Source organism: Oreochromis niloticus, linkage group LG4, assembly GCF_001858045.2.
Source record: "Oreochromis niloticus isolate F11D_XX linkage group LG4, O_niloticus_UMD_NMBU, whole genome shotgun sequence".
NCBI classification, from domain to species: Eukaryota; Metazoa; Chordata; class Actinopteri; order Cichliformes; family Cichlidae; genus Oreochromis; species Oreochromis niloticus.
In genome coordinates this window covers 5251115-5323203 of record NC_031969.2, presented here as the reverse complement: position 1 = coordinate 5323203, position 72089 = coordinate 5251115, and the positions used below count along the sequence as shown (strand labels likewise).

At 40.1% G+C, this 72089-nt stretch overlaps 2 protein-coding genes and 1 long non-coding RNA gene across 3 annotated transcripts; all 3 read left to right on the top strand.

The window, feature by feature from the left end:
• The first annotated feature begins 10253 nt into the window (after positions 1–10253).
• Positions 10254–11168, top strand: LOC109201791 (uncharacterized). The gene is made up of 2 exons (XM_025906650.1): positions 10254–10382; positions 10474–11168. Exons 1-2 carry the CDS (start codon positions 10308–10310, stop codon positions 11119–11121), a joined length of 723 nt encoding a protein of 240 aa, XP_025762435.1. The 5' UTR covers positions 10254–10307; the 3' UTR covers positions 11122–11168.
• A 5077-nt stretch (positions 11169–16245) lies between these two features.
• On the top strand, positions 16246–21379 carry nags (N-acetylglutamate synthase). The gene is made up of 8 exons (XM_003446461.5): positions 16246–16949; positions 17497–17777; positions 18466–18679; positions 18784–18964; positions 19144–19183; positions 19368–19499; positions 20211–20393; positions 20611–21379. The coding sequence occupies exons 1-8, from the start codon at positions 16452–16454 to the stop codon at positions 20786–20788; spliced, it is 1707 nt and encodes a 568-aa protein (XP_003446509.2). The 5' UTR covers positions 16246–16451; the 3' UTR covers positions 20789–21379.
• Positions 21380–26075: 4696 nt separating this feature from the next.
• Positions 26076–57215, top strand: LOC109202023 (uncharacterized). Its single transcript, XR_003219767.1, has 4 exons — positions 26076–26448; positions 29925–30038; positions 56142–56225; positions 56307–57215. It is a non-coding gene; the product is annotated as an uncharacterized LOC109202023 (long non-coding RNA).
• Positions 57216–72089: the final 14874 nt, after the last annotated feature.

Below are 72089 nucleotides of genomic sequence, written 5' to 3'. Positions count from 1 at the left end.
ATGAGACAACCCCAAACAGGAATGGTTTTACAGGTGGAGGCTACTGACATTTTCCGTCCTCATCTTTTCTAACTGTTTTTTTTTCTCCAGTTTTACATTTGACTAAGGTCAGTGCCCCTGTGACTACTGGTAGTATGAGGCCAAACCTGCACCCTGCAGAGATTGCACAGAAAGGTCCAACTCCTCCAAGATGGCACATCAATATGTGATTGAGCACTGCAAGAGCTACAAAATGACCTTCAGCATGCCACTCTAATCAAACAATCAGAAACAAACAAGCGTGAGGCCCTCTGTTGGGCCCTGTGGTAAATGGTAAATGGACTGTATTTGTATAGCGCTTTACTTAGTCCCTAAGGACCCCAAAGCGCTTTACACTACATTCAGTCATCCACCCATTCACACACACATTCACACACTGGTGATGGCAAGCTACATTGTAGCCACAGCTGCCCTGGGGCGCACTGACAGAGGCGAGGCTGCCGGACACTGGCGCCACTGGCCCTCTGACCACCACCAGTAGGCAACTGGTCAAGTGTCTTGCCCAAGGACACAACGACCGAGACTGTCGGAGCTCGAACCGGCAACCTTACAAGAAGAACTGCCAACTCTTGAGCCACGATTGCCCAAGAGTTGGCAGACATTGCTCAATGTCCAATGCCCAACTGGTCCCCTCACATACAAAGGTTAATTATGGAGTTCCACTGGGTTTTGTAATAAGACCACGCTCATTCTCCCCACTTGAATGTTGCTGTCCAAAAAGTCGTCATTTCCTATTAATAACTGAATAGGCCTGTCAATGTCATCAGATTTGCCAAAATTTTAATAACTGGCAAAGAAAGTTCTCATCAACACTTCATGTCAAATCCATATCAATATCATGTTCACACAACAGTCATGTGTCTAAGAAAAATTAAAAATAAGAATAATAATTTTGCACCAACAAGATTCTCAAAGGGCTATTAGCCAGAAACTTGACATGCCAGGCAAAATTTGAATTTTTTCATAAAAAAATCTGTGGAAACTGGAGTGGAGTCCTTAAAAATATCTAGAGTAGATGAACAGTATCTGAAAGTTATTTCCTTAAGAAACACATATCAAGCAAAACCCTAACACGGGACCTGAGCGATGCACGTGGCCTTTCAGTTGATCCATGAACTGTTCACAAAAACCTCTCAGAAATGTTTGCAATGGTAGGGTGAAGTCATTCTTAAGGAAGCAAAAAAGGCAGAGGTAAGCCAAATTCCACATGAGCTGAACTGAAAATCAGTGACAAGTTTTATGCAGTGAGTAATTCAAGTTTGAAATTTTCAGTTCAAATTGTCACCAGTCTGACCAGGAAACAATGCTGCCCCTGCGACCTGGCCCTGGATAAACCGGAGAAAATGAAAGCTCAACAGAAACGCAAACTTAAAAATATAACTGAGAATGCAAAACTTTCATACCAGACCCAACAACCATGAGAGATGTGAGCTGCCTTAATAGGAAATGGCTATAGGTCCCTTGGAATTGTCATACTTTGTAACCTTTGGAACCTTCCTCTGCTGTGCTTGCAGAGAAGAACATCTGGAAGCAGGCCTGACTGAGTTTGTAGTTCAGAATAAAGTGACACAGGGGCAGGTCTTAATAGATGCCTATAAAACTTCTGTAGCAAGCAATGAAACTATAGATAGGCACATGTAACTTTTTTTCTTGTACTCTTGGGCCACAAAAAAGTGACTGCTTCTTTTTATACACCCTCATATGGAGTTTACTTGCAGGCATTATGGTTGCTTTATATCCCTTTCTGGACAGGTTGTGGCTGTTTAGGACATCACATACCACATCATTTGAGCACAAGAACTAAACTGGATACTGGTGGATGCTGTAGCTCCTGCTCATAGTACTCAAAGACATCAACCACACTGTTGCTAAAGAGCTGGGTTACAAAACAGTACTGTGCATATATATATATATATATATATATATATATATATATATATATATATATATATATAGATATATATATATATATATATATATATATATATAATATCGCCAAGATGGAAGCCTTCCTTCAATTCAAGGTCTACAATATACTGAAATCATGATCTTTTCTCTCTCCTCTCCATTCTTTCATGCTCTTTATTAAAAAAAAATGTAAAAAAGCAGGCTATTCCAAGACTCCATGATATCAAAAACAATGAGAAGTAAAGCTTTTTATGCATTTCATCTATTATCATCATTCCCATTTTCTTCGGCTCAGCAGCATGACCTTATGGAGTTTTCACACCTATACTTTGTTTACACCAGTCTGAATCGCTTGATGAGTTTGTGAACTTGTACCCTTTTCCCATGGTTTGATTGTTTTTCACAGAGAAGTCTGAATCTTTAGGACCAAGTTAGTACTTGGCTTTAAAAATGTAAATATAATATTGGCCATATTATATTTACATTATCAAAGTGAGATGATTTTAGTCACATGAACAACATTAGCTAATTGTTATTTAATAGTTGACCTTAATCTTACAGAGAATGTGATGATTTTATGGATAATTAAAGTCAGTCATATATCCACAAACACAACAAGCTGAAAGTCAGTGAATGCTGCTCGGTTTGCGGTCCTGAATATCACGGCACAAGCAGGATTCACTGCACTGTTAATGTTCGCTATGTTATATTGCTGCCTCTGTTCGGTGGTGTCGAGCCAAACGGACTTTAACGTGTGTTTGAACGAGCTGACGGTTCACTCGTTAAGCTGAAAGAAAGATGCTTTAATCACAGGAGTCACACATGTGTCCACTGGACCATCTGGGAACTCTTCTTGTTCAGCACTCGTAATAACACAAACACTAAATCCTCCTTCTCTTGTGCTGTTTTGTAGCAGTGTATACACCTGAGACTGTCACCTGTCTGTCTGTCCTGCACTCTCTCTCTGTTTCTTTCTCTCTGATTGTGGAATAAAAGTATGAACATGTATTTATAAGTTACACTTGTGTTTGAATCCTGCAGCTTATCACACATTTGATTTCCATGTGTGACAACTGCAAGTGTCCAGAGTGAGGACAGACTGAGGGACCCACTGCTGCACATCATCTGTGAGGCTTTGCACCCCTGATGATCCACCAGAACAAACTCAGCAGTGTGTGAGGAAGAGGAGGAGGAAGAGCCAGCAGCAGCTGACAGACGGAGAGAATAGACAGACTGTTCCCTGTTTGTGAAGGACTGCTAGGAAAGTTTAACATAACTAATTGTCTGTCCTGAATCAGTCTTATTAGGTAATGTTCAAATAATGTTATCATCCCAGTGTTTTCAGTGTGGGAGAAAGTACTCAGGGCCTTCAAGTTACACACTATGAAAGGCAGCAACAAGTTTAATATTCAGAAACCTAAAGTATGTATCAGCAGCAGAATGGAGCTAAAAATAAATGTTTGTTTCAGTTCTATGAAGCTTTGAGTATTTTGGATTAGTAGCACTGCTGTGTTTGTTGCATCATATTGCTGTAATTGTTTATATGCTTTATATATTCTGAGCTAAGTTGATCTATAGTGTTACATCATATTCTATAAGGATGTTATGTGTTTGTATACTTTCTGCCCAGTTTGACCCATTTAGCAGAAGTCAGCCTGTTTAAGGCTCTGATATCTATTCTGTATGACTTAAAGCAGTTATGACATGGTCTGATTTTCTCACCCAATAAAGGGATATTTAATATATCAGTCTACTCTTCATTGTATCAGAAACAGTTATCACAGCTCGGACATTTTCCTTTTTACACATGTATGTAAGGATTGAGCCAAATTTAGTAATGCAAACATATTAAACGAACAATATTTGTCTCTTATATATAATACATCTGTATATACACTGTCAAAGATACTTGTCTTTGAGTGAAGATTTAAGGTGATAGGAAATATAAATAACTGCAACTTGAATCTTTGACCCAGAGTTCAAGCTCACTGCTGTAATCTGACAATAATATTGGCCATATTATATTAACATTACCACAGTGAGATGATTTTAGTCTCATGAACAACATGAGCTAATTATTATTTACTAATCTTAAAATGACTGTTCAGTACAGAAATGAAGCCCAACAATCATGTTTTACAGTCCCGTGGTCTCAACTAATCAAAGTGATGTCATGACAAAAATGAATGACCAACAAAACATTTTTTCTCCTTCATTTCTGTCAAACAAAGCTGTATGTAACGTTTCTCGCGGTTAGTATCATGGTTGCTAGGCAACCTGAGCAGCACGACGAAGGCTAAACCGTCCCATTTCACAAGCCTCTCACTTCCGCACTTTTCGTACTTATAGTACGCACCATACGTAGTACGCGTAGTACGCGTACTTCAAGCGTGCAGACCCTTAATTGGGACACAGCCTCAGACATGTGAAGCTAGAGACACCGGCAACCATAGTCAATTGTCTTCCAGGGGCCAGAGCAGGCGACATTGAAGGAAATTTAAAACTGCTGGCTAAGGGTAAACGTAAATACAGTAAGATCATAATTCACGTCGGCAGTAATGACACCCGGTTACGCCAATCGGAGGTCACTAAAATCAATATTGAATCGGTGTGTAACTTTGCAAAAACAATGTCGGACTCTGTAGTTTTCTCTGGTCCCCTCCCCAATCAGACCAGGAGTGACATGTTTAGCCGCATGTTCTCCTTAAATTGCTGGCTGTCTGAGTGGTGTCCCAGAAATGATGTGGGCTTCATAGATAATTGGCAAACCTTCTGGAGGAAACCTGGTCTTGTTAGGAGAGACGGCATCCATCCCACTTTGGATGGAGCAGCTCTCATTTCTAGAAATATGGACCAATTTATCAAACCTCCCAAAATATGACTATCCAGAGTGGGACCAGGAAGCAGAGTTGCAGTCTTACACGCCTCTCTGCAGCTTCTCTCCTCCTGCTACCCCCCCAAAAACCCATCTCCATTGAGACTGTGTCAGCTCCCAAACAGACAAAAAACAAACTAAAAACCAGCAATAAACAACTTAAACATAAAAAATCACAAAGAAAGAACAATACAGTATCCACATCTGAACCAAAGAGTAAAACAGTGAAATGTGGATTATTAAATATTAGGTCTCTCTCCTCCAAGTCTCTGTTAGTACATGACTTAATAATTGATCAACAAATCGATTTACTCTGCCTTACAGAAACCTGGTTGCAGCAGGATGAGTATGTTAGTTTAAATGAATCAACACCCCCGAGTCATTCTAACTACCAGAAATCTCGAAGCACAGGCCGAGGGGGCGGTGTGGCAGCAATTTTTCACACCAGCCTATTATTCAACGAAAGACCAAGACAGACTTTTAATTCATGTGAAAGCCTGATGCTTAGCCTCGTCCACCCCAGCTGTAAAACTCAGAAACCAGTCTTACTTGTTATCATCTATCGTCCACCTAGGCCTTACACAGAGTTTCTCTCTGATTTCTCAGACTTTTTATCTGATTTAGTGCTCAGCTCAGATAAAATAATTATTGTGGGTGATTTTAACATCCATGTAGATGCTAAAAATGACAGCCTCAACATGGCATTTAATCTGTTATTAGACTCAATTGGCTTCTCTCAAAATGTAAAAGAACCCACCCACCACTTTAATCACACTCTAGATCTTGTTTTAACGTATGGCATAGAAACTGAACATTTAACAGTGTTTCCTGAAAACCCTCTGCTGTCTGATCATTTCCTGATAACATTTACATTTACAATAATTGATTACACAGCAGTGGAGAGTAGACTTTATCAAAGTAGATGTCTTTTTGAAAGTGCTGTAACTAAGTTTAAGAATATAATTGACCCACTGTTATCATCTTCAATGCCCTGTACCAACATAGAGCAGAGCAGCTATCTGAACGCTACTCCAACAGAGGTCGATTATCTTGTTAATAATTTTACCTCCTCACTACGTACGACTCTGGATACTGTAGCTCCTGTGAAAACTAAGGTCTCAAATCAGAAGTACCTGACTCCGTGGTATAATTCTCAAACATGTAGCCTAAAGCAGATAACTCGTAAGCTGGAGAGGAAATGGCGTGTCACAAATTTAGAAGATCATCACTTAGCCTGGAGAAATAGTTTGCTGCTTTATAAGAAAGCCCTCCGCAAAGCCAGAACATCTTACTATTCGTCACTGATTGAAGAAAATAAGAACAACCCCAGGTTTCTCTTCAGCACTGTAGCCAGGCTGACAAAAAGTCAGAGCTCTACTGAGCCAACAATCCCTTTAACGTTAACTAGTAATGACTTCATGAACTTCTTCAGAAACAAAATTTTTATCATTAGAGAAAAAATTACCAATAATCATCCCACAGATGTAATATTATCTACAGCTACTTTTAGTACCATCGATGTTAAGTTAGACTCTTTTTCTCCAATTGATCTTTCTGAGTTAACTTCAATAATTACTTCCTCCAAACCATCGGTGTGTCTTTTAGACCCCATTCCTACAAAACTGCTCAAAGAAGTCCTGCCATTAATTAATTCTTCGATCTTAAATATGATCAACCTATCTCTAATAATCGGCTATGTACCACAGGCCTTCAAGGTGGCTGTAGTTAAACCTTTACTCAAAAAGCCATCTCTAGACCCACCAGTCTTAGCTAATTATAGGCCAATCTCCAACCTTCATTTCATATCAAACATCCTTGAAAGAGTAGTTGTCAAACAGCTAACAGATCATCTGCAGAGGAATGGCTTATTTGAAGAGTTTCAGTCAGGTTTCAGAGCTCATCACAGCACAGAAACAGCTTTAGTGAAGGTTACAAATGATCTTCTTATGGCCTCTGACAGTGGACTCATCTCTGTGCTTGTCCTGCTAGACCTCAGTGCTGCGTTCGATACTGTTGATCATAATATCCTATTAGAGTGATTAGAACATGCTGTAGGTATTAAAGGTACTGTACTGCAGTGGTTTGTATCATATCTATCTAATAGACTCCAATTTGTTCAAGTAAATGGAGAGTCCTCTTCACACACTAAGGTCAATTATGGTGTTCCACAGGGTTCAGTGCTAGGACCAATTCTATTTACATTATACATGCTTCCCTTAGGCAGCATCATTAGAAGACATAGCATAAATTTTCACTGCTATGCAGATGACACGCAGCTCTATCTATCCATGAAGCCAGGTAACACACACCAATTAGTTAAACTGCAGGAATGTCTTAAAGACATAAAGACCTGGATGGCCGCTAACTTTCTGCTTCTTAATTCAGATAAAACTGAGGTTATTGTACTCGGCCCTGAAAATCTTAGAAATATGGTATCTAACCAGATTCTTACTCTGGATGGCATTACCTTGGCCTCCAGTAATGCTGTGAGGAACCTTGGAGTCATTTTTGACCAGGATATGTCCTTCAACGCACATATTAAACAAATATGTAAGACTGCTTTCTTCCATTTGCGCAACATCTCTAAAATTAGAAATATCCTGTCTCAGAGTGACGCTGAAAAACTAGTTCATGCATTTATTACTTCCAGGCTGGACTACTGTAATTCTTTATTATCAGGATGTCCTAAAAACTCGCTGAAAAGCCTTCAGCTAATCCAAAATGCTGCAGCAAGGGTACTGACAGGGACTAGAAAGAGAGAGGACATTTCTCCTGTTTTGGCTTCCCTTCATTGGCTTCCTGTTAAATTCAGAATTGAATTCAAAATCCTGCTCCTCACATACAAGGTCTTAAATAATCAGGCCCCATCTTATCTTAATGACCTTGTAGTACCATATCACCCTATTAGAGCACTTCGCTCTCGCTCTGCAGGCCTACTTGCTGTCCCTAGAGTATTTAAAAGTAGAATGGGAGGCAGAGCCTTCAGTTTTCAGGCCCCTCTTCTGTGGAACCAGCTTCCAGTTTGGATTCGGGAGACAGACACTATCTCTACTTTCAAGATTAGGCTTAAAACTTTCCTTTTGCTAAAGCATATAGTTAGGGCTGGACCAGGTGACCCTGAATCCTCCCTTAGTTATGCTGCAATAGACGTAGGCTGCCGGGGATTCCCATGATGCACTGAGTTTTTCCTTTCCAGTCACCTTTCTCACTCACTATGTGTTAATAGACCTCTCTGCATCGAATCATACCTGTTATTAATCTCTGTCTCTCTTCCACAGCATGTCTTTCATCCTGTTTTCCTTCTCTCACCCCAACCGGTTGCAGCAGATGGCCCCGCCCCTCCCTGAGCCTGGTTCTGCTGGAGGTTTCTTCTTGTTAAAAGGGAGTTTTTCCTTCCCCCTGTCGCCAAAGTGCTTGCTCATAGGGGGTCATATGATTGTTGGGATTTTCTCTGTACCTATGAAGCGCCTTGAGGTGACTTTTGTTGTGATTTAGCGCTATATAAATAAAATTGAATTGAATTGAATCTGCAGAAGTGCTTTTGTACCATTTTACAAGATTTAATGATGAATTACAGTTTTTCCCAATTGTTTACACACTGTACTACAAACACAATGACTACAACATGTAACTGACGCACCAAGCCCCTGAACCAATTCTACTAAACTACAAGCACAATTCCTGCTTTACACTCAAATTGCAGTTTTAAAACACACTTTTTTTCAAAACACTACACACAATTCTCTGCAGTTGGCACAATTTTCATGAAGAAAATCTGTTGTTTGCACAAGAAACACACTGTCATTCAAAATTGTAAACTCAGTTGCCCTACTTTGCATACTAACTCTTCACATGGGTAAACACCTTTCACACATAATTGCATTTAAGAAATCAGAGCTTTATAAAAGGGCAACAGGTGAGCTCTTCTGTTTTGGCGCAATGGATGCCAACATTGTGTCTGTAGTACAAGTAATTGTGTGGAAGCAATTGGGAAAAACTGTAAGCACATCAGTGTTCAACTGGTTCTTATAAATGTCTATTCATGTGATGGTGTTTATGTGTCATTTGAAAACAAAACATTTTGACAAGAAATTACATTGTTTTGAATGTAGAGTTTCATTTTGCAGGAGAATTGAAGGGTTTTGCCCATTGTGTGTGTGTTTTTTTTTAATTTGTGTGTAGAGTTCTGACAATATGAGGCATGCTTTCAGGAAATGTATTTAAACAATTGGGAAAAACTGTAAGACCAAGTGAAAGTTCTCTCTGATACAGTCATAAATCACTGGACAAAAGAAGTGCCATGGCTGTGAATCAAGGGGAAAAGAGAAGCACACTTGGCTGAATCAAGACATTTCTTCTTCTGCAGACCTATTGCACCTATCAAGGAACAAAATCATGTTGTTGTAGCTCACTCATGTTTTCAGCATGCTTGTCTCCAGAGATCTTTCTTTTACAGTTTTTTCTGAATGCTTAAACCCTAACTGTGATTCTTATAGCACAATTTCTAAAACTATTAATACTTATAGCAAAACCACTCACTGAGTTTGCAAAACTAAAAGCACAAACACTGCTTTGCACTCGGTTTGCCATTTTGTAACACACACTTTGCAAAACTGTAGGCACAATTCACTGCACAGCACTCTTTTTGCAGAACTGTAAACACAACTCACTGCTTACACTCAATTTCCAAATTTCCAACACACTCCTAGCAAAATTATACACATGTATGGCTATCATTTACACTATTCTGCCAACTGTCTGGCACACTTTCACATGTGAAAACTGTTTTAGATCATTAGTCCACTTTGCAATCAGCCTAAGCACTATAAACAGGCCACAGGTAAGCTGTCAATGTGGAGTACAATGGAAGGAGCAGCAAGAGTGAGAAGAGTGAGAATCAGAGGAGGCCGAGGGAGAGGACGTGGAGGTGAAGAAGTAGGATGAAGAGGACGACAAGGACAAGGAGGTGAAGTTAGAGGAAGAGGACAAGGAGGAGCAAGAGGACGACGAGGAGGGGGAAGAGGAAGGGTAAGAAGAGTAAGAAACAGAATAACTGATGACATCAGAGCTACAATAGTGGACCATGTCATCAACCATGGGATGACCCTGAGGGAAGCTGGCCAACGGGTTCAACCTAAACTGAGCCACTACACTGTGGCAGGCATCATTAGGACATTTCGAAATGAGAATCGGTAAGTACTTTGTAGCACTGCCATACTCTAATGAGAAACACAACAGTACCATACATGCAAAAATACTGAAATTGTTACTTTACAGAATTGCTAGACGTCCAGATGTTGGAGGCAGAGGCAGAATGTTCACTCCAGAGGAAGAGACCCATATAGTTAACATGGTGATTGCCAATAATGCAATAAGACTGCACGAAATACAGCAGCGCATAATTGATAATGACACCATCTGTCAAAATATACACAGTGCAAGCATTTCTACACTAAGTCATGTACTTGCGCGCCACAGAATAAGAATGAAGCAAATTTACAGAGTTCCTTTCGAGAGAAACACAGAACGTGTAAAGCAACTGCGATATGACTATGTGCAGGTAAGCTAGTGTCATTGGTTCTGAATGTGGAAGTGCATACTGTAGTGCTGTGCATGGGCCTGATGTGTTGCATTTGTTTTGTCTTGTCCAGAGAGTGATGGAACTAGAAGCAGATGCAATGGGACATGAGCTACTTTTTGTGGATGAGGCCGGTTTTAACCTCAGTAAAACCAGGAGACGTGGCAGGAACATTATTGGACACCGTGCCATCATCAATGTCCCAGGACAACGTGGTGGTAACATAACCATGTGTGCAGCTATAAGCCAAAATGGTGTTGTTCACCATCATGCAACCATAGGCCCATACAACACTGCACACATTATTGCATTCCTGGACACCTTGCATGACATGCTCACTGTTCAGAGACCAGAGCAGACCCGATATGTCATCATATGGGACAATGTTAGTTTCCATAGGGCTGCTTTGGTCCGCAACTGGTTTACAGACCACCCATCCTTCATGGCACTCAACCTCCCTCCATACTCTCCATTCTTAAATCCCATCGAGGAGTTCTTCTCTGCCTGGCGCTGGAAAGTGTACGACCATCATCCTCATCAACAGGTAGCCCTTTTACAGGCAATGGAGGAGGCATGTGGAGATATTGACCAGGCATCATGTCAGACCTGGATACAGCATTCAAGGAGATATTTTCCCCGGCGCCTTGGACTGGAGGATATCGCATGCGATGTGGACGAAATTTTGTGGCCGGACCCAGAAAGACGACATGATGTAGGCTGATTGTCTTTTTTTTCCCTTTTTTTTTTTGTGAAATTCCTATTTTGTGTTCTGACTTTGTCTTGGTTTTGATGAGTGTGAATAAACACCAATACTTGAAGTTTGGATCCTTGTATGTTTACATGACACTATGACAAAAGTGTGACCTCAAATTGACATCTGTACACAGAGAATGCAAAAGCCAGATGTGTTTTGTATTCATACCATCAGTGTGCAGTTGGCGCATTGTGTGCTTAGTAGATGATGGCTTGTGTGTACTGTTTGATACGAAAACACCATTTTTACCAAGGTGTGAAGAGTTAATCTAGCTGTGTTCGCTTTTGCAAGAGAACTACAATGTTTTGATAATTGGGTGACAGGTTTTCTTATTTGTGTGTAGAGTTTTGCAAAAATAGCCAATAGTTACAAAAAATGTGCTTAAGCAATCAGAAAAAACTGTAAGCTTTCTTGGAGACTCCTGTGGAGTGAGAATTCCTGTTTACACCGAGAATTTTAATGCTGCATAGGGTAAAGTCATCCTGCAAGAACATCTTGAGCAACAAAGACCTATTTGGGTATGTTGTTACAGTTTTTTTCTGAATGCTTAAACCCCAACTCTGATTCTTATAGCACAATTTCTAAAACTATTAATACTTATAGCAAAACCACTCACTGAGTTTGCAAAACTAAAAGCACAAACACTGCTTTGCACCCTGCAAAACTGTAGGTACAATCCACTGCACAGCACTCTTTTTGCGGAACTGTAAACACAACTCACTGCTTTACACTCAATTTCCAAATGATCAACACACTTCTAGCAAAACTAAGCCATGAGAAAAAACTGTAAGCTCATTTAAGTAACCGAAACAACAAGTCTAACATAATAATAATACTAATAATGATAATAATATCCTCTTTCAAATATGGCCTATATTCATTCAGCACAGCCAGAATAGCATGAAAATAAAAAGAGGAGTGTCACAAAATGCCCCCAGGTTCCTCTAAGCGTTAAGGCTTTCAGGATAAAAAATAGTTATTACAGTTTTTTCTGATGGCTTAAGCACATTTTTTGTAACTATTGGCTATTTTTGCAGACTCTACACACAAATAACAAAACCCTTCACCAAATCAGCAAAACATTGTAGTTTTCTTGCAAAAGCTAATAAACCTTGCTTAACTCTCCAAACCTTTGTAAAAATGGTATTTTCGTATCAAACAGTTAACACAAGCCATCATAGTTATGTTACCACCACGTTGTCCTGGGACATTGATGATGGCACAGTGTCCAATAATGTTCCTGCCACGTCTCCTTGTCTTAGTGAGGTGAAAACCAGCCTCATCCACAAATACTGTTCATGACCCATGGCATCTGCTTCTAGCTCCATCACTCTCTAGACAAGACAAAACAAATTCAGCACAGCAGGCACAGGCACAGCACTACAATATGCACTTCCAGATTCAGTACCAATGATACTATAGCTTACCTGCACATAGTCATATTGCAGCTGTTTTACACATTCACTGTTTCACTGTTTCTTTCCAAAGGTGCTCTGTAGATTTGTTTCATTCGGATTCTGTTGCGGGCAAGTACACCACCTACAGAAATGCTCACATTTTGTATGTTTTGGAAGGTGGTGTCATCCTCAATTATGCGCTGCTGAATTTCGCGTAGCCTTATGGAATTATTTGCAATCGCCATATTGACTATATGGGTTTCTTGGTCTGCACTGAACACTCAACATAAAGTAACAATTTCAGTATTTTTACATCTATGGTATTGTTGTGTTTCTCATTGGCATATGGCAGTGCTACAAATCTTAGTGCAGAGTGACTGTACTAACCGACTCTCATTTCGAAATGTCCTTATGATGCTTGCTACAGTGTAGTGGCTCAAGTTAGGCTGAACCCGTTGGCCAGCTTCCCTCAGGGTCATTCCATGGTTGATTGCATGGTCCACTATTGTAGCTCTGATGTCATCAGTAATTCTATTTCTTACTCTTCCTACCCTTCCTCTTCCCCCTCCTCGTCGTCCTCTTGCTCCTCCTTGTCCTCTTCCTCTAACTTCACCTCCTTGTCCTTGTCGTCCTCTTCATCCTACTTCTTCACCTCCACGTCCTCTTCCTCGGCCTCCTCTAATTCTCACTCTTCCTGCTCCCTCCATTGTACTCCATACGGACAGCTTACCTGTAGCTTTTTTATAGTGCTTAGGCTGATTACAAAGTGGACTAATTATCTAAAACAGTTTTCACATGTGACAGTGTGCCAGACAGTTGGCAAAATAGTGTAAATAATAGCCATAAATGTGTATAGTTTTGCTAGGAGTGTGTTGATCATTTGGAAATTGAGTGTAAGCAGTGAGTTGTGTTTACAGTTCCGCAAAAAGAGTGCTGTGCAGTGGATTGTAGCTACAGTTTTGCAGGGTGTGTGTTACAAAATGGCCAACTGAGTGCAAAGCAGTGTTTGTGCTTTTAGTTTTGCAAACTCAGTGAGTGGTTTTGCTATAAGTATTAATAGTTTTAGAAATTGTGCTATAAGAATCAGAGTTAGGGTTTAAGCATTCAGAAAAAACTGTAAAATGGCTAAGCTATGCAAAAACTGCCACATTTTATCCTTAGGCCAAAAAATGCCCAATTGAAAATCATTGAAAATACAATTTTGATCCCACATTTATCTTGACATTAAATAATCCGTTCCTTTACGTTAAGATTTTATTTTGGACTGCTCCCCTTAAATTCTTTATTTTTATATTTGTCCACCAGGTGGCGCTACTTTCTACCATTCATGTAGCAAGCATGCAGCAAAATTTCACTTTTTTTCTGTTTTTTGCAAGGGTGCTACTGAAATGAAATGACAAGTGTGTGCCGCCATTAGCGTAGAATAATGGTGTGTGAGTGTGTGCACATGTGTGTACGTGTGTGATCTTCCCCTTTGATGATTGTGCACTATGAGTGTGAAGATGGTGCCTAATCCTCCCCTGAGGACTCTGAGGCCTTTGATATTTATATTTCAGGCTGCAGTAGTTATAAAAGACTGAGCCATTAAAGTGGAAAAAGAAATTATTACTTTATAATATTGTTACAGCCGTTTGTGGGAAGGTGACAATTTTTTTGTTAGTTTGAGTTTTTGTTAAAAAAAAAATAGAATGTTGCTGCTAATCATTAACCCATCTCAGGGCCTAATAAAGACAATAATAATATACTCCTTGAAATGTATTTTATGGAAATTATTTTTTGTTGTTGTGTGTGTGTGTTTTTTTTTATAAAAACAGCAGAGCTATGTAAACATACTGGCAATTAAAGAGTTAAAATAAAAAGAATTATAATTAATTTTTTATATTTATATTTCAGGCTGAAATAGACTGTCTCATTTAAAGTGGAGAAACAAAGAGTGAGAGTGATTATTGTAATAATGTAACAAGGCGGGCATGTCTACAGTCTGCTACTTTGTTGGTTAAGATACATCATGGCTAGAGGTTAAATAGGGCCATAACAATCTGGCAATCCAGACAGTAGGATGGCTGTAGCTCAGTAGGTATAGGAGGCCATTTACTAATCAGAAGTTTAGTGGTTTGATCCCTGGCTGCTGCAGTCTGCATGCCAAAGTGTCTTTGGGCAAGATACTGATCCCCAAATGGTTTTCTGATGCATCCACTGAACTGTAAATGTTAGATAGAAAAACCTGGGTGAATGAGACATGTTGCATAAAGCGCTTTGAGTGCTTAAGTAGAGTAGAAAAGTTATATAAGAAGGACTCCATTTACCTTCAATTAATGGGTAATTACAGCACATGATGGGCAGATTAGTGCATTGTACTGAGTCTCAGTATCTTAAGAAGAAGATTTTTATAGTTAAGGACTGCTTAGCAAGTGAAATTTTGGTAAGTGACACAAACTGCAAAGTTACATTTTATATGTATTGTTCTAATTAGCCCTGTGTGAGATTGGTGACCTGTCCAGGGTATCCTACCTCAATGGAACAGGCTCCAGGCCCCCGTGCCCTTATAAGGATAAGTGGAAGAAAATGGATGGATGTATTGTTTTGATTAATGCCAATTTTTAATCAGACACTGGATCTGTGGATGATATAGTTCTAATGTTATGTTTTCTCATATGTTGAAATGTCCTGTCGACCAAAATGTACCATCTGCATATATTTTACTGAATTCCAGAGGTGGCAAAAGTACAGACATGTACAGATACTAGTTTTGAAAAATACTTCAGTAAAAGTTGTACTAAAAATGAAATGTACTCTTTGTAGCTCTTTGGAGGACGTTTCTACCAGCTATTTTTGTGCAAAGCTAGCTGAACCTTGTGCTGTTTTTCATGCAGTCTTTAAACCATAAACCTTTACCAACTGAATCCTTTTGATATATTTAGCTTCACTTCACTGAAAAAATTTACAAAATAATTATTGATGTCCAGAGGTGGGACATAACAAAGTATAAATACTTAATTACTATACTTAAGTAGGATTTATTTTTCTGAAAAGTTTTTACTTTTACTCTTTCCATTTTTATACAAGCATCTGTACTTTGTACTCCTTACATTTTCAAAACAGGCTGGTCATTTAAAGAGAACTTGTGCAGGTGCTTATAAGTTGTGGTCGCAGTACTTCATCATCAAGCTAGTTCTGAATTCCACCTTTATGACAAATGTATAGGTCTCGTATAAAGACAGTAAACAGTACACTTGTGAACTGCTACAAAGGATCTTAGGATTCCCCCATCTGGAGTTGGATTTACCCTCTACAATGTAGGCAACTGAAAATAGTTCCGATTCAAGCTGAGTACATTCATTAGAATTAGAATTTCGACTAGAATAACATTTGTTTTCTCATGCACTACTCATATTTTTGTATTATGTTAATATAACACAAGGTTCAGTTACCTTTGCATGACGAGCTGGTATAAATGTCCTTCAAAGAGCAACTTTTACTTTCTCACTTTGAGTGCATTTCAGAGCCTGTACTTTTTCACTTTGGTGAAAAAAGTTGAATCAATGCTTGAAGTTTCACTTAAGTATTTTTTTTTTTTTTAAGTCAGGTATGTACTTCTACTAAGGAAAGAATGTCTGTACTTGTCCCGGGGTCATTTTTGACCCCAGAGGAGAAAAGGAGTATGACAATTGGGAGGACATTACGAGGATTAATGTACCTTTAATCACACATAATTAAACAGATTTATGGCTGGTAGATTGCCACACAGTACAGTATATGCAAATAAAGACAGCGAGCCCACAGGCTGTAGGGAATAGCCAGCGAACCAGCTGAACTCTGTGACAGTGAGCCTTTCATGACCCACAGCGGGTAAATGTCAGTGGAAAGCATCCCAGCAACTCCACCGCGTGTCGGGGTCTGATGCAATCTGAGAAGTGTCGACTCAGCAGCGCGGTGAGTGAAATTTGGCTGAGCTTCCGGTGCCGCCCAGCTCCCGCCGTTAACCGCCACCGTCAGGGATTCAGAACCCTTACGACTGTCAACATGTCGAAAGTGAACAGGGGTTCTCATGGATGCCGGGCCATGGAAATAGCAAGAAAGTACCTGTCGTGTCCGTCCACGCCGCTGCTGACGCGGAGCTCCGGCCAGCTTCAGCGGAAAATGCTGAGCCAGCAGCACCGCATGGCGAGCTGCAACGCGGCCGGTACCGAAGGAAACCCCGCGGCGCTGGCCCAGCAGGAGCACCTGGGGTATTTCTCCACAGGTGGACGACACGCAAAGACCAACCGGAATCTGATTTACCGGGACGTGAAAGCTTTCCTCAGTGAAGTTGGTGGAGATCCCCGGGAGGCTCGGTACTGGTTGACCCAGTTCCAGAAAGCGACTTCGGCTCATTCTCCCGCCTTTGCTGTTCTGGAGGTAAACTTTTACTCACCAAAAACAAAACAAAACAAACAAACAAACAAAACATATTAGAATATGTGTCATGTTTGTGGACATGATACGGAACTCCATAACGAGGACGAAGACGCGAAAAAGAAATCAATCCATCAATGATACATGAATAAATCATTAAAGATAATTATCAAATTAAATAAACTGAAGACAAATACATAGAGTTTGTACCTGCATAGTTCTTGTTCTCACTTGGCAGTAAGTCCATACTCAGTATACACTACAGTATACACATATATTTTCATGAACTCTCTCTCTTTTTCTCAAAGAAAAAACTGAAATCAGATGCTTTGGTTTTTAAAAAAAAATTTATTCTAGTACACTTCCAAAACAAAAGAGGAATAAATAAGGCCAAAAATATAAGCATGTACTTAAATAATCAACAAAAACAAAAAAAACTGATAGCTCTTTAAAAAACCTATTCTTATCAGACTGAAACAGATCCTGTGTCAGCCAACTGGATTAAATTCTAGACTCTAATACTCAAACACTGTTTTTCTTTCTGCACCAGGTGGACAGCTCAGCGTTTGACAGCAGGGAAATGGTTCAGAGCCTGGCCTTTGGCCTGTCCTTCCTGCAGCGGATGGATATGAAGCCTGTGGTGGTTATGGGCTGGTCAGATCACCTGGAGACAGGGCTCGCCAAAGCAGTGTTTGGGTCTGAGTGCATGAAAGGACTAGTGAATCGGTGCCAGCAGCTGACTGAGGCGCTGCAGCAGCACACGGCCAGCGTCCTGCCATTCTTCTCCGCAGAATCACTCCTACTTCTGCATGAAGCACCGCAGGGAAGCAGGTGAGAGCTGAGATGTACCAGTTCAGTCTAAGGGAACACTTGCTTATAAATTGTGAGTTCAACTTCAGTATTTATTTTACTGTTCAGATGTCAATGAAGTAGGTAAATTATCTATAAGTCATTAGCTATAATTACTGTCTATACAATTAATCTATGCACCTGTTTTATCAATTATTTAATGGAAATAATAAATCATTATATCTGCTATAGTTTTTAATTAGCCAGCTCTTATTCTTAAGGTATCAAATACTGTGATTTAGTCCAGGCTACTGTTTTTCTACCTGCGACACTGTGTACAGGCAGCCTGTACTATATAACCAGTTGCACTTTTATCTTGTTATTTAACCATCAGTTTCCTAATGATTAATAATGGTTATTTTAACATTTTATTTTTAAAGGTTCTCATTGTGAATATATTTTAAATACAAGTATGCTTTTAATGATTTGTGTAGGTGAGTGAATGGCAGTGGGGGAGGTCTTCATCAATAGAGAAAAACTGTAAAAGCTGTGAAAACACAGCATAAAGTCAGAAAGCAATGTCCTCCGTCACATTTTCCAAAGCTCTCCAGTGGGCCAGATTGGAGTCTTTGACGGGCCCCTGGGCCTTATGTTTCACACCCTGATTTAGACAGTTCTTAGTGCTCATGAGGTTAGGTCCTTACTCTTTTTCCTTTCCCTCTCCTTGCAGTGCGCCTCCATCCATTGCTATGGATACCAACCTCCTCCAGTGGAGTCTGGACTGTGGGGCAATCCCATTGGTTTGTCCAGTAGGCAGGGATGCGCAAGGTTGCTCGGTAATGTTGGATCCAACAGAGGTGACGGCGGCAATATCCCGAACCCTGCATCCACACAAAGTCATGTTCCTGAACAACTTTGGGGGCCTGCGGAGCCAAGAACAAAAGGCACAACATCTGGCTCCCACGCTGACTCTCCTATTATTGTCTTATTTTTTTATTCATTTATATTTTCGCTATCTCTTTCTTAATGCTTTTTATCTGTGGTGCAGGTGCTAGGTACAGTGTCGCTGCCTGCTGACCTACCTGGCCTGTCCACTGCGACATGGTTAAGCGCAGCAGAACGCCAGAGAGTGACCGCCATAGCCCGACTTCTCAATCAGTTGCCAGCTGAGTCCTCTGCTGTGATCACATCTGCAGACACGCTGCTGACCGAACTGTTCAGCCACAGAGGTGAGACAACCGACTGACTTCAATGGCTGCCACATGTACACATGCAGCCATGTATGGAGAGACACCTGTTTTGAGATGTAACTTTTGAAGGCACCATATTTATATGTGTGTGAAGGTTGTTTTGGCCACCACCTCAAAAAAATTTTAACATGAGTTTTTTTGTCTGTTCCATTTCTCAGGGTCTGGAACGCTTTTTAAAAATGGAGACCCCATACACCGGTCAGTAGATATTACACAAACTCCTCCAGTATGACTTCAAAACCAGGTCATAATCCATCATTAACCCCAAACAAGACATTACTTTTACCTGCACACATGTACAGGCACAACAAAATACACTGATCTCTCTCTCTCTATATATATGTGTGTGTGTGTGTGTGTGTGTGTGTGTGTGTGTGTGTAGGTATAACTCTCTAGATGGAATTGATGTGGATCGTTTGCTGGCGCTCATCAACAAGTCGTTTGAGAAAACTCTGAAGAAACACTACATTGACTCTCTGAAAGGACGACTCCACTCCATCTACCTTTCTGAAGGGTGAGTGCAACTATTCCAATGAAACAATACCCAGACAGAAGGTTAAAAACACCACTTCATAAATTACAGGTCTATTTCCCTTCTACTACAATTCTCAAAAATGATTTTCACTGACACGTGCAAACTACTCTTTACAATCAGTACAGATTTAGAACAAGCCAGTCTACAACATTAGTGTTAACAGATCTCATAGAAGAAATGACAAATTGACAAGAAAATGACAAAATACGATAAGAAATTCATGGTTGGGGTATTTCTTGATCTTAAAAACACATTTGATGTGGTTAACCATGAAATATTATTAAATAATTTGGAAAGATTTGGGATGCGGGGGAGTGGGCACCAGACCTTGTGAAGATGGGAGAGTATAAATCGGAACCTTTGGACATTGTGTGTGGTTTACCACAGGGATTTGTCTTGGGGCCACAGTTATTTATTATTTTTATCAATGATTTATGCAAAATGTCAGATTGTTTAATATTGGTTTTATTTGCTGATAACACAAATATCTTGGGTCTGACTTCTGAAATGAACAAAATTTAGAAAATGGTTTGATATAAATAAATAATTGCTCATTCTGAAAATAAGAAAATTCATTAAAAATCATTTCATTCTTTACAGTTGTTTAGTGTTATTGTGTGGTCTGAGCTGCAATAAGAATGTACTTTAGTTACAGTTAAAATTTAAACATTTTTAATCTTGTCCTTCCAGGTACAGCGCAGCAGCTATCATCACCATGGAGCCGGTGAACAGCGGCACTCCCTACCTCGACAAGTTTGTGGTGAGCAGCAGTAAGCAGGGCCAGGGCACCAGCCACATCCTGTGGGAGTGTATCAGGCAGGACCTGGGCAAACTCTTCTGGAGGTCTAGAGCCACCAACAAAATCAACCCCTGGTAAGACACACTGGCATTTACATTACATGAACCACACTCTGAGCAAATATCTAAATATATGTTAAATACTGCAGAAGAAAAAGATGAAATACTGTAATGTGCTGGAGTCTTGCTCCTCATTGGCTGCTTTTTCACTCATTTTCAGTCCAGTCTTTTAGCTGACCATTTCAAGAGAATATTTTGTTTGTTTGACATGTGATCCCTCTCTTTCCATCAGGTATTTTAAGCATTGTGATGGTAGCTTTGTTAATGGTATGTGGACTGTGTTCTGGTTTGGCCTGACGGACATCAGAGATTCGTACGAGCTGGTGGAGTACGCCAAGAGCCTTCCTGATTCATTCCACAGTGCTCCCACCTCCTCCCAGCAGCCTCCTCCACCTGCTGCAGGATCCTGACTCACCTGCTTCCCAGCAGCTCACTATGTAGCTGTCCAACCTTGAAAAACTGTGAACATTAAAATTTCTAAGGGCCTGGAATTTCATTTTGTTCAACTCTGCACCATCAAATACAGTGTTCTCAGTTTTTCTATACCTTAAAACCAGAACCTAAAGTTATGTGAAGAGTTTATTAGTACAGCTTTGCTCACTTACAGGGAAATGTGTATGTATGTGTATCCATTCAAAGCTGGGTCCACGCCACACATGGAGCAGCTCATTGTTTCTCTTTCTCATTTTGTGCTGCTCATTGTAGTCCCCGTCCAGTTCTGCAGTCACTGTCAGCTTGACCATGTGATGATGAACTGGATGAACCATCTGCTGTAGGTACTGATCCAGTTCACACCAGAACTGTGGAGTAGAAGAAGGACTACCCTCACCAGTTACACTGCAAGATGAACTCTCTGAAGAGGCAGCAAATTGTCCTGCTGACATGGAAAACATGAGACAGGAACAGCTGCAGCTCTTCCAAAAACAAGAGTGAAGAGAATCATCCACTATTAAAATAATCATCATTTGTCTTGGACACATAAATAAATACATTAATTAAAATGTGAAGTGAGTCACTAAATACACTCAGGCATCAGTTAATATAGCATGGTAGCCTGCTCAAGTAAACTCTGTGTGGAAACCACTGCAGTGTTTTAACCAAATCTAAAGAATCCTCTTTTTAAAAAGAAATATGGCCACAATCTAAATCATTCAAGAGACATGCAAGCTCAGGTTTTCCGCTTTGCTAAGGAATACAGACATCTACACACAGGGGACTCTGATACACTGCCAGTGCTGTGTAGCTAGCAAGTTCAGCACTTTTAAAACTGCGTATATATCTGACAGCACAGTAATAATGAACGCTCTCATGCCAAATTTATTTTCTGGGGATGACAAATTACAGAGCATCCATAGATCTGAGATTGTAACTTCCATGTTTCGTTGTTAACAGACATGGCAAATAAGAAGTAATTATAGCCAAAATGATTTTATTAATGAACACATTCCTGTGATCGAGGCATCAAATGCATAAAGATGTCCAAATAACTTTAGAATAGAGTACAGTATGGGACCACAATTGGTGATGAATCTCAGGGCCCCATGAAAAACACTATCCAACAAATGAAGCATTCATATACAGCACTCATCCATAATCAATGAAAATCATCTCCACCTATTTCTGTTTTACATAAAATGAAAAACAGGAATTATTTCTATAACAACCCCCCCCCCCCCCCCCCAAAAAAACTGCAATATACTAAATGATTATCACTTGGAAATCCTAGATATTTAAAAGTAGACACCAACTCTTGTTTACCACTTTTATCAAATTCTAATCAGACAGTGCTGATCTCACAATGTCTGAAAACTATAGAGTACATACATTTTTTGTGTGCTTTTGCTGTATCATATATGACAATAGACAATAGCAACAGTAACAGTACTGCCATTTTTAGGAAAATATGACTGAAAAGGAGACGATAGAGTTATTAGCCAGACATTAACCCGTTCACAGAGCAGAGATTGAAGTACATTTAACAAAACTGAAAGTTAGATTAGTGTATAATTGTTTAATATGATCAACTCCTCTTAATAGAGGAGTAACAATGGCAGATTAGTGCAAGGGAACCTTTAGATAAGGTTGAAAATAGATGCAACCGTGTAGCTGAGATTGCGGCTGCTAGCTTTAGGAAAAACATTTGAATCTTAGTAAGATAAGATAAGATAAGATAACCTTTATTAGTCCCACGCGTGGGAAATTTGTTTTGTTACAGCAGTAGACAGTGCAAAGTTGTATAGAAAAATTAGAGAAAAACACTGGAATAAGATATCAATAAGATACTGTACACAATAGAATAGAATAAAATAAAATAAAATACTATATACAATTGAATAAGATAGAATAGAATAAAATAGAATACAAATAATCGAGTATAATACAATGATGCCAGAAAAAGAGTAATTGTGTTATTGCTATTGCACATGTGTGGATGTGTGTGTTTGATCAGTTGAAGTCTTTGTTGTGGAGTCTGACAGCAGTAGGGAGGAAAAGTGGGTGCTGCAGCCTGCCACTGAAGGAGCTGCTCAGTGCTGTCAGAGTCTCCTGCATGGGGTGGGAGATGTTGTCCAGCAGGGATGACAGCTTAGCCACCATTCTCCTGTCACTCACCACCTCCACTGGGTTCAGAGGGCATCCTAGAACAGAGCTGGCCCTCCGGATCAGCCTGGTCAGTCTCTTCCTGTCCCCGGCTGAGATGTTGCCGCCCCAGCAGACTACACTGTAAAAGATGGCTGAGGCCACCACAGAGTCATAGAAGGTCTTCAGTGGGCCCTTGGCTTCACTCCAAAAGACCTGAGTCTCCGCAGCAGGTACAGCCTGCTCTGCCCTTTCCTGTAGAGGGCGTCTGAATTATGAGTCCAGTCCAGTTTATTGTTCAGATGAACTTCAAGGTACCTGCAGCTGTCCACAGCCTCAGTGTCCATACCTTGGATGTTCAGTGGTTGCAGTGGAGGATGTTTGTGCCTGCGGAAGTCTGACACCAGCTCCTTGGTTTTACAGTACGCTGATTTACGAGGATTGAGTTCTTTTTCTAACCTCTGTTATGGTAAAGTGAATAAAATTTTAAACCTGAGTATTCCTAGTGGTTCTTTCAGGAGTTGATGTATTTCAGTAGATGTGCCAGAATTACATAAAAAAAACAGACAAAATAAAATTATTTTTTAAATATTTTACTATTTCATTTCTATCACTCGCTCTGAGAGCAGCTTGATTTTAAAAAACTGACAAAGACTCAATGGTCAATATGTCTTTGGATTTTTAAGGCATTCTGCTGTTGTGGAAAACTAAAACTTTGATTTTACTTTATATGTCACTCTAAAGACAGGAAATATCTTCAGAGGGACACTGTGCACATATTTTGTACATTGAAAAAGCCCCAGATCTTACTTAGCCTGAGAAATAACTTGAAATATTCTCTGACTCTCTGTGAGATTTTCATCAAAACAAAACACAGATGTGACAGTGATGCCATCAGGATTATAGAGAGCCAATAGAAAGCTTATTCTTACTTGTTTGCTAAGGTAACTCCAGACTGTGATTTATTCTTTGGTCAGTTGGTGTGTTTTGTTCTAAGATTTTCAGCCTGGTTACACTGGATTTGCTGTTTTCCACAGAGGAGGTGGGAGCACTGTGGATTTAATATGGAAGGCTCTTGGCGTGCTCCACCAGCTCCTACAAATCTCTGATGTCCGTCAGGCCACCACCATTAACAAAACTGCCATCACAATGCTTAAAATACCTGATGGAAAGAGAGAGATCACATGTCAGATGTCAACATTTATCTTTACTGCAAGTGGTAACAAGATTACACATTGATGTGTTATGATATATGCATTTTTTTCTTGCACAAAAGCCTGGACATTTTCCCTGATCACAAAGGTGAGTGAATTATGTAACACACAGTTTCATGAGAACTGTGCAGTTTTGTCTTTGACCAGCAGGTCGAGCCCTGTACCAACAAGATTCACAATAATAGATAGGAAATATGTTAAATTTTTTTGATTTGATGGCAGCAATCACTTAAAAAAAGATAGCATGTATCTACCTCTGTGTCACATCCTGTCTTTCTTTAGCAGCAGTCCATAAGTGTCTGAGATCTCTGGTTAATGCTTAATGAGAAGCTCGTACACAGCAGTAATCATCGAATGGAAACCTTTTACTTATTTGCTTGGTTACGTCGAGGGGATGATTTTTTTTTTATTTTTATGTATTTTTTGTCAGCTGGTTTATTTTTGTTCTGAAATGGTCAGCCTGGTATCACTGGATTTGCTGCTGTGCCTGGTAGAACATGGTAGTGATGAACGTTCACACTGCAGGTCTTAATGCTCAATTCCGATTTTTTGATCAAATCCGATTTTTTTTGTCTGCTTGTTCACACTACAAATAAAATGCGACAGCAAACGCGCTCTAGTGTGAACGCTCAAAGCGGCCCGCATGCGCAAAAGAAGATGTCACACACAACGCGCTCTGTTTAGACCCAGAGCAAACAATATTGTTTGACTGATTGCCCTTAATATAAAGACTTCAGACTTTACGTTTCCCAATTTTTGCTTTAAGTTATTTTGTTATTTACATAATAATGTAGATAACCTAATAATTATGTGTGCCTATGCCAAGAGGCACACATATTACTATTCGTCGGATTTATTATTCTTATTATTCTCCATCTTCAGTTTTGAGACAAGCTTCATATATGTTACCTCATTTTGTGCGGCTGGATCTGGAATGGTGTGCTATGACTTTTGGTGTTTATGACTATTATAGTTTTTTAAATATTAATATTTTAGTGAAAATTTTCCCGCGCTCCTCTGCTGAACAGTTTTGACATTAGGGTTACATATGTTAGATCATTTTGTGCGGCTGGAGCTGGACTATTATGTTATGACTTTTGGTGTTCATGACTTTTATAGTTTTTTAAATATTAATATTTTAGTGCAAATTTAGGCCAATTCATCTTTTGGCGCCAGATAAACAGACTTCATTTGTGGTGTGTTGGCTCCATCTTTTGGTCCCATTGAAACAAATTTCAAACTTCATTTGTGGTGTGTTGGCTCTCTCTAGTGGTATGCCGGGAGTGGTACAGCCTGTCTACCCTTATTTGGATACCGTAATGACGACAATATCAATGGCGCGCACAGCCTCACTGCTTTCAGGAACCATTGGAGGTTTTAAGGTTGCGCGAACCATTGAATAGTTACGGTAAACACAATGGCTTCTATGCTTGGTGGAAAACTCCATATCCCACAATTCATAGCACACCTCTGCCGAGTTAAACAATGGCGGCCACCACTTCGTTTTATATGTCTTTTATTAGTGTTTCTACGTCACAAAATAAACTTTTAAGATATTTTCAGGCGAGAATGTAGGTGTGTAAACTTCAAATATCTGCTTGTTTTATCAAGACATCCCATATTAGCGACAGTGCTCTGACGACGTGGGTCCTGCCTGACAGCTAGCCGGCTACCTAGCTAGCTGCCGCACTTGGCTGCAAATGGACAGCGAGGGGACACTCTCTCTTTCGTTTCACCTCCCCGGTCTCTCGCAAATGCTCGCACGGAATCGGAGTTACAGCTGGATGTGGAAAAAATAACTGAGTTGTTTGGTGGTGCTATAACGCGGAGCTACAACAGAGGGCAGCTATCCACCGGTGTATGACAGAAAGGACATGCCGCGAACGAGACATACGAGGCGGGGCAGGCGACCGCCGATCGACCGCCGCTAGCGGCCCTTCATGAAAAAGCACCCAGGCTTAGCTTACAGCAAGGCGCTGACTGTCATTTCATCACCCGATCGCTCGACACGGGTCTGTGTTTTAGCTGGACTTATTTTTCGTTCATATGGGCCGATGATGCTGGTCGATGTGGAAAAAATAACCGAGTTGTTTGGTGATGGCTAGCCGGAGCTACAAAAGAGGGCAGCTATCCACCGGTGTGTGACAGAAAGGACATGCCGCCAACGAGACATACGAGGCCGGGCAGGCGACCGCCGATCGACCGGTGGTTGCTAACGCGGTGGTCAATCGTGGATCAGGGAAAGCGAAGGCAGGAGCGTGAGGTGAACTGAATTTCAGGTAAGAAGTTATGAACTGCACTCTATTTGGGTCAGATATAAACCGAGTTTAGGTGTAGTTTATTTTCGTTGTGCTGACTTTTTCAATCACTTACAATAACTCGTACTGTGTTCTAGCTAGCACGACAGAGTTTCTATACAGCTGTGTGCGCATGTTGAACTTTATGATAGCCTCCCCTGTCATTCTCTCGCCTGTTGAAACTTCAGTCATGAAACTGATCAATGATCGGCGTTTCTCTCTTGTTTGTTTATCGCGCAAAACAACAGCAGCACGTTTAAGCTTGATCAGCTGTTGTTAGAATTCATTTGCTTTTAATTTCTGGTATCAGCTGATGTTTGCTGGAGCTACAGCTGTAAAAACGGCAGATGTCCTTACTGAATCATCAGAGCTGAACTGGTGATGGAGAAACAGGTTTACCCTTTAGGTGACATGAATGAGTTGAAGGGAAGTTATGAACCGTTTCTGAGAGACAAATACAGGGAGTGCAGAATTATTAGGCAAGTTGTATTTTTGAGGAATAATTTTATTATTGAACAACAACCATGTTCTCAATGAACCCAAAAAACTCATTAATATCAAAGCTGAATGTTTTTGGAAGTAGTTTTTAGTTTTAGCTATTTTAGGGGGATATCTGTGTGTGCAGGTGACTATTACTGTGCATAATTATTAGGCAACTTAACAAAAAACAAATATATACCCATTTCAATTATTTATTTTTACCAGTGAAACCAATATAAAACATCTCCACATTCACAAATATACATTTCTGACATTCAAAAACAAAACACAAACAAATCAGCGACCAATATAGCCACCTTTCTTTGCAAGGACACTCAAAAGCCTGCCATCCATGGATTCTGTCAGTGTTTTGATCTGTTCACCATCAACATTGCGTGCAGCAGCAACCACAGCCTCCCAGACACTGTTCAGAGAGGTGTACTGTTTTCCCTCCTTGTAAATCTCACATTTGATGATGGACCACAGGTTCTCAATGGGGTTCAGATCAGGTGAACAAGGAGGCCATGTCATTAGTTTTTCTTCTTTTATACCCTTTCTTGCCAGCCATGCTGTGGAGTACTTGGACGCGTGTGATGGAGCATTGTCCTGCATGAAAATCATGTTTTTCTTGAAGGATGCAGACTTCTTCCTGTACCACTGCTTGAAGAAGGTGTCTTCCAGAAACTGGCAGTAGGACTGGGAGTTGAGCTAGACTCCATCCTCAACCCGAAAAGGCCCCACAAGCTCATCTTTGATGATACCAGCCCAAACCAGTACTCCACCTCCACCTTGCTGGCGTCTGAGTCGGACTAGAGCTCTCTGCCCTTTACCAATCCAGCCACGGGCCCATCCATCTGGCCCATCAAGACTCACTCTCATTTCATCAGTCCATAAAACCTTAGAAAAATCAGTCTTGAGATATTTCTTGGCCCAGTCTTGACGTTTCAGCTTGTGTGTCTTGTTCAGTGGTGGTCGTCTTTCAGCCTTTCTTACCTTGGCCATGTCTCTGAGTATTGCACACCTTGTGCTTTTGGGCACTCCAGTGATGTTGCAGCTCTGAAATATGGCCAAACTGGTGGCAAGTGGCATCTTGGCAGCTGCACGCTTGACTTTTCTCAGTTCATGGGCAGTTATTTTGCGCCTTGGTTTTTCCACACGCTTCTTGCGACCCTGTTGACTATTTTGAATGAAACGCTTGATTGTTCGATGATCATGCTTCAGAAGCTTTGCAATTTTAAGACTGCTGCATCCCTCTGCAAGATATCTCACTATTTTTGACTTTTCTGAGCCTGTCAGGTCCTTCTTTTGACCCATTTTGCCAAAGGAAAGGAGGTTGCCTAATAATTATGCACACCTGATATAGGGTGTTGATGTCATTAGACCACACCCCTTCTCATTACAGAGATGCACATCACCTAATATGCTTAATTGGTAGTAGGCTTTCGAGCCTATACAGCTTGGAGTAAGACAACATGCATGAAGAGGATGATGTGGACAAAATACTCATTTGCCTAATAATTCTGCACTCCCTGTAAACACCAAGCTCCTTTTTTTGTGTAGCTGACAGCTGGTAACTGTGCAGGGGCGGATCTAGCAAAGCTTTTGTCAGGGGGCCAGGTAGGGTATTAACAGAGAAAGGTGGACATAAAGATATACTTTTCTTTCTTACTCTCATATAAAATATTTAGCTTTTATTAAATACTTATCTGAATCTTACAACCAAAGTTTGTATAATAATACACAAGATTGGCTGTAGACCATTGTTCATCATTCAGAACACTGTGTAAAAATAACAAAAAACAAAAAGTGAATGCGAAAGTGCATAAATATTTATTTTATGTGTTTGATGTGTGTGTCGGGGCGTGGTCTGCAGTGCCGCTGCAGGGGAGGTGGACCCACGGGTGTAAAGTCTGTGCTCTCTTGGCTGTTTTTTGGGTGTGTGTTGGGCTATGAGTTGAAAAGCTACAGCTGCCTGTGTGGGTACACCAACCATGTGTGAAAAGTGGTCCATAACGTAATGCTTCAAAACATGTTCATGCAAACATTGTCGGGGTCTGCCGTGATACAATGGGACTTCTGCTCATGAACCTCTGTGCACAGCGTCTGCAAATCGGGGCTGTACGAAGTCACCTCATCTTTACCCAAAAGTAAGCTGTCATCTGTGAGGCGCGAGCGGTGTTTGTTTTTATCATAATTCATGGTGGAGAATGGCTGCTCTGCTGAGTTTTGCTCTCTGTAGCCGTATGAATGGCAAACTACACTGATTAGCAGCGGCATAGGCACACTTAAAATTTCTTCTGAAATTTTCGCTTTCTAGTGATCCTTATTGCTGTTTTAGAGAGGCGGTGCTTCAAAGGATAATCTGCAGATTTCTGTCAGAATCTGCAGATTATACAGTACAAATAAAATGTTCACGTTTCTCCAACGTTGTCTTCCCAACAGTTTAACTGACATCTACACTGGATGGCCAGGAAGCGTTCACGATGTCTTCTCCGGCGCTGATAATTGGCGTCTGTCTTGTGTCACTGACGTAAAAGACGGATTTAATGCGACATGACCGTTCAAACAGCAGTCGCTTTCTAAAACATCGGATATGTATCGGATTCAGTACCACATACGAAAGTGACCCAGATCGGATTTGAAAATATCGGATTTGTGCCGTTCACACTGTCATACCATGATCGGATATATGGGTCGCATAGGGTCAAAAAAGTCGGATTTGATGCGCTTTCGCCTGCAGTAGTGTCACTGGAACTGTGAGTGCAGTTCCAACTTTAACCACTTGGTGGTGCACCAGATTAACTGTCTGTACAGTGGTAGGAGGCTGTCTTTGTTCTAAAAACGCGCCCTGCTCTGAAATATTCACAATAATGCATTTAATCAGAAATTCTCCTCAGCATTTGGTAAAAACCAAAATCAAAACTTGTAATGATAAATAATTTTAGTATTTGTTGTCTTCTAATGTTATATTTTGCCAGCTTGTCTACTGGAGACAGTGCAGGATAAAATGAGAGTCCACTGTTTCTGACATCATGCTGTTACAGCGTGCCCACGCAGAGGTGTTGTGTGCTTCAGCATGTCATAATAAGAAGGTAATTTAACACACTGAAACATACTTTACCTGAAATGTTAACGAGCAAAAGTGCAAACTGTTCTGATAATGCGGGGGCGTGACATATAAAGAGATTAGTAGCTCATTTTAACCTTCTGATCCACTATTCTCCTGGGATATCACTCGTTACCAGCCAAGGAGCTGATGTGCGTTTTTATTTTAGTGTGTTAAAAATTTCTGTTCCTTTGGTCAAATTAGTCTTCAGAGTTTGTTTACAGTACAGGTCCAAATGGAGGTGACAGCATGTTAAAAGGATGTTACCGGTCAAGAAGCAGCCTGTATTCAGTCTGAATATTGCTATAAACTAATACAGATTAGTTTATGCTTTTATTAGTTTGTAAAGTTTGTTTGACTGTTATATTTAACCTTTGGGGGACAGCATAAAGACTGAGAGCAGGTTGGAAATGATGAAAACAGCAAAAAGAGAGATATTGAGCAAAAAGTGTAGTGGACATTTAATCAAAGTCAAAAACAAATATATAAAGCCAGTGTAGATTGTTTTGGCAATATTCACCAATGATGATTTCACATAACCAAGCAGATCCCCTGCCTGCCCTTAGGATAAGATTATATAACATATTGTATTATATAAAATACAAGATTTATGTTACTTTCTAGTAGGGATGCACCGATCCCGATACTGGTATCGGGTATCGGGGCCGATACTGTAAAATGTGTGCGTACTCGTACTCGTAAAAGTTAACCGATACCATGAACCGATACTTATGTAGCCCGGATAGGAATTTGGGAGTAGATAATCATAATTCCCATGGACTTGAACGCCACATAAGGTGTTCACAGTTCACAGAAGAGAACGGCATGGAGAGATGCACGAGGTTAGCTGAACTAAAGTGAGAGACTCGGCTAGTTTTACTGAGGTTAACTAGCACAAAAGAGTGTGTGACTAGAAAGCTAACCGTGTGAGAGCTTCGCAACAGAGTGTGGGTGAAGTGACTTTTTGTTTCAACGGTCGCACCACCGTCCGTGGAAAACTGTGTTTCCAGCCATGACCGCCGAGGCTAAAGGCTAGCCCGGACTGCTTGGTTGCGCCACGGAGGCAGGACTGTCGGAGAGCTGGACAGTGACTGGCTAACGCGCTGTAGCAGAGACAGCATCGGGTCTGCAGGGAGTGGATTTAGTGTGGGACTGGTGAATGGCGACCTACCGAGCAACGGAACTGTAAGTCAGACTTTTGTGCTCTTACTGGGGAGAAGAGGATTTTTCTCCATCGTCCGGCGTGAGCAGCAAACAGGCCTGCAACAAGTGTGAATGTGAGTGTGTGTGGCGCCCATGTGTGAATATTGTATGTTTAGTGGATTTATATAACGTGTTTTGGAGTGTATATTAGTGAGTCACTTACCAAAAGGTGATAACATAAGTTGGGTTGTTTAATATAATTTGAAAGGGAATTATTTCATTTATACAGTGTATTTCATTTGGTTAAGGAATTGGAATATCAATATCATAAAAAAGGGATGTGTTGTACAGTATTTGTCTCTGCCCTTACGTTCAGTAAACGTTTCGTTTGTGTTAAAGAGTTGTCTGGGGTCGTTTCTTTACTACTGGTTAAGTTTAACTTGCGTGTGGCAGAAGTATCGGTTTTTGTACTCGGTATCGGCAAGTACTCAGATCCAAGTATCGGTATCGGATCGGTTTGAAAAAATTGGTATCGTTGCATCCCTACTTTCTAGTTCAATACTATACATTTGTGTGCAACTGGAATGGACAGAGAGATGGCAGACTGTACAAGAGCAGGAAGAACAAGGTAAGCAAATGGGTGGTAGTGAGGTTAGGTAGGAAAACAGAAAATAAGTTTACATGGATGCTTTGAGTGCTTTCTAGATTTCTAGATTATGACATGAATGGTACTATGGTAAAGTATTATGGCCATCACACTATTATTTATAATTGTTTAAATAACTCGTGTCTTAAGATATTCCATCATACAGAAAATAAAAAAGCCACGTGGTTCACTTTTACATCGCAAAATGTTAGAAATATAAGCCGTTCATAACAACCTGAAAGGTTGGGAGTTTAAAATGCAAACCAATGGAAGCAGAAGTAGAAGACTATAATGTCACAGAGCACACGGTGTCTATTACTGTGTAGACATTTATAAATAAGAGCTTAATAAAGACACTTCATTTCTTAAGAAATATGCAGATGGAGTGATCTTTATCAAAAAGTGGAAGTTATGTCTGCGGCAAAACCGCTGTACACAAGAACTTCAACAATCTATAGTGTGTGAGGCTGTTTAAGTTAAGGGTGGCTTGCCCTTCTCACCCACGTGTAACAAACCATCTGTTGGGGGTCGTGGATTTGACAGGTGAATGTTTCTTATTTTAAGATAATTTTTTGTTTTACACTCTATCTAGAAGCTATTTTTGCTTGAAATAAATGTAAAATGGTTCATTTTTAGATTTACAGACTAAATAAGAAAAAAAAGTAATATATACTTGAAACAAGTCTAATCATCTCACACATGGGACTGGAAACTAGCTTGTAATGTTCAAAACAAGATGGACAAGATAATCTGGCTAAATTTAAGACAATAAATCTTGTTAAGCTACAAGAAATTTGCAGTGTTAGCATTGTGAAAGTGGGGAAACATACTCCTGGCTGAGCATAAGATTAATGCTTACAACTTAGAATCTCAGAATCTCTCTAAATGAAATTCAAAATGTTTTTTGTAAGTAAGGCTAATGTATAATTTGACTTCTAAGGCACACACACACACACACCCACACCAACAACAACAACAACAAGAACACAGAGAAGAAGAAGAGGGGGTAGTTTACTATGCATCATAAAAATGCAATCATTAATCTTCCAACTGTATCTTTCTGTTCTGACTTTAGAGTCCTTGTTTGTTTACTGAGCCGTACTTTGGGAATCATACTGTTGTGATACTGGGGAGAAAGGTGTGAGAGACTAAACCATTACACACAAAACTTCAAAACTCTAAAGAGTGTGTGAGGCTGTTAGCTGTGTTGTCCAGCAATAAACTTATCTACAATGTGTGATTTGCACTTCTGGCCCGAAAAGCAGTGGTTTAACAAATTTCACTGCAAACTTTAAAGGGAATCTGGATTTAAATAGAACATAATAGATACCTTTCTTGTTCAAAACGTTTACTGACATAGGAGCTAGGGAACTCAGGAAGTACAAGCAACAATAGTTTAAGGACACTTTCTCAAATAAAGAGGATTTCCTCATCTGCAGTTTGTAAAAAAAACGTGTGACATTAAAAACAAATCAGCAGATCCACAAATGATGGATACAGACTCTTTTCAGCTATAGAGGCAGAGGTACGCTTCATGTACTTATCAACATACAGTTCAAAGGCCTGCATTAGAGTGGATTGGTGCACACTTGGACATCTTTTATTTAGCATGGTTATACCACTGTGAATTTTGTTATATAAATATGCTCAAGAGTCTATCATATGTTTGACATCCAGCTAAAAACTTGAAAATATATATTTTTAAACCAGTAACTTTGCAATTTTAGAGGAAATGTTTTTGGACAACAAATGTGTCACATTTTTAAACATGGTCTGAATAATCAGCACTGACAGACAGACATTTATTAAGCGCAGGCTATAACAGACATGCTTACTGTGTGAAAGGACTGCGCATGTCTTGGAGCAGAGAAAAACGCTGTATTGTTGCTATTCTCTTTTGCATAAGCAACACCCGACTGTCAGAAACACTCTGTGCGGGTAGCAAAGGCTCCAACGCACGTCCAGGCATCAACCGGTTTTTCCACCGGCTGGCTGGTCCCTCAGGTTTCATGCTGGGATCTGCAGCACAACCTCGCACAGTCCCCTGGGGCATGGCAAAACTTGTAAGTCCTAGTTTGGGTCTTCACTGCTCCTAGACAATTAACAATTAAAGAAAGTGATCCAAAACTCAAAACGAAACTCAAATCAAACAGTACAGTCGGAATTGTCCATAACCATCCTCAGTTTCACAAATAAACAAAACGCTCTAGCACCTCTACGTCATTTTGGAAAGGGTTAGAGCCTTTATACATAGCATATGCCAAGCAGACTCAGTGGGAGATAAATAATATGTAGCCTTAAAATTAAACATCTACAGTTTAAAGAGACACACAGGTCAGTACCTCACTATTATCTCTAAACATTCAGATCCATAAAAACATCAGTTTCTTTAACAGAGGACGCATGAAACGAGCAAAGCTGGCAGTTCTGGCACTGGTGCATGCTCTAATTTCACAAATTGGCCTACATTTTGCAAGAAAGACAGAAAGACCACACAGTTAAAACCTGTAAAAATACTGAATTAAGGAAAAGGTGTCACGGCTGAGGAGCAGTCGTGTGGTGTATTGAGAAAAGGATCCAAAATGTGAGTGTTTATTTACAGAAGTGACAAAGTGACAAAAACAGGAAGAGCAGAGCGGGGAGTTAACAAACCTAAACTGGGGAAAACTAAGGAACTAACCAGAAACCAAATGCTCACGGGAGGCGGGGCAAAATGCACAGAGAAGGATGGCAGAGAGACGCAGAATGAACACCGGGTTACACAGAGTAGTGAAGACTGACACGGAGTAACACAGACGACGCAACAGCTTAAAAGCTGTATGGTGAAGCACTCACCAAGCCTCTTCTTGATCTCCCTTGATTCATTTTGGCCCTTTAAACAAAGAAACCAAAGTAATGTGGAGAAGGGAAGTTTTCAATGGTTTTTTTTTCGTCAACTGTCGTTTGTCCTGCACAGAGATGCTGCTGTAGATGTGTCTCTAGCCGTGTCTGGATACAATGAAAAATGCTGTAACTAAGTGCTTGTGTTGCACAGTTCTACTAAACATTCCATTTCATGCATGCTCCGCCCACATGGTCAGGAATGTCAGGTGCTGCATCACCAAATGCTGCTCCCGTTGCCTAGCAATAACAGCTGTTTACTTTTTGGGGTCTGGTTCATTATTTAATAAAGAAAACATGTCCAAGTATTGCAACCATGGTGCTGAGGCTCAGCGCATATTCTAGCCTGCTGTGTGTGTGGACAGCTAGAAATCACTGGTGGGCAACATGAGTGAGGAGAAAAGTGGAGCAGCCAAGCAGGGACCTGCAGGTTGCTGGTTTGAGTCTCTGTTCAGATGCTGGTGTCTCCTCTCTCTGAGATGTTTGCAGACAGTCCCTGATAAAAACAATAAGGATAATAAACAAACACGTGACTAAAATAACAATTATGACACTGATGTGTTTCATGTGTAGCAGGATGGCCTCTATACACCAGTCGCTGCAAGCATCCACATCAGCACACTTACTTTTCTTTAAGCAGGCGTGCTGGGGTCCTCCTAAGGAAAGTTTGAGAACTTCATTTCCTTCATGCTGGTGAACTTTTTACCAAATGTTTTCATCAAAGCTTCTCCATCACTGACAGGGATTGTTTGGGTCTTCACACTCATCTCCACGAACCCTAAAAAATGGGTCTCACTTTGCTCATATAATGCCAGGAGTGTCTCCATATTCCACAAAAGTCTATGCAGACATGTAACAGTATCCCATATTCATATAAATATTATTAATATTATAACAAAAGCTGTCACCAACACAATTGTCCCAAGTGCTTTTTTTTTTAAACAGGATTTTCAAGTAGAGGATTTCCCTATAACTTATTTTTTTTAATATTTTGTACAAAATAACAGAATAATTTCAGAAAAACACAAAATGACTGGTGTCAATATTATTTGCCCCACAAAAAAGGTTCGTTTTCGCAATGTTTCCAAGTGTGACAAACTGGAGTGAGAAGAAATTCAAAGAGAGCCACACAGTACAGAACAAGCCTGGCAGAGGCAGGAATCGAGAGAGTTCAAAGACTCTGGAAAGAAAACTAGTAAGAGATGTGTTTAAAGACTAATAAAAAATGCTAAGACACGAGTGAATAACTTAGTCAAGTCAGGAATTGTAGTCTGGAAGAAGACAATCACTAGAAGCCTGCACAGGAATGGACTGCAAGATTGCAAACCAAGAAAAACTCGACTTCTGCAAAACAGACACCTTCATACCAGACTGAAGTATAGATTAGATTAGAGATTAGATGAAACTTTATTAATCCCTCGGGTGGGTTCCTCCGGGAAATACCGTTTCCAGTAGCACAGCACCGACAGAAGTTGCATGTTACAGAGTTGGAATACCAAATAAAGGGGAATGAGAGTAAGGATATGAGCATAAATATACCATATATACACATATATAAATACAGAACATATAATAAGGTTAAATAGGAATACCAGTGGATTGCACATTTGACTGAGTCTATTGCACAGTCGAATATAAAAAAACATTGCAAATATTGCACAGTGAAAAAAAAGCACTACAGCTCAGTTGTTCCCGCCCTCCTTTGTCCTCCTGTTTCCCCTCCCTCTCCCCTCCAACGAGAAGTTAAACAGTTTGATGGCGTGTGGGACAGAGGAGTTCTTAAGCCTGTTGGTTCTTGACTTTGAGAGAAGCAACCTGTCGCTGAATAGGCTCCTCTGATTATTTACGACTGTGTGCAGAGGATGCCCAGCATTGTCCATAATTTTCAGCAGTTTCTTTAATGTCCTTTTCTCTGCCACTGTCACCCAAGTGTCCAGCTTCATGCCGACCACAGAGCCAGCCTTCCTGATTCGTTTTCCCAGCCTGGATTAGTCCTTCTTTGCTGTGCTGCTCCCCCAGCACACCATAGCATAGAACAGTACTCCAGCAACCACCGACTGATAAAACATCCTCAGGAGCTTCCTGCAGATGTTGAAGGACCTCAGCCTCCTGAGGAAGTACAGTCTGCTTTGGCCTTTTTTATACAGGTGCTGCATGTTGCATGACCAGCCCAGTTTGTTGTCCACCCACAGCCCAAGGTACTTGTACGTGTTGACCACCTCCACCTCCTCTCCATCTATCTGAACTGGCAGTGGACCTGGTCTGGACCTCCCGAAGTCCACAACCAGTTCCTTGGTCTTTGAAGTGTTGAGTTGCAGGTGGTTTGTGTGACTCCATGTGACAAAGTTCCTCACCACACTGCTGTACTCCTCTTTCTGATCATCCCAGATGCACCCCATGATGGCCGTGTCGTCTGCAAACTTCTGAATATGGCATGATTCAGAGTTATAGCAGAAGTCAGAGGTGTACAGGGTGAAGAGAAGAGGAGACATATTCCCTGTGGTGCCCCTGTGCTGCTGACTACAGTGTCAGACGTGATGTCCTTCAGCCTGACATACTGTGGTCTGTCAGTGAGGTAGTTGGAGATCCAAGCGACCAGGCAGTAAAGAACAAAACCCCAAGCTTGGTGAGAGAAGCCATCATCGCGGGACAAGACGACCGGCAGAGTCTCTTCCTGAACCCAGCACAGTCCTGGGTTTAAATACCTTTTACAGAAACAAAAGGCAGTACACAGCTGTTTTCACACCTTTGGTCTTCCTTCAAAGAAAGGTTCACATTCCCTTGCTATCTCTTACAGTGGAGAAAAGACAAAAGGCTCCACTACCTGTGGTGCCAGGCTTCCTGTGTGAATGTCCCCATTTCCTTAGCAGACCCCCACCATCTCTCTAGTTAGTGCGTTGTGTAGTTGTTGTTTTTTGTTGTGAGTGAGTGAGGGCACTAATGAATGTCACAAAGGCAGATTGCAATGTAAACACTGTCTCCAGGTGGAATACCAGAGGAGTGATACACCTCCTGTTGTCAGGCCTGCAGGGTTTATCCCTGTGGTTTTCTTCTCTGTTTTGGCCCGTCTAGGTGTGGCCAGACCATAACATAAGGGTGATCCATCCCCGTCCGACCCCAAGCAGCACATCACACAATTAATACTTTTTGACGGTGATTTATTTACAATAAGTGAATTTAGAAACAAAGGAAGAGAGCAAATTATAACTTCGGGGTGGACCTAAGGCCAAAATAACAAACAAAGGGAGCCTATCGAAGGATATATCAAACTTACCTATTCAAAAGAATTTAACCAAACGACAATGCCTTACCTCCCTAACTAACAAAAACAGGAGAAAACTGTAATCAACCAAAAAGGCAGTCCACCCCTACATGCTCCTGCATTAAACAAACATTACTAGACAGGGAACACACAGTCTGCTGGTTGGGATGGACCGAGGATGGATGACTGGCCGTCCATGGCGGTGTCTTCTTATATGCTGCCTCCTGGTCATTAGCCAATTGGTGTGATCCGTCCCCCTGGATGCACCAATCATGGAGAGGCACCTGCACACTCAGATCTGCATATTAGATAAAATTACGACAACAGTCGTAACACCCCCTTTCTGAAGAATTAACATTGCCCCCAAATGTTTAATTCAAGGAGAAAGTTCCATTTATCTAGATAAAGTATCAGCCAACACATTCTCTTTCCCTTTCTTGTAACTGATCTCCAAGTTAAAATCTTGCAGCAACAAAGACCAGCGCCTAAGTCTTTGGTTGGAGTTTCGCATTTGGGAAAGAAACACTAGTGGGCTGTGATTGGTAAACACCTGCAGAGGCAGCACACTTGACCCGACATAGACCTCAAAGTGCTGTAAAGCAAGGAGTAAGGCAAGAGCCTCTTTTTCAGTGGTGCTATAATGGGTTTGGTGTCTGTTAAACTTCTTTGAAAAGTAACAGATGGGATGATCTACACCTTGGTCATCTTCCTGTAAAAGAACAGCGGCACACGAGCTGGCATCAAATTCTAGTTTAAAAGGGGGCTCAAAATTCGGCGCAGCTAGCACTGGTGCGCTGCACAACAATGCTTTGGCAGACTCGAATGCCACCTGACACGATGGAGACCAAATAAAAGGCTTCAAAGGGGTAACAAGATCAGTTAGCGGACTAACCACATCAGAAAAAAAATGTCCGTCTGCGGGACAGGAAAATCAACAATGGCCTGTACTTTCGCAGCAACAGGGCGCACCTGCCCCTGTCCAACCTGTTTCCCTAAATAAGTAATGGTGGCTTTACCAAACTCACACTTAGAGAGGTTTAATGTGAGAGAAGATTCACAGAAACATCTGAACACCTCAGAGAGCGTTTCCAGATGTTCTGACCACGTCGGAGAATAAACGACAATGTCATCCAAGTATGCCTCACAGTTTTTCACTCCAAACAATACCTTCTGCATCAGACGTTGAAATGTTGCAGGTGCGTTTCGCAGCCTGAAGGGCATTACAGTGTATTGGAGGAAATGATCTGGAGTTACAAAAGTAGAGACTTCAGAAGCTCTGGGTATTAACGGGACTTGCCAGTACCCTTTTACAGGTCTAATTTAGTAACAAATGTAGCCGAGCCAAAAGGATCAAGACAGTCCACCATTCTTGGGAGCGGAAAAGAATCAGGTTTTGTGACTGCATTAACCTTTCTGAAATCAATACAGAAACGTGGGGTGTTATCTGGTTTGGGCACCAAAATACAGGGTGAACTCCACGCACTGATATTGGGCTCAGCTAACCCATGTTTAACCAGGTATTCAACTTCCTGTTGCATTAAAATCCGCTTGGTTGGATTTACTCTGTAAGCGTGTTGTTTTATTGGCTTATCAACTTCCACAACGATATCATGAAACAGCACAGATGTTTGCCGAGGATGGTCAGAAAAAAGCAACAAATTAGATTCAATCAGATCGATGATATCTTTGCGGGCAGAATCTGACAGATGCGACAGAAAAGAATCTAAGTTTTCTAACACTTCTGAGTTTCTCAAACGGGCCACAGGCAAACAACCGCTCTTCTCAATCAAGTCATCAGATGATATAATGGTGGTGCCGAACGCACAGAGACAGGCGCAATGGGAGAGGTTTTGTCACCTGTTGCGTCCTCTCTGGAAACATAGCGTTTAAGCATGTTAATGTGGCAAACCCTCAGTTTTCTCTTTCGGTCAGGAGTTCATTACATAGCTAGTGTCACTCATCTTTTTGACCACCTCATAGGGACCAGAAAACTGAGGATGGAGGCAAGACCCAACTAAAGAAAGCAACACCAGAACTTTTTCACCAGGAGCAAAATTTCGGACCACCGACTTTTTGTCATACCGGGCTTTCATGTTACCTTGCATTTTTTCCAGGTTTTCACGGGCCAGTTGACATCCATGGAAAAGACGCTCTTTAAAACTGCAAACATAATGTAACACATTATGTTCGGCTTGATGCGACTCTGACAACCATTTTTCCTTAAGCAGTTGCAGGGCACCGCGCACAGTGTGTCCAAAACCTATGGGATTCCTGAGTGGTTTCTCTGACAGCGAACAGCAAAAGTGGAAGTCCCTCATCCCAGTCTTTACCTGACTCAAGGCAGTACTTGCGCAGCATGGTTTTTAGGGTTTGATGAAACCGTTCCACCGCACCTTGACTCTCTGGATGATAAGGGCTGGATGTTTGATGTTAGATTTTTAACTCCTTCAAAACCTGGGCAAACACTTTTGACATAAAGTTTGTTCCCTGATCAGTTTGAACAACGCTGGGTAAACCAAAAGTTGAAAAGAATTTTGTGAGGGCTTTCACAACGTTCTTTGCCTTTAATGTGCGTAATGGGATTGCCTCTGGAAAACGAGTGGCGGCGCACATTACCGTTAATATGTACTGATGGCCTGATTTGGTTTTGGGCAACGGGTCCACACAGTCCAACAGAACTCTCTCAAACGGCTCACCGAGCGCTGGAATTGGGTGAAGAGGTGCTGGTGGAATCGGTTTATTTGGCTTTCCCACTACCTGGCATGTATGACACGACCGACAATATTTCACCACATCTGATTTTAGTCCAGGCCAAAAGAAGTTACGTAGCACACGGTGATACGTCTTTTTGACACCAAGATGTCCAGCCAAGCTGGCATCATGCGCAAGACTGAGAATCTGAAGTCTATATTTCTTGGGCACCAGAACCTGATTTACTCTATGTAAATCAGTTGAGTCAGGAGACCAAGATCTCAACAGCACACCATTCTCAATGAAATATTTTACTGGAGCTTTAGATCCCTCTCTGCCCACAACAGAGGAAAAACAAGGCACCAGCGAAGGACCACGCTGCTGTGCTTTGATTAACATTTCCCTAGTCACACTCAAGCTCTGATTAATCCTCGTGCTCCCCTTCGGGGCAGCTCCGGACCCCGGGGGTCCCAGAGTACCCCCCACCCTCAGTAGAGACGGATGAACGAAAAATGAAAAACACACAGCGCGATCATTCGGGGTCGTTGAGTGCCCCAGAGTGATTGTAATGGGTTCATCAGGGGATCGGGAAAGAAAATGTAGCACTTGGCGGCAACGCATAGAAGCTGCTGCGACAGTGTGGGGTCAATGATACCCCAGTATATGAAAATGAAGCATAATAATAATAATAATAATAATAATAATAATAATAATAATAATAATAAAACAACAAACAGACGCTTCTGAGTTTTCTTTTATTTTAACAACCGATATATGGAGCAACTACCTCTTCTTCTCTCCCCCTCTCTCCTGTTGCTTCTTCAATCATGAAACTGATCAATGATCGGCTGATCGGCTTTTCTGTCGCGAGTCCGTCTCTCTTGTTTGTTTATCGCCCACTTTGCACCAGAAAGAGGAAACCAGCGGATAAACAACAGCAGCACGTTTAAGCTTAATAAGCTGTTGTTAGAATTTATTTAATATTACTTTCTAGACCAGGATCCTTTTCTACGTAGCTGACAGCTGGTAACGGTGCAGGAGCGGTTCCAGCAAAGTTTGCCAGGGGGCCAAGTAGGGCATTAACAGGGAAAGGGGGGCACAAAGAAATACTTTTCTTTCTTATTCTCATTTAACCCTCTGGGGTCGCCGGACGCGCCGGCGCGTCAAAATCACATGACCAATTTAAGACGACACAGCTACAAGATGCAGCGAGTCAGAGTCTCCATTCCAACTTGGGTCGAAAGTGTGGACTTCAAACTATATACCAGTTTTTGAATTGTGTCGATGGGCCACGTAAAGCCAGAGTTATGATAAAAAATACACGCGATGTTTTTTTCAGAAACAAAACAGTGGTGTTTACAGCGGGAAGAACGGTAAAAACTGTGTTTTCTACAAACAGCGCTAGCAAACACTCTCCGCTTCCGAGTGAAAAAAGAAAAAGAAAAAACACCCCTTTCCTATTGGTGTTACAGTTTACCATGTCAGCCAATCAAAAAAATGATATGGCAACATGTGACATTTGGTTGCTTAGGGAGAAGGGGAAGTTTTTAGGAGTGACACCCACGACGGAAAGCGGGCGAGCGAAAGAAAGAGAGAGAGCGAGTTTTCATATGTGAGACATTAGTGATGTTTAGCGTGTTTGGAGGCTATAGTTAGTTTGTTGTGTAGTTATTGTTTTGCATTGTGTGTCAGTTAGACTGCTGAATTTCATATTTTCTCCAAAAAAAGCCGTCAAAGGTGGATTCCAGTATAAACACTGTTCCCACGTGGAAAACAGGACTGATGCACCTCCTGCAGTCAGACCTGCAGGGTTTAGGCCTGTGGTGTTCTCCTCTGTCTTATACTGAACAAAAACTACATTTTTTGGACTGGCACAAATAATTTGTGTGCCTTCTTATTTGATGCAGCACACCTGATTGTTCTGTAAATAGATTTAAATGGTTATATAAAAAACGCCTGAGGCCTTGGCTGCATTTTTAGGTAAATAGTACCATATAACTTTGTTGTTTGCAAAACTTGTGCATAATTTTTAGAAATGTACAATTTCTATTTGCATTTCAAGTTATGAAAATGATTCGTTAAACATGTTTGTGGGTTTTACAGTAAAAAATATAACTTTTTTCCACTCGGATTTTGAATTTTTTGTCTGAACTTAGATCAACTGTGCTAATATAGTATACCAAAATGAAAAAATAACTCAAATTTCAGATATTTGAGGTTGTGCTGAAAATAATGATACCAAACAAGGCAAGAAAAACACATTTTAAAGGTGAAATATAGAGGTAAAATCAAAAGTAGTCAAAAACGGCCAATTATACCCTGGAGCCCAGAGGGTTAAAATGTCTAGAAAATAATTATCTGAATCTTACAACCAAAGTTATATTCTGATGTAAAATGTATAGAAGTCCATTAATGTATATAGTAACTATTATTCTAATAGTTAGTAGGCTATAGTATTTTTTTCTTTTGGAAGGTACCATCTCTGCAGTCTGCAATGCTGTTAAAGAAAGATGTTGTATCTATTTAATAATTGTAGAAAAATAATTCATTTCTGTGCATTTGTTTTACACATGCATTAAATTAAAGTCAATTACATGGATTAAGCATCATGAGGCAGAGGGTGGGGGGTGGTTCCCTATACGGTCTTTAAGTGATGACGTGACGAATCCTGCTTCCAGGCCCAAAGTAGCCTGCATTTAATAAGGCTGTTGTGTTTTTAACATGATGTAATGCTTTGTATCTTGTTGTATTTAATCTCAACAAGTCCCTAAAAACAGTCAGTGATCACTGTCGGCTTCTCTTGGTTTTTATTACAGCTAATCATTTTAAAGCTCAGTTTTTAAACCCTTAAGATGTAACTACAGCCCAGCCCATGGAGCAGTATATTAATGACTAACCTTGTATTGTGGATGGATTATCTCGGTGGTTCTCCTGACTGACGTTTACAGCATCCTGCCATGCGATTGCACTTGCCCCTAACCATTGGGAACCCTCACATGAACTTTTATCGAGTGGAAAAAAGTCCTCCGTTCGTTAGCATTCATCCTCCAGCTTTACTGTTTATGCTATGTTAACAAAGCTTTGTCGCACTAGCGATCACGTAGCACATCGTTATATACCAGCTAGCCCAACTTCAGTAACCCTACAAATGTCACTGCTGTTTACTTTCCTATCTTCATTTATGTTGTGTGAAGAGTAGAAATATTTTACTGCTATTATTTGCTGCTATTTCTATAATCATCATTACCATTTCATTATTAATAGTGATGTTGCATCCAGATGCATTCAGATGTTCAAATATATTGGTATTATATTAGTCTTTATTACAAGTCCAGTAAGAACCACTTTAAACTGTTGAGTTGAATCTATAATTTTAAATGCTTTTCAATGCTCCTATAATCTTAAATGTTTCTGTGTAGACTGCAGGGACAGGAAATATACTCTGTGTAAAGACAGGAAGTTACATGTTTTTGAAGTTGCATGCTTCTGCAGAAGTGAAACCGAAAGCACAGTCTCAGTGCAAATAATTCTGAGGAGCAGTTTGGATGATGCTATTATCATCTTTGATGCATTTATATTTCTGATTAAGCTTTGATTATGCTTTAAGTAGTTGTATTAGATTGAAACATTTGTTTTATATATTTTACATGTAAGTCAAGATTATTACACACATACACACACATAGTTTCAGTTGTGTACGGGCTGGCCTTCTGTCGAGTGGAAAGGTTATGAAGTGAAGGGTGAAATAAAGGACAGCACACACACACCCACACACACACAGTATTAGACTCCTTTATATAGGTAAGAGTTTAATTATGTTTTGCTTGCAACTGCAAAGTTGTGCCTGCATGAGTGACAGTTTGTGCAGAACGTGGACCTGATGTTCCAGAAGATAAGCCTGGGCAGGATGGTGACAGGAAGCACCTGGGTTCGAGCCGAAGACAATGTTCTTTTTTAAACTGTGTTCAAAGTTAACTGAACGTTTGTGGTTTTGGATTGACGTATGCTGTATTGAGTCTGCTTGGCAACAGAAGGGGGGGGAGCAGTATCACCCCCAACCCTTTAAAGTCTTTGTTCTGACTATTGTAAGTTAGTTCAACCCTGAAATCTGAACAGTGTTGGACTCCGCATGTGTGTACACTAAAATCTTCGTCTAATTGCACCCGGAGAATCAGTGGTTATTATTTTGGATTCCTCCTCAATATTAGAACCTTAACAGTTGGAAGTGATACCAAAGCTGTACGTTTTAATTTGTTTCATAAATCCCTCAGTCAGAACATGGTATATTATATTTAGATGGAAGCTAGCGAGCTAACTCCCTGCTAACTTCTAACTCCGTTAAATATCATAAATTCTATTTTCATGGATGCCTGGATGTTAAATTTAATTGTTACACCTGGTAGAGCAGCCACACTGACCATTTTATTACAGATGAAAGAATTTAGACAGTTTTTCAACTCTCAGTAATGCTGCAGTGATCATTTGACTTAGGGACCTGCAGCGGAGTTTGGGCCCACACATGGCTAATGACGTCAGACTGAAAGACCGGATGTTTTTTTGCTGGGAGTTGGCAACTCTATTAGTTACATTGTTTAATATTTCCCCTAAGTACTCTTTAAAATACCAGAATAGGGAGGCTGTTGTAAGTTTAAGTTTATTAGATTGATCCGTATTGCTGAACTATGAAATATTTTGGGTGCAGTGTATTTTTTGCATACAGGCAGTAGCGGTTTTTGATACGGCCGACACGGGCGGTTGCCCGGGGCGGCATCGTGGTGGGGGGTGGTATCACGGGCATCGGCAAAAAAAACCCAAAACAAAACAAAACAAAAAAATGCTGCCCCGACATCAGCCAGCGCATATTGGGAAAGTCGTAGGCACCGATAGGTTTTCTATCGCCCATTTGCTGGGAGTAAGGGCGCCCTCCGTTTGCGAGGTGCGCCTGCTGCTTGCGGCACAGGGAGGAGAGGGCGGGGCGGCGGGGGATTCTCTGGCTGGCTGGAGCAGCATCTAATAACCAACTCGCAAAATAAAACAAAATGAAAACAAAACAACAAACACGAAAACACCAGACATTATGATACAGACTTATAATCTGCACCGATGTTTTTTCAAAATTCTATACGCGAAAAGTGAGCGCGAGAGCCCTCGGTGCGCCTGCTCTCTGCTGAAGTCAAAGTAAACTTAGTACAGTATATAGAGAGACGAGACGACGAGGCTCCAGTTACAGCAGTGCAAGTAAACAAACAATAAATATAAGAAGAGTAAGAAAATAAATATACACTTTAGGACCAGGGGTAAAGGGATCAATAACAATTTAAAATTCATAATTTACAGTTTGATGATTTAAAGTCTCACACACTATCTGTCGAAAGGGGAGGGGCCGGCTGCTTCCAAATAGAGCGCATTTCATTCATAATGTTGTAAATCCAAGCCCATTATGTATTCATGATTTGAATCCTGGGTTGTGTGAAATCCCAGAAATAAACCATAGACAAAGTGAATCTGTGAACTAAGGTGTAGGTCTGTTAGGTTATGTCGTGGTGATCCTCGAGTTGGGGGATGGGTGTTTATACTGGAGTGCAAAATTAAAACCAGGAAGATGGACAAGAAAAGTTCAAAGCCATCAGGTGCTCAGTTTAGAAAAAACAGAAAAGAGGAGAAGGAGAAACGAGCAAAAGATACAGGTAAGCAGATGTGTCATTGGATAATGGCAGGTCATCCTGAAACAATCAGAATCAGAATATTTTATTAATCCCTAAGGAAATTATGTGAGTTACAGTTGCTCCAAGAAGAAATCAAGGTTCAAGGTTCTTTATTTGTCACATGCATAGTTATACAAGTATAACACACAGTGAAATGTATCCTGACACGATCCTCGACATGTGCAAAAACATGGGGGGGGGGGGGTAGAGGAATAGCATTATAAATATATATATAGTATATACATTGGGTGAATGTGCAGTAGAAGCAGCAGCAGGTGAATTCTGTACATTAATATGAATAGACATCTGACTATTTTACAGAATGGACAATATAAACATATTTAAAGTTAAAGGAAGTTAAAGGAATTGAGTGTCTGGAGGAGAGTCTCAGTCAATTATAGATGATGTGAGATGGCGTGTGTGTGTGTGTGTGGGGCGGGGGGGTGGGTGGGTGTTGGTTTAGGGTCCGGATGGCTTGAGGATAGAAGCTCTTCTTGAGTCTCTCTGTCCTTGCCCGGATGATGCGGAACCTTCTACCAGATTGTAGAAGTGGTAAAAATGGTAAAAATAGTAACAGTAACAGACTAAACTCCAAACAATACATTATGTTACAGATTTTAATATTAATTAGTCATTGTCAATTGTTGATTTGTCCTTTCTCATTGTATGACGAATTATGATAGCTGTTTGGTAGCCGTTTGCATACAATGCATACTCTCTCTCTCTTCATATGTGTGTGTGTGTGTGTGTTTCTCTGGCGAAATTCAGTATGGTTCCGACAACAGTTTTATGTTAATGTATAATCCTTAATATGTTTTATGTGCGTGTGTGTGTGTGTGGGGGGGGGGGGGGGGCAGAGACACTCTCTTAGAAGAGATCCTTGAACTTAAGGTTTTTATTTCCTTGTTAGATCACCGTATTAAATATTGTATGAATGGGTGACCTGAGGAAAAAAAGTGAATACATATTGTTTCTGCATTCAAGGTTGGCCTGAATAATTCAAAATGCGATGTGCTAACTTGAATTTTAACTTAAAGGAGAGGATGTGTTTGTCTTTGAGGAGGAGGAGCTGATGCAAACTATGCTCTCTACCATGTTTGAAGACATTATGCAAAATATAAGACAGGGAATACATGATTAACCACCACTGTACACGGAGCAGAGACAAATCGTCTTGACAATGAATCATCCTGAATTCATGGTTGTTTTTCCTTCTCATTTCAATTCACTGGGCTAGTAAGGAAAGTGCAGCCGTTTTACTAACATTGTTGTGAAAGTGAAATGATATACTTTGAAAACGGTCACTAATTATTCTTGTTTGTCTGTAGGTACTGAGAGTCAAACACTGACTGAGTCTGAATCAGTGGTTAAAAGGCCTGGAGACTCCCACAGACTGACCTGTACATACTCAGGGTTTAGCAGTGATATTCATGTTGGTTGGATCAGACAGGCTGCTGGAAAAGGACTGGAATGGATTGCCTTCATCTAGGTTGACAGTAGTGGCAGCTTCTACTCTGAGTCAGTCAGAGGCCGGTTTACTTTTTTCAGTAACGAGTAATCTAACTAATTACTATTTCTATCGTTACAACGTCATTACCATTACTAACAAGAAAATGCGGTTGCGTTACTATTTTTCAACATACAGACGGTTGAAGCTGTGTTCAGCTTACCGCACGTTATATCAGTTGGACAGAAGTAGCTGTCTACGTTAGTAATCTGGGTGCTGCAGCTTTAAGCAGCTGCATGCGTTCCTCCCGGACAGCAATCACTTTCTGGCAGATAATCACTTTTTCACACAACCCCTGGAGCTAAGGGGGCAAAACAATCGCATGAGCACTGCTGTTTGACGGAGAAAGAACAAACATGACCACTTCAAGATGACAAAGCAACAAGGTGATATATACCGGTTTTTAAATTGTGTTGATAGGCCACGTAAAACTCACTGCTTATCACCAAAAAAACTAAACAAAAAACAGCCCTTTCGTGTTGGTGGAAAAATGCACAAAACAGTCTTTTTTTTAAAGTAACGCAATCGTTACTTTTCAAGTAATTAATTACTTTTAGAATCTTGTAACTCAGTTACTAACTCAGTTACTTTTTTGAAGAAGTAACTAGTAACTATAATTAATTACTTTTTCAAAGTAACTTGCCCAACACTGATGTTAGCCTGAAAGCAAAGCAAAGTTCTCACAGACTGTTATATTTACCCAGGAAAAAATGTTGTTAGACCTCAATAAATTCTCCCTGTTCTCTAAAACATTTATTAATGATTAATCATCAGTTTATTAATGTCAGACTATTTACACCATTTCAACAGATATGTAGTTCAAGATCAGGTAGACATTGTGTAATAACAGACACACTTATGGTGAAATTCCTTACCTCGGTCATAGTTAGCCAGGGCCATGTGTGAAGGTACAGAATATGAACAGTATGTCAGTATTGGAATAATCCTTTATTTCTCCCTGTGGAGACAATACAAAACCATGATTTTTTTTTCTTTCTTTTTTTTGTCTCCTCTACTTATCTGACTTCAGAGAAGATGACAGAGAGTTAGGGACATAGCCTACCTACACTTCAGCAGTATGAACTAGAGATGGACCAATCCGATATTACATATCGGTATTGGTCCGATACTGACCTAAATTACTGGATCGGATATCTGCGAGAAATAAAAAATGTATTCCGACCCATTAAATATCAAAAAAGCACCTCACAAAACTTGCGACATGGCGTAACTCGGCTCATAACCGTAGCACGTCGGAGCAGTGTGCGTCACGAGCGGCTGCCTGTATTTGTAGCCTCTCTACCAAACCAGCATTTCATCTCCGAGGAAGTTATCCCAGAGAGAAGTAAAGCAAGTGTGTAAGTTCATCTCTGAATGTTTGTAAAGCATTCCCACGTTAAGCTTAACAACCGATATATGGAGCGACTGCCTCTCTCTCTCCCTCACCTTCCTGCTGCTACTTCAATCGTGAAACTGATCAATGATCAGCTGATCGGCTTTTCTGTCGCGAGTCTCTCTTCTTTGTTTTTGGTCCACTTTGCACCAGAAAGAGGAAACCAGCGGCTGAACAACAGCAGCACGTTTAAGCTTGATAAGCTGTTGTTAGAATTTATTTAATATTACTTTGTAGACCAGGATCCTTTTCTACGTAGCTGACGGCTGGTAACTGTGCAGGGGCGGATCTAGCAAAGTTTAGCCAGGGGGGCCGATAGGGCATTAACAGGGAAAAGGGGGCACAAAGACATACTTTTCTTTCTTATTCTCATTTAAAATGTCTAGCTTTTAATAAATAATTATCCGAATCTTACACCCAAAGTTTTAATCTGATGTAAAATCTATAGAAGTCCATTACTGTACATAGTAACTGTTAAGTCTAATATACCCTAGTAAGCTATAGTACTTTTTCCTTTGGGAAAGTACCATCTGTGAATTCTGCAATTCTGTTGAAGAAAGATGTTGAATCTATTTAATTAATCTTGAAAAATAATTTATTTCTGTGCATTTTTTTTCACCCTGCATCAAATTAAAGTTGATTACATCGATTAAGCATCATGAGGTGGAGGGTGGGGGGTGGTTCCCTATTTTTTTTTTTTGCTGGGAGTTTGCAACCCTATTAGTAAGGTTGCTTAATATTTCTGCTAAGTACTCTTTAAAATACCAGAATAGGGAGGATGGAGTAGGTTTAAGTTTATTAGATTGATCAGTGTTGCTGAACTATGAAATATTTTGGGTGCAGTGTATTTTTTACATACAGGTATAACAGAATAGCTTCAGTGTTGTTGTTTATTTAAACTTGAGTATGAACTTATACAAAATGCAGCAAGATATTTAAAAAACAGTTTTATTGATTAAAAAACACACTATATCGGATTCATATCGGTATCGGCAGATATCCAAATTTATGATATCAGTATCGGACATTAAAAAGTGGTATCGTGCCATCTCTAGTATGAACTACAGGACAGGACCACTGCTGTTAACAATCTGCTGGGCAGGTGAAAATATTCATAGACCCTGATATTACACAGAATGTATTTGTATCACCAGACTATCTATTCATCCAAACTATCTAAAGTGGGATTTGATGCTCTTGACAGGTGTTGATGGTCAGGCTCTGAGAGAATCTGAAAAAGTCATTAATAAAAGGCCTGGAGAATCCCACAGACACACTCAGACATTCAGAGAGTACCCTATGTCCTGGGTCAGACTGGCTCCTTGAAAAGGACCTGAGTGAATCTCCTTTATCCAGAGACTGACAGAAAACAGACATCAAGAGCTGATCAAGAAACCCTAAGTGTCTGTTTACAACATGAGCTCTCAGACCACTGATCAATTGAAGATAATATTTCTAAGAAAAAATAGTCCTGCACTGCTTAAAAGATCCATGCTACATATTTTCTGAAATCAAGTTTTTTTTAATAAGAAAAAAATCTAATTCAGTCATACTGTATGACTTGAATACACAGGATTTAGTTTTATGACATCCAGTGATTTTTTCCTGCTTCCTTTTAGGAGAGGTGACTTTCACGGGCGATCGTGGCTCAAGAGTTGGCAGTTCGCCTTGTAATCGGAAGGTTGCCGGCTCGAGTCCTGGCTCCGACAGTCTCGGTCGTTGTGTCCTTGCGCAAGACACTTCATCCCTTGCCTACTGGTGGCGCCAGTGTCCAGCAGCCTCGCCTCTATCAGTGCGCCCCAGGGCGGCTGTGGCTACAACGTAGCTTGTCATCACCAGTATGTAGAGCTGGGCGATAGAACGATAACGATATGTATTGCGAAATAACTTTTTCTCGATAGAAAAATTTAACTATTGCAATAGGCCTCATCTCTCTTGCGCTCTTAAAAAAAAAAAGAACAGCCAATCCAAATTAAGTAGCGTTACCAAACCAGTCACAGCCGCAGCGTCACGTCACGTGACTTGTTATGTACAGCACAAGTGCCAAGCCGCACATCTGTATTTGTTTGGGAAGCAGCCAGCCGCCGTGCCGCCCGGGTAATGGAGGAAATGAGTGTGCCGACTGGAGAAAAATCAACCGAGAGCGTGACCGAAGGTTATCGAAGAGATAACAGATGATGGTTCCAATGCCGGAGAGCTTGTCGAACGGAAAGGCCATAGAAGTTCCGTAGTGTGAAGGTATTTCGGCTATTTCAAGTCTGACAAAAAACAGAGTAGCGTGCACTGTAAATTGTCCCGAAAGCAAGTCTCGAAATACAATAAAGCGGTGCATGCTCAATCTCTGACTGAAAGCGCTAATTCGTCATTCGGTTTTTGTCAGACTAAAGTAACTGTTAAAACTGTTTGAAAAGCTAAGCTATACAACAAGGAGAGATTGAGAATTTCCTTTTAGTTCTCAGTTTATTTGATATTGACAAAAGTTAGTCAATTTTGTCTGTTCTTCTGTAAAACAAACTAAGATTTATTTTTAGAATTAATATTTTGTTTCTAAGTGGAATTGACAATTTAGTAGTCTGTTTTGTTTGTTCTATTTTGAAACTTAAACGCTTTAGCGGCTGCCCTTTGTGTAGTTTGCAATATTTGCCTTTATTTATCTGAAAAAGTCTCATGTTCCTTAAGTACATCTACCCTGTTGAACTTATTATGGTTCAAGCAGTTTGAACTGGTGGTTTTCTTTCACGAATCCTTACAGCACTTCAGTGGTACAGTGTTTGTAACAAGGTTTAACACCTGAATCCCCCTTGCCCTGTTTTTCAATATGTGTCATCAAATTCTTTAGTCATGAACGTCAAGTCCCTTTTTCTCTCAAAACTATGAAGTTTCTCACTGTGATAGTCATAAAAACCTGTAGTTTCCTGTGTGCCCAGGTGCCACTGTTTCAACCTTTTCCTTCACCATTTCACCACATTGGTAGGAAAATGTACCATGTGAGTTCTCCTGCTTCTTTCAGGTTTAACTTTTGTCCCAAAACACTCAGGGGTAACGGAAAGCTTCAATCTAACTTCTCAGTGTGGGTTTGTTGGAAGCAAAAGCAACTGATTATCATATATCAGGCACTGAGAGCTTTCACTTGATGTATTTTTTAGACTTTTGCACAGGAAATCTTCAAATGATCTTAGTTAATGTACTTTAACATTTTGTTTATTTTATTTACAGGACATTTAAAAAATGAAAATACTGCAAATGTACATATATTTTACACACAAGTGCTGCAGTAGAAATAGTGGATCCAGATAATGCACACAAATACTATCAGCACGCACAAAAAATTGCTCCACAAAAATCAGAGCACAGCAGCCAGTCCAACATAAATTTTGGGTCATATACCTATTATAGCAGTCAGAACAACACACTGCTTTATAAGCAAAGTGGCGACTGAGCTGCTAAATGCTTCAATCTGCTCGTTAGTATTTACACAAACCTTGTGCTACTTTCTTTGAATACTTCTGAGTTTGAGATCTTTCCTAAAAAAACAGATGGATACAATATTGGACCTGTCGTATGAAACAAGTCTGCACTGTATGTCTCAATATTTGAATTTATGTATAATAAAGTAAAAAGAGACTAAATCAAAAAAACTTAACCTTTTCTGTTTTTTCAAATTTTCACTTTGAGAAAGATTGGTATTTGTCAGTGAGGAGGAGTCAACGCAAATCTCTTTCTTTCACTGGATTTATATATGTTGAAGAGTAAATGTTGGAACTCAATCGAATAGACACACTTTTGACTGGACAACAACTTTCACGACTTTAACAATGATCAGATCTGTTTATTTAGTTATTTTACAGATACTATTTTGTTTCTTGGCTGGTAACAAAATGTATTTTGTTAAACACTGATTCAGTCTTAACCAGTGGTTTAAAGGGCTGGAGAATCCCACACACTGACCTGTACATACTCAGGGTTCAGCAGTGATTATGCTCCTTCTTGGATCAGACAGGCTGCAGGAAAAGGACTGGAGTGGATTGCCTTGATCTGGAGTGACAGTAGTGGCATCTACTACTCTGAGTCAGTCAGAGGCCATTTTATCATTTCCAGAGACAACAGCAGAAAGCAGGTGTATCTGCAGATGAACAGCTTGACGACTGAGGATTCAGCTGTTTATTATTGTGCTCGAAGGCCACAGTGACAAAAGAGGAAGAAACTGTACAAAAACTCAGCCAAGTCAGAATTTGCTTTCTACCATTTAAAGCATGTCCAGCAAATTAAAAACAACAACAACAAAAAACAATCAAACATTTTCATCAAGAACTTTGAACATGAAATACTGTGTATTTAAATTTTTAAGTATAAATATTAAAATTCACCTTGTATAATTGTGCTAAAACTTTTTAATGAATAATAAAAAAATACTTTGAGTTAGTCTTTCAAAACTTTCTTTTCTCTGTTTTGTGGAGTACACAAAATAAACTTTCTTCCAGACTAACATAAAGACTTTTTATTTAATACACTTGGTTGCAACAGAAGGAGAGAAGCTCCCTGTAGAAAACTGTAGCTCTGCTGCTGGATGCTGTGAGTCTCATTGAACACAAGCAGTGACAGCATGGACACTACACACTGTTACTTGTATTAGAACTGTGTTCAGCATGACCTGAACAAAACACAAAAAGTGATATCATGAAATCACCAGAGGGGGAGCTCTAAGACCATGAATGAATTGTAGATTATTTTTATGAAATCATATTATATGACTTTTAGTGTCTTTTGTGTTCATGATATTGTCAGTTTAAATTATGCCCTATGAATTAAAACGTGTCAAAACGAGGAGGAGACAATGCAAAACTGCTTTCTTCACTGTCTTCACATATGTCGCAGCACAAAACACAAAGACTCAACTTAGCAGACTGAACAACAACAACAACTGTTACAATGATCAGACCTTTTTATTTAATATTTTTTCTCTTTCTGTTTTATTTCTTGGGTGGTAAGGACAAACTAATTAATTGGACAAATAAAATTATGTGAGGAAAATTTGATTACACTAATGAACTCTTAACACTTTTAGGTACTGAGGGTCAAACACTAACTGAGTCTGAATCAGTGATTAAAAGGCCTGGAGACTCCCACAGACTGACCTGTGCAGACTGACGCAGATGAACAGCCTGACAGCAGAGGATTCTGCTGTTTATTATTGTGCTCGAAGGCCACAGTGACACAAGAGGAAAAACTGCTGTACAAAAACTCAGCTTTTGCTTTCTACCATGCAAAGCATGTCCAGCACATTAAAAACAACAACAACAAAAAAAAAACCAATCAAACAGCTTCATCAAGAACTTTGAACTTGAAATACTGTGTATTTAAATTTTAAAGTGTAAATATTAAAATTCACCTTGTATAATTGTGTTAAAAGTTTTTAATGAATAATAAAGAAATACTTTGAGTTAGTCTTTCAAAACCTTCTTTTCTGTAGTTTATAGAGTACACTAAAAATAAACTTCCTTCCAGACTAACATAGAGACTTTATTTAATACACTTGGTTGCAACAGAAGGAGAGAAGCTCCCTGTAGAAAACTGTAGCTCTGCTGCTGCTGGATGCTGTGAGTCTCATTGAACACAAACACTGACAGCATGGACACTACACACAATTACTTGTATTAGAACTGTGTTCAGCATGACCTGAAGAAAACACACACAAAAAGTGCCTGAACAGTTATACCATGAAACCACCAGAGGGGGAGCTCTAAGACCATGAATGAATTGTAGATTGTTTTTATGAAGTCATATTATGTGACTTTTAGTGTCTTTTGTGTTCATGATATCGTCAGTTTAAATTATGCCCCATGAATTAAAACGTTATAGCATGAAACCACCCAAAAGAGGAGGAGACAATGCAAAACTGCTAATGTCACTTCATATATACCGCAGCACAAAACACAAAGACTCAACATATACTCTGCAGACTGAATAGCAACAACAACAACTGTTACAATGATTAGACCTTTTTATTTAATATTTTTCCTTTTTCTGTTTTATTTCTTGGCTGGTAAGTACAAACTAATTAATTGGAAAAATAAAACTATGTGAGGAAAATGTGATTACACTAATGAACTCTTAACACTTTTAGGTACTGAAGGTCAAACACTGACTGAGTCTGAATCAGTGGTCAAAAGGCCTGGAGACTCCCACAGACTGACCTGTACATACTCAGGGTTCAGCAGTGATATTGTTGCAGCTTGGGTCAGACAGGCTGCTGGAAAATATCTAGAATGGATTGCTTTGATCTACAGTAGTAGTAGCATCTACTACTCTCAGTCATTCAGAGGCCGGTTTACCATCTCCAGAGACAACAGCAGAAAGCAAGTGTATCTGCAGATGAACAGCTTGACAGCAGAGGATTCTGCTGTTTATTATTGTGCCAAAGAGCTACAGTGACACAAGAGGAAGAAACGCTGTACAAAAACCCATCAGACTAAGTCAAACACTGATTTCAGGGTTTTTTTCCCCAAAATTACAGAAAATACATTTAACTCAATCCTCACACTCAGAAATGCAATAAAGCTGGTTTTGTGAAGCATTTGTGTTGTATAGTTGTTGTTTTTTTTGGTGGATGTTTACATATAAATATTGTTATCTGCCGTGTCTGAATTGAGAGTTGAAGGACTTTTTGTTTTTAAGAAAAATAAATCCAACACTATATTTGTTTTTAAATAATATTTCCTTTTAATTGTACTAAAATTGTTTCTTACTACTTATAGTAAATGCCACAGTGTGATCTGTTTTCTCTTATAATCTGTCAGCATCCATCTGTATGCAAATCAAACTTCCTCACAGGCTCATATAACGTCTGATATCATGCTGTCAGTCACAGAACAAGATGAGACACTCCCATCAGATCATCTTGAGCACCAACATGTTCTCTGTAGCTCTGCTGCTGCTGCTGGATCCTGTGAGTCTCACTGAACAGAAACACTATGACCACAGCACACTGATTCTTACTGTTACTACATTCAACATGTTTTCTCCACAGGTGTGAAGTGTGAACAGCTGACACAGCCAGCCTCTGTGATTGTGCAGCCAGGTCAGCGTCTGACCATCACCTGTCAGGTCTCTTATTCTCTTGGCTACTCGACAGCTTGGATCAGACAGCCTGCAGGGAAAGGACTGGAGTGGATTGGGATGAAATACACTGGGAACTCTCACTATAAAGATTCACTAAAGAGCAAGTTCAGCATTGACTTGGACACTTCAAGCAAGACAGTGACTTTAAACGGACAGAATATGCAGCCTGAAGACTCTGCTGTGTATTACTGTGCCCGATACCACAGTAACACAAAACATCAGCAAACCTGAACAAATTGAAGAGAGTCTTTACTCAAAAAAATTAATAAATGGGGAAATTCCTTAGTGGATCACAATTCTTGATTGAGGTAGTCGTAGCAAGAAATTAAGCTCACGGCAGTTCAGCACCAGTTTACCATATCCAAAGGAAATGACAGAAAGCAGCTGTATCTGCAGATGAGCAGCTTGACATCAGAGGACTCTGGTGTTTAGTAACAATGAAGACATCACTCTGATGAGTTTCTCCCACAGAAACAACTTTTGGGGATTTCCTTACCTGGATGATTGAGCATTCATCAAGACATCAATAATAAATGTTTCAGTGAACAGGGAGAATCTATTTAGGTTTAACAGCACTTGTTTAGGATAAATATAACAGTCAGTGAGAAAGTTTGCTTTGCTTACATACTAACACTGGCCAATTTCAAATTTTAAATTTTAAAACTGGCAGTTGTAAAAATGTTTTGGTGTATACAAAAGAAAATTATAATTCACAACATTAGTTCAGAGATTGTTATTATATAACATAGAGAAAAATGAGCACACACAAGATACAATATTTAATGATATGAGGTCCTGATAATCCTGTATTATTTCTTTCTTTTGGTGCGTTGAGGTGGTTCGGGCATGTGACAAGGATGCCTCCTGGGCGCCTCCTGGGTGAGGTGTTCCGGGCATGTCCCACCGGGAGGAGGCCCCGGGGCAGACCCAGGACACGCTGGAGAGATTATATCTCTCGGCTGGCCTGGGAACGCCTTGGTATTCCCCCGGATAAGCTGGAGGAGGTGGCTGGGGAGAGGGAGGTCTGGGCTTCTCTGCTTAGGCTGCTGCCCCCGCGACCCGGCCTCGGATAAAGCGGATGAAGATGGATGGATGGTGCGCTGATCTTTAAGAATTTTTCAAAGTGAACTGCAGAAAGCAAACTGAGCATTGTTTTGTTTTTCTGACTTGGTTTGATGTGCTGAGTTTTTGTACAGTGTTTCTTCCTCTTGTGTCACTGTGACTCTCGAGCACAATAATAAACAGCTGAATCCTCAGTTGTCAGGCTGTTCATCTGCAGATACACCTGCTTTCTGCTGTTGTCTCTGGAGATGGTAAAGCGGCCTCTGAATGACTGAGAGTAGGAGATGTCACTACCAGTATAGTAGATCCAAGCAATCCACTCCAGTCCTTTTCCAGCAGCCTGTCTGATCCAAGTATTATTATAATCACCACCAAACCCTGAGTATGTACAGGTCAGGCTGTGGGAGTCTCCAGGCCTTTTAACCACTGATTGAGACTCAGTCAGTGTTTGACTCTCAGTACCTACAGACAAACAAGAATAATTAGTGACTGTTTTCCAAGAATATCATTTCACTTTCACAACAATGTTAGTAAAACGACTGCACTTTCCTTACCAGCCCAGTAAATTGAAATGATTAGAAAAACAACCATGAATTCAGGAAGATGGAGGATGATGTTTAGAAGAATTTGAGGGAAACCATTTTCCAGCAGTTGTGTAGTAGACTCAGAATGACAAGACACAACATCATCACAGATAACTTTTTTCCTCTTGCCCAGTGTGTCCTGGAGACACTATTATGGGGAGTCTACAATAGGACAAGGCAGACATCCTTGCTCTGATGAAGGCTTCTGAGGTTTACAGCATAGAGTTTAAATTCACTGGCAGCCTTACTATGGTCAGCTATATCAGGAAGAAAGGACTGGCTATTGTACTTCTGAAAACAATGTATCACAGCAAAATGGTGGATGAAAACACCAGAAAGTGAAAAAACACAGTTGATCACATTCTACAACAAGACCAAGGAGGTATAGACACCATGGACAAGATGGTTGGCACCTCAACCTTCCAGTGTAAAAGATTGGCCCTTAACATTGACACCCTGAAAGCCTACACCTTTTTCTGCACAGCATCCAGATGTTTAAGAATGGTATCATCAGTGCATGATACGTCTTTCTCACTGAGCTCTCAAAGGAGCTTCCCACAACATAAATGAGGAGTTGACTGGAAAGTTTTCCCCAACTGCAAATCCCAACCAGTAATGCAATGGGAAGGTGTGGGGGTGACAAAAGCCACAACTTGGGCAAAGGAAAAAAGCAGACAAGGCCAACCAAAGACAACAAGATTTCAGATCCAAGTGATGAAGATCTTAACATCAGCAGTTGGTATAGGAAATGCAATGGACCTGTGTGCAGGGATTCCAGCCAGACTTTGTCACAACTCCATACAGTGAGGGGACAAGGTAAAAAAAGAGAGAGGAACTGTTTACACACACACACACACACACACACACAATGGATGTTGATATTGTTCTTTTGCTGTTGTGTTTTTTTCTTTTCCAATTTTCAAAATGTTTTCAAAATGTTTAAAAAAGTGAAAAACAATATTTTAAGAATTAAATAATTTTGTTTGGACCAAAATATAGTCCAAACAATAAAAATGATTATTCTTAACCAAAATGAAAAAGTGAAATAAAAAACAGTCACTAATGCATCTACGGGTTAATAGTGTATATATATGAAGGGTTTTACTCATGAATCAGAAATGAATTGGTGACTACAATGTCAGAGAAAATTATTATTTATTATCTAATAAATCATAAACAAAATTTGCGCATTTATAAGTGGTGTGCAGAAATTTGTATGAGGTGAAGTGTATTCCTCTTTGAGGACTAGTTGATACAGATTCTGATATTTACATATGTGTTGCCAAATATACCACAAGAACTACATGAATGGTTTACACAACTATAGACCAGGCAGAGAGACATGACTCTTGCAATGACCTGTCCTGATCTTATGTTTTATTTTTTTATATTCTCAGTTCACTGGGCTGGTAAGGGAAGGACATTTCTTTTCCAAACACTTTGGCAGACAAATTGTAAGCTTGAAATACAAATGCTAACCATGTGTTTGTAGGTACTGAGGGTCAAACTCTGACAGAGTCTGATTCAGTGGTTAAAAGGCCTGGAGACTCTCACAGACTCACCTTTACATACCCAGGGTTCAGTAGCGATGACTGGAACGCTTGGATCAGACAGGCTGCTGGAAAAGGACTGGAATGGGTTGCTTGGATCAACAGTGGTGGTGGCCCCTCTTACTCTCAGTCAGTCCAGGGCCGGTTTACCATCTCCAGAGACAACAGCAGAAAGCAGGTGTATTTGCAGATGAGCAGCTTGATGCCTGAGGATTCAGCTGTTTATTCTTGTGTTCAAGAGCCACAGTGACACAAGAGGAAGCAATGCACCACAAAATCTCAGCACACAAACAGGGCAAACAATCTCTGAGTTGGTCCTGCGATTTAAATGTTTTTGTGTATGCACAAAAGAATGTTTGCAACACAACTTTCATCTATAACAATTAGTGGAAGAAGAATTCATATTGCTTTTATAGTTTGTCATTGCCAATCTGTATCCAAAGCAAAATTCCTTGCAAACTCACACTGATGTTAATGCTGTGCTGACTTGAATGTGGTGTTAATTTCAACAGAGGAAGCTCCCATCAGTCCTATCAGGTAATTCCTTTATCCCAATATGCAAAGTGAGCTTTTCTAGCAGTCTCCTGTAAGAGTTGACATTTTTTCTCCACATACACTACCATTCAAAAGTTTTAGAACACAATGAAAATGAAACAATGAAAATTATGCAGTTTAATGTCTTATTGCGCTCTGAAATGAAAGCATAGTACAAATAAGCAAAAAAAAAAAAAAAAAAGTAATGGAATCAATTAATTGGCCAACATGTATTCTAAACTTTTGACTCATCAAAGTGGCCACTGTTGGCAGATATAACAGCTGAACATACCCGTGGCATTCCTTCTACAACAGAAATCAAATATTCTTCAGGAAGTTCTTCCATATCTGTTGTAGAAGTTCCCATAAATGTTTGGCACTTGTAGGTTTCTTTGCTTTCACTCTTCTGTCCAGTTCATCCCAAGCCAGCTTAATGGGGTTTACGTCTGGAGACTGTGCTGGCCTCTCCATGTTTTCAAGCTTACCATCTAATTCTTTTTTCCTGAGGTAGCTCTGCAATAGCTTGGACTTATGTTTTGGGTCATTATCTTGCTGTTGGATGAACCCCTGACCAACTAGGCGCATACCAGAGGGTATTGCATGGTGCTTCAGAATGCCGTGGTAGCCATTTTGGTTCCGGGTGCATCTCACTCTGTACAAGTCACCGACCCTGGATCCAGCAAAACAGCCTCTGACCATCCACACTTCCTTCTCCATGTTTGACAGCTGATTCCACACACTGTGGAACCATCCTGTCTTTTCAAAGGCATACAAAGAGCTTGCCTGATGATCGAGATTTAAAATTTTCATTAATCACTCCATAATACATTCTTCCAATCTTCAGTAGTCCAGTGGCGATGTTTAATGGCCCAGGCAAGCCTCTTTGTCTTATTATGATGGTTTAGCAATTGCTTTTTTGCTTCAGCGTGTCCTGTCAAACCTGCAGCTCGAAGTCTTCTCTTCACAGTTGAAACTGAAACTTGCTTACTATGACCAGTATTAAACTGTGCTTGAAGCTGCTTGAGCAGACACAAGGCAGTGCAGACACAACAGTGCAATAGAAATGTGCAAAAGACTGAGCATTGTGAAAAAGTCACTTGGTGTTAGGTAGGTTAGAAGGTGTTCGTTTGTGTGTGTATAAGATTGTGCAGATAAGTGCTTGGTAGTGATGTATATGAAGGTATGTGTGTGCGTGTGAGTCTAGTCACTGAGTGTTCAGGAGTCTGACAGCTTGAGGGAAGAAACTGTTTCGCAGTCTGGCAAGTGAGGGCCCAGTTGCTCCAGTACCTCTTGCCAGAAGGCAGCAGGGTGAATAGTGTGTGTGAGGGGTGTGTGGTGTCTTCCACAATGCTGGTGGCTTTGCAGATGCAATATTATATATACAATACTATGACACTATTTATATATAATATACCGTTTGAACTCTCACCAGCAAGTACTTGTATCACCACCCAACCTGTACAGTGTTTTTTAAAATGTCTTTTTAAATTGTAAATACTACTAGAAGATTGCTCCACTCTTTGCTTGATCTCTACTTTCCCTCAATTGCTTTGTTTCTACGTTTTAAAAAATGTGACTTGACCTAGAGAGCTCTGCACAAGAATTCTGATGTGCATTGACTGTTGGTCCTGTGCGCAAATGGCAAATGAAAATCTTGAATCTTGAAGTAACCCAAAAAAGTTGGAACACCTGCAGTAATTAGAAGCACCAGCTTTCAAGGCTTGACCAACCTCCATTGCTGCAGAGCAGCTTTAAATTGTTAACCCATTTTGTGTTCTCCAGAAAGGCTTTTTTGTATAATTCCAAAATGTACATTATTTTTCAGTTTTGGGTAACCTTCCCTTTTATTTATTTATTTATTTTTTTTGCAATTTCAAGCTATTCATTAGACTAGAACGCTTTGAATTGCAATAAATAAGAAAAATTGGAGTGTTCTAAAACTTTTAACCGTTAGTGTATGTGAAATGTCAGACGCTGACAAAGCCAGCCTCTGTAAATGTGCAGCCAGGTCAGCCTCTGACCATCACCAGTTAGGTCTCTTAGTCTGTGAGCAGCTGGAGGACTTATTGGATCCGAGAGCCTGTAGGTAAAGGACTGGAGTGTATTGGAAGTGCACAATATGGATACAGCACATACTACAAAGATTCACTAAAAAAACAAGTTTACCATCAATTTAAACACTTCCAGCAACACAGCTACTCTAAATGGAGAGAATATGCAGCCTGAAGACACTGCTGTGTATTACTGTGCCAGAGTCCACAGTAAAAGCTATTAAAGTTATAAAAACTTGTAATATCTAAATCATGTTCAAATAAAATTACATTTGTTATCTTTATAATAAATGTCAATATAATTTTCTAATAAGTTTTTGCCAGATTTTTAAAATATTGTACTAAACAAATAAATAAATGCTGTAGTATTTATTTATAGCCTGAATAATGTGAAATTTGTTGCACAGAAATTTGCATGAGACAGAATATGTTTCTCTTTGAGGAGTAGCCGATGCAAAATGATATTTTGTCCATTTACTGCTTGTGAAGAAAAAGGTGGTTCTTTTACAAACGTTATGCTTTGACAACAAATTATATGCTAAATTATTTGTTGCAGCTAAAATGTTTTCAACATCAACACTTCCCTTCACCATTTACTACATTAGCAAGAAAATGTACCATGTGAGTTCTCCTGCTTTAGGTTTAACTGTGGTCCAAAAACACTTAGGATAACACGAAACTTCCATCTAACATCTCAGTGTGGGATTTTGAATTGTGGGATTCAAGATTTAGGATGCACTATATTGATTGTGTGATTATTATGGACAATTAACAACCTTTCCTTTTATTTTTTAAACAAATTACACAACTCCAAAATGTAAAAAAAAGAAAGTGTTTAAGAGAAAAAACATTTTAAAGCTCAAATTGTGTTTTTATAATTCCTGCCTTAGAATGGAGTATTAGCAAGTACTTTAGTAAAGAACAGGTGTTAAAATGCTTTTCCACATCTGTGTATAGCCTGGTCTATTATATAGGTAACTGGTCAGACATATTGCATGATCTTGATGGTAATGCCTGTTTGAAAATAGCCTCTGGTTATCAGAGACTGGTTAATAATGCTCTATTGCTGTTGGAAAGTTCATAAAGGTCATATCTAGTGTTATGTATTTCTGTTTATTATTTCTTTTGAGGTTACACTGTCACGGCCAGGCGGATCAGCTGCACGCTGATCAGCACTCTCTCTGTTTCTCTCTCTCTTCCTCTCTCTCTCCTCTTCTCTCTCTCGCCGGGGCGGAACTCACTGTGGGTTCACGCCCTCAGCCCACGCCCTCGGGAGATGAGACACCTGGGTCTCATTAAGGTGATCAGCATTTAAGCCAGGAGGTGACTGCTGTTCGTCGCTGGATTGTTGTCTACCACGCAGCTTCCTGGATTTTCCCCCGTGTGATTCCCGTGTGGCAGTGTCGAAGTGTGAGCCTGTGATCGTGTGAGTGGATAATCTGAAGAACGCGTGCTTTCCCTTGGACTTCCCTGGAGACCCCCTTCTCCCCTCACTCAGCTGTATATAGCACCCCCCGCACATTCTTGTATATACAGCTGGTGAATTGTAAATAAACCCTTCTTGTGAGCATCAGAACCGGAGTCCTGCGCTTGAGTCCTCCTCCAAACCGTAACATACACAGGTTTAACCACAGGGAAGAGGTGGTTCCCATGGTAACCGGAATGTTGCTAGCAGAAGTGTGAAGTGGTGTCTCCAAATAAGGAGATGTCCAGACAGTTGCAGAAGAAAAAACGCCGTGCAGGAAGTGCAATTTTATTGTGGTGGGAACAAAACATCTAAGTAAATGGGAATTCATTCAAATATTTTTCAAACGTAAAGTGTTGCAATGGTTTTGTGAACTTTTAGCTGAGATTCTGGTGTTTCTGTGGACACCACACGTGTCTGTATTTAAATAACAGATCTAGCGGTACATCCTATTAAACCAGATCTTCTCCCTCTCGCCTCTAGCACAAAACATAAGCAAATCTGAGAATATATTTTGTTTGTCACTTGTTCTGTTCATATATGTGCAGTGGCGGTTTTATGGGTGACATGGGCTGTTGCCCTGGGCGGCATCGGGGTGGCACGATGTGAGGCACAACGCGGCATCATGGCATCGGCAAAAAAAAAGTTGCTTGCACCCATGCTGCCCCGACATCATGCCAAAATGCCAGCACATTTTGGGAATTGCACCAATTGCCACCAATCTGTTTCCGAAGCAAACTTCCACAGACTCACTGTGATGTTAGTGCTGTGCTTGCTTGAATGTGCTGTTCATTTCAACAGAGGAAGCTCCCATCGGTTCACTTTCAGCTGCTGTTAGTTTGTGGATCCTGTTGAACTCATCAATGAAAAGACACTCAACGTATGATCATAGCATTCGGTTAAAACAGTCATTCAATATTCAGCATTTTTTCTCTACAGATGTGGAATGTCAGCAGTTGACATTGACCATCGCCTGATAAGATCTCCTATTTTGTGAGCAACTGGATGATTCATTGGATCAGCAAGCCTGTGGGTAAAGATCTGGAGTGGACTGGAAGTGCACATTATGGATACAGCACATCCTATGAAGATTCCCTAAAAGACAAGTTCACCATCAACTTAGACACTCTTAGTTACTTAGAGTTACTTAGTCAAACTTAAATGAGCTGTGGGCCACTGCTGGCACTGTCATCTCATTGGAGGGCCACTTCAGTGTCCAAGTAATAACCCCCCCCACCCCCCCCCCTGCTAGTGAAAATTGTTTTCTTTACAAATAACTCTCTCACTGAACTAACACAGCCAACATGTTTGTACTCTCTGCTCATATTGCCTTCATATTGCTTTTTAAAGAACTAATTTTAACATTACTCAACAACAAATGAATCCTCCCTAACAAAAAGTCAGCACATCAAAAACAGGAACAATTTGCTGCCAGCTATTTTTTCCCCTTAAAGTTACAGAAATTACAGTTAAGTTATCGAAATGCTCAAAGATGTAATAACACTGCCTCAATGGGAAATGCTTTTGTGATGTCTTGTCTTAATTTATTTTTTTTATCAATTAAAAAAACAAAGACAAAGACATATTAAAATCTAAATTTCTGTTTTAAATAATTTTCTTTTAATTATGCCCAAACCAATACTACAGTACAACCACAAGACCTTTCATTCTCTCTTATAATTGGTCATTGTCCTTGTGTACAGAAAGCAAAGCTCCTCACACACAGATATAAAGATTAATATCAGCCTGGTGCAGGAAAACATGAGAAGTTCCGGGTTATCACCCTCAGTACAAGTTCTCTGTAGCTCTGATGCCGCTGTTGGATCCAAAGAGTCTCACTGAGGCAATGACAGTATGAAAAATACACTGATTTTATTGTATTGTTTTATCATATTAGAGACCCTGCAGGGACAGAACTGAAGTGGATTGAAAATACAAATTATACTGCACAAGGACAAGTTGACTATCATCTTAGAAACTTCAAGCAAGACGTGTTTTACTGTGCCAGAGAGTCCCAGTAATACAAACCATCAGTATAGCTGAATAAAAAATCCCTCAGAGCCTCAACACTGATAAGTGTTAATAACTCAATAGGTCAGTCATGACAAAACAAGAAAATGTCCATAATTAAGTCACAATAATGCATGACAATGACAACAACATTCAATTTCACTTCCCTAATCAAACTCCTTCATTGTGATATCCTGATACAAATGTTCATGCAGTTTATAGTTGCACAAAACATCCAAACTCCACTTGTTGCTTGCAGGTTAATCCATATTTCTATTTTATTCTGTCAGTTGTAATCTGTATTAAAAATAAACTTCCTCCCAGACACATATAATAACTTGACATGGTGCATTTTGTTGAACCAGAACATGAGAAGATTCCAGAAGATCACTTTCAGCACCAACATGTTCTTTGTAGCTCTGCTGCTGGATCCTGTGAGTCTCACTGAAAAGAACCACTGACATCATGGATGTTAAGCACTGTTACTTTATGTGCAATTAAATGCAGTGTGAACAGTTGACACAGCCAACCCCTGTGACTCTGCAGCCAGGTCAGCATCTGACCATCACCTGTCATCATCTACATCTACAGCTACTCTTAGTACCATCAATGTTAAGTTAGACTCTTTTTCTCCAATTGATCTTTCTGAGTTAACTTCAATAATTAATTCCTCCAAACCATCAACGTGTCTTTTAGACCCCATTCCTACAAAACTGCTCAAAGAAGTCCTGCCATTAATTAATGCTTCAATCTTAAATATGATCAACCTATCTCTAATAATCGGCTATGTACCACAGGCCTTCAAGGTGGCTGTAGTTAAACCTTTACTCAAAAAGCCATCTCTAGACCCAGCTGTCTTAGCTAATTATAGGCCAATCTCCAACCTTCCTTTCATATCAAAAATCCTTGAAAGAGTAGTTGTCAAACAGCTAACTGATCATCTGCAGAGGAATGGCTTATTTGAAGCGTTTCAGTCAGGTTTCAGAGCTCAGCACAGCACAGAAACAGCTTTAGTGAAGGTTACAAATGATCTTCTTATGGCCTCTGACAGTGGACTCATCTCTGTGCTTGTCCTGCTAGACCTCAGTGCTGCATTCGATACTGTTGACCATAATATCCTATTAGAGCGATTAGAACATGCTGTAGGTATTACAGGTACTGCACTGCAGTGGTTTGTATCATATCTATCTAATAGACTCCAATTTGTACATGTAAATGGAGAGTCCTCTTCAGACACTAAGGTCAATTATGGTGTTCCACAGGGTTCAGTGCTAGGACCAATTCTATTTACATTATACATGCTTCCCCTAGGCAACATCATTAGAAGACATAGCATAAATTTTCACTGCTATGCAGATGACACGCAGCTCTATCTATCCATGAAGCCAGGTAACACACACCAATTAGTTAAACTGCAGGAATGTCTTAAAGACATAAAGACCTGGATGGCCGCTAACTTTCTGCTTCTTAATTCAGATAAAACTGAGGTTATTGTACTCGGCCCTGAAAATCTTAGAAATATGGTATCTAAGCAGATTCTTACTCTGGATGGCATTACCTTGGCCTCCAGTAACACTGTGAGAAACCTTGGAGTCATTTTTGACCAGGACATGTCCTTCAACGCACATATTAAACAAATATGTAAGACTGCTTTCTTCCATTTGCGCAACATCTCTAAAATTAGAAATATCCTGTCTCAGAGTGACGCTGAAAAACTAGTTCATGCATTTATTACTTCCAGGCTGGACTACTGTAATTCACTATTATCAGGATGTCCTAAAAACTCGCTGAAAAGCCTTCAGCTAATCCAAAATGCTGCAGCAAGAGTACTGACAGGGACTAGAAAGAGAGAGCATATTTCTCCTGTTTTGGCTTCCCTTCATTGGCTTCCTGTTAAATCCAGAATTGAATTCAAAATCCTGCTCCTCACATACAAGGTCTTAAATAATCAGGCCCCATCTTATCTTAATGACCTTGTAGTACCATATCACCCTATTAGAGCACTTCGCTCTTGCACTGCAGGCCTACTTGTTGTTCCTAGAGTATTTAAAAGTAGAATGGGAGGCAGAGCCTTCAGTTTTCAGGCCCCTCTTCTGTGGAACCAACCTCCAGTTTGGATTCGGGAGACAGACACTATCTCTACTTTCAAGATTAGGCTTAAAACTTTCCTTTTTGCTAAAGCATATAGTTAGGGCTGGACCAGGTGACCCTGAATCCTCCCTTAGTTATGCTGCAATAGACGTAGGCTGCCGGGGATTCCCATGATGCATTGAGTTTTTCCCTTCCAGTCACCTTTCTCACTCACTATGTGCTAATAGACCTCTCTGCATCGAATCATATCTGTTATTAATCTCTGTCTCTCTTCCACAGCATGTCTTTCATCCTGTTTTCCTTCTTTCACCCCAACCAATCACAGCAGATGGCCCCGCCCCTCCCTGAGCCTGGTTCTGCCGGAGGTTTCTTCCTGTTAAAAGGGAGTTTTTCCTTCCCACTGTCGCCAAAGTGCTTGCTCATAGGGGGTCATATGATTGTTGGGTTTTTCTCTGTATTTATTATTGTGCTATCTACTGTACAATATAAAGCGCCTTGAGGCGACTTTTGTTGTGATTTGGCGCTATATAAATAAAATTGAATTGAATTGAACCTGTAAGGTCTCTTGTTTACTGAGCTACCACACAGCTTGGATTAAAAAAAAACCTGCAGGGAAAGGACTGGATATTCTGCAGACTGCAGATTCATACTACAAAGATCCACTGAAAAATAATTTCATTATTGAATTAGAAACTTCAAACAAGAAAGTGACTTTAAAATTGACCAGGTTTGCAGACTGAAGTCACTGGTGTGTCAGAGGAAAAACACAGCCCATCAGCATAGCTTAACAAAACCCCTCAGTTGTAGCATCAAACTACCAGAGGAGGAGCCCTCAGAACATGAATGAATTCAAAATTATTTTTCTCTGGAAGTCAGTTTGTTGATAAATTCTCCAAGATGAGTCTGTAAGCAGATCTTATAATAATAATGATAATGATGATAAAATGTAATAGAATTAAAAGAATTTCAAAGAGAAATTTAAATATAGTGAGATGAAATTATGCTTGTTGATTTGGGGTTTTGTTTGAAATCTCACCATCTTTACATTTTCAAGGAATTTGTCTCTTTTGAAAGACAAATAACTTGTTTTTAGGTTGAGATAGAAATTATTTAATGAATTAATATAATATATCTGTAAAGAGACATCATCATCATCCACAGACCTCCAAAAACCTGTGCAGATACTCAAAATGCAGACCACAGTTTCTCATGAAATACTTAATCATCCTTTTTTTTTTTTCCACAGAAATCATTATAATATCTATAATATTAATTATAAAACTGGAGCACTGCAGTTAATGTTCCCATGACTCTTCATTTATGTTTTTTCCAATATTTTTATTACTGATATGATCATGTTTGTGTTTTATAAGTATTATCAATAAACGTCATTAAGAAAATTGACAATAGTATCTTCACCTTCACCTGTTTTATTGATATAATCAGTGGCTGACTTGAAAACAGATTTATATATTACATATCCTAACTCAGGCATGTCCAAAGTCCGGCTTTAATTGGCCCGCAAGTAATTTTATAAATAGAATAGAAAATGGCCCGCACTTCAACTTTTGCTTGAGTTTATTGCACTTCTTAGTTTTAACACCAGGGGGAGCTACTGTTGATCAAGGCAGTTGCTCCACCAAAAAGGACAATCACAGAAGAAATTTACCCCAAGTTACCAAACATGGCAGAACCAAAGAAGCGAAAGGTCGAAAGTGAGTGCAGAAAATTTCAGACACGGTGAGAGAGTGAATATTTCTTCAAAGAATTAAAGGGGACGTGTGTCTGTTTGATCTGCACTGAAACTGTGGCAGTTATGAAAGAGTATAATGTACGACGTCATTATGAAACCAAACATCAGGTCTATGCATCCTACACTGGTGCTGAGCCAGAGCAGAAATTAAAGCAAATGGTAGCTATCCTTCGGGGTCAGCAACAGTATTTTTTTCGTGCTCAAATTGTCCAGGAAAAGGCTCCAATAGCAGCTATGAGGTCGCCCAACTCATCGCAAGACATGGCAAGCCTTTTTCAGATGGAGACCTCATAAAACACGGCCTCGTTAAAGTCACCGAAATAATGTGCCCGGAAAAAGTGCAGGACTTCAACAATGTCAGCATGTCCAGAAGTACAGTTGTGCCACGCACTGAAGACTGTCAGCCAACATTAAACTGCAACTGTCTGATAAAGCTGTGCTTTTGATTTTTACTCCATCGCATGCGATCCGAGCACTGATGCCACAGACACCGCACAGCTGCTAATTTTTTGCGGGGAGTGGACGAGAGCACGAGCGCTTTAGGTGAGTAAAAAATATATTCCACAGTACCCGTGTGTTAATATGCAGGTGCACATGCTTCAAATATCAATAATGCGCATCAATTCTGTCACTACCCTGCTTTTGCGCACCACTTTCTTATATGCGTTTTTCTTGTTAACACACAGAGTACACACCGCTGTGCACAGCGCACGCACACGCAAAGTCAGCTGATCTCATCTGATGCAGATCTGCTCCTTGATCAAGTGACATTTGTCCGGATTTTTGGCACTAGTGGCGATCAGCACTGCGGCTGGATGGCCCGATTTACATACCCAGCGCAGCTGATACTCACCAGAATAATTTACTGAAATTATATGGACTCATGTTATTAAGTCCAGTTCAGTCTGTTAATGTTGATAATCGGTTCAAACGAACATTAATGGATGCTTTGCTAAGCCTAATAACGTAAATAACAAACTTGAAATGTACCCGTCCCATTTTCCCCTTTATTGTTTTTTTCTCTGTGCTGTAAATCTTCTGTCCAAGAAGAAATCTGCTGCTGTTCTGAGAATGAGCTACCAAAGCTTTCTCTGAATAAATCAATAAAGATCCATTTATGGAAAGCTGTGGAGAAGGCAGTTTTGTCTTTAATTATATTCAACAATATAACACATTTGACCACTTTTAAGTGATTTTTAATACAGTAAGTTAAGGTTATATACCTAATTTCTAGTAAGTGGCCCAGCCCCTCCTATATTTTTATGTATGTGGCCCTCAGCGAAAAAATTTGGACACCCCTGTCCTAACTACATTTAATAGACCACCACCCAGTGTAAGGTTTATGACACAGCTACCCTAAATTACTTACAATAATATATATTTTTGGAATGTTGTTAATTACTGATCTTATCCATGCAGTTTTTAAATCATGTTTTATTTAAAAATAGCAAAAAAGGAAATCACATTATTATCTTTTATTAAGATGTTAAATTACAGATATTTATTTCCTGAATAGAAAAAAAAATACTTTTATTGGTTGACTGTTATGCTTGATTAATTTCTGACTTTTCTGACAGAGAAGTCATGTGTACCAGCTATTTCCAAAAAACAGGTATTTGAAAGATTTATAAAATGTTTGTTATGGCAAGTGCTGTAATAAATCTTTTAAGCACTGTAGTATTGATTTCTTTATAATGATCGCCTGAATACTTGCTGAATGCTAAATTTCTGTGACCTGGAGTGTGGTTCTCTTTGAGGAGGAACACATGCAAAATTATATCTTCCATCTTTGAATATGTGTCACAGGATAAAAAACATGGACTGCATGATTGAATCACACCAATGTGGACTGGGCAGAGACAAATGGCTCCTACATTGAACCATCCAGCGTTGATGGCTGTTTTTCTTGTCCTGTCAGTTTACTGGGTTGGTAAGGACAAAAGTATTTCTTTTACAAACATTATGACTGGATGACAAATTATATGCTTGAAGTACAAAAGCTAATTATGTTTTTATCTGCAGGTACTGAGGGTCAAACATTGACTCAGTCTGAATCAGTGATTAAACAGCCTGGACAATCCCACAGACTGATGTGTACATACTCAGGGTTCAGTAGTGATCACCATTATGCTTGGATCAGACAGGCTGCTGGAAAAGGATTAGAATGGATTGCTTGGATCCAGTATGATGGTGGTAGCACCGACTACTCTCAGTCAGTCAGAGGCTGGTTTACCATCTCCAGAGAAAACAGCAGAAAGCAGGTGTATCTGCAGATGAACAGCTTGACAACTGAGGATTCAGCTGTTTCTTATTGTGCTCAAGAGTCAGAGTGTCACAAGAGGAAGAAATTCTGTACAAAAACTCAGCACATCAACTTAAAAATTCACATTCACAGAAATGAACCGTAATTTAACATCATCAGCAAGTTCATAGAAACGATAAAAATGGAAAGGATTTGTGTTTCAGGATGGTGGACACAGTTATTCTTTGCTTGTTGCTCTCTTTCTCAACACTGATTAATGGCTATGACATGAACATTAGTATGAAACCCTCACTCACAGCAGAACAGGAGAAGCTGTCATTTACAGCAG

Coding starts and splice junctions, on each gene's coding strand:
- LOC109201791 (XM_025906650.1), top strand. CDS start 10,308: ATGAAGCAAATTTACAGAGTTCCTTTCGAGAGAAACACAGAACGTGTA. Junction 10,383..10,473: donor TGCGATATGACTATGTGCAG/GTAAGCTAGTGT, acceptor TGTCTTGTCCAG/AGAGTGATGGAACTAGAAGC.
- nags (XM_003446461.5), top strand. CDS start 16,452: ATGCAATCTGAGAAGTGTCGACTCAGCAGCGCGGTGAGTGAAATTTGG. Junction 18,965..19,143: donor CGAACTGTTCAGCCACAGAG/GTGAGACAACCG, acceptor TCCATTTCTCAG/GGTCTGGAACGCTTTTTAAA. Junction 19,500..20,210: donor TCCATCTACCTTTCTGAAGG/GTGAGTGCAACT, acceptor TTGTCCTTCCAG/GTACAGCGCAGCAGCTATCA.